General features: G+C 30.3%; 1 long non-coding RNA gene across 2 annotated transcripts; it reads right to left on the bottom strand.

Annotated features, from left to right (window-relative positions):
• Nucleotides 1–49,224: 49,224 nt before the first annotated feature.
• On the bottom strand, nucleotides 49,225–53,700 carry LOC141044571 (uncharacterized). Of its 2 annotated transcripts, XR_016498852.1 has the most exons (5): nucleotides 53,559–53,700; nucleotides 52,655–53,354; nucleotides 51,209–51,840; nucleotides 50,539–50,692; nucleotides 49,225–50,339 (listed from the first exon to the last, which is right to left on the bottom strand). It is a non-coding gene; the product is annotated as an uncharacterized LOC141044571 (long non-coding RNA). The 2 variants fall into 2 exon arrangements; XR_016498851.1 differs by lacking the exons at nucleotides 49,225–50,339; nucleotides 50,539–50,692 and having other exon boundaries at nucleotides 51,138–53,354.
• Between the last annotated feature and the right edge of the window lie 18,389 nt (nucleotides 53,701–72,089).

Genomic DNA, 72,089 nt, shown 5'->3' with positions numbered 1-72,089 from the left:
TCTTTCTTCTTCGTTTGATATAGAGGTACAAAGAGTCACTTTGTATCTACCATCATTAAAAGAGATTGTCCTTGCTATCTAATCAACTTGCTTATTTTCCATCTCTAGCTATGGCATACCAAGGATAACATCATACTTTAACTTTATCACCTTAAATCTCTCTTTTAAGACATAACTATCTGTCAATCTCAAGGTTTCTTCTTCACATGTCTTATTCAATATATTCTTTCAATCATTTGTAAGATATATACTTCCTCCTTTGATTGCCTTAGTTTTAATTCCAAATTGATTGATAATTTTAGTTGAGATATAATTTTTTGTAGAGCTACAATCTATAAGTACTTGACATGGTTGTCTTCATAGTAGTCTCGTTAGATGCACCACTCAATTCTTTTTATAGTTTTCTAAAGCCATGCCATTTGTTTCTAAAAGACAATAGCTATCTCTAATACTAACCTTCAACACCTTTAGTGAGGAGCCTTATTTTCTTCTTCTGACTCATTATTGACTTCACAAATTTTGAGACTGTGAATCTACCTTGTCTTATTGGTGCTTGAATTTTGACGTTTTGTATAACCTCCAATCTAATGGTCTGGCTCCCGATGATAGAAACACAATTCTTTTTGCACCAATATATGTCATCTTTGTAGTATCAATGATCTTTGTAAGGCATCAATCTCCATTGGTGTTAATTTTTGTGCCATAGTATTAGATAGCAGCATAGAACTTTGTATTATAGGTCGTGCTCTATAATTTCTAAAATCTATAGTATCAATTTTTTTGCAATCCAAATTTCTTCTTCAAATGTTTGTAGATTCTTTAATTCTATCTCTCGTTAGATCCCAGATTTCAAACCTTATAGAAATTGATCTATCATCTCTGCTTCCAAAATATTATCAATTTACAGACATAGAGACTTAAATTGGAAGATATAATCTTACATTGATCTAACTTATGTAAGATTTACCAAGTGATTGCATGCTATCTTCTTTGTATTGATGGATCAAAATTGATTCCTAAATTTGGTCACAAATTCTTTCTAATCACAAAATCTACCTTAAGCTCCATAACTTTGAACTTGATGTTGCCACCAAATGGCTACATATATAATTCTTTTAGTAGTATTTGCCTTAGATAGTTAGAGGTATTATTGCATGTTGAAGAGCCATTAATATACATCTTCTTGTCTTGAAGTCCTAGAGTATGTACTAGGCTTACTCAATTTCAATCTAATAAATGTCAACTCTCTTGTCCTCGAGGCTTCTATTTCCCTTGTAAAACATCTATCGGATCTAAGAGGTGTTGTATTTGAACTTCCATCTGGGATTGCTCTGCCATAACTTTTATGCTGTAATTTCTCAGTTGGACTCTACTATTATAATGCCTTTTCTCCTCCAGATTGACTTTTTAAGAGTAGCTTGAGGTAGCCTCAACTTAATACCCAATATCACTATAACAACTGATATTGAACTAGATGATGACTATTGACATGCTACTAAAAGTAAATAGTCTAACAATTGCTCTCATATCAATGAAATATGATCAAACTATCTCAAAAATCCAAGATCCTTTCAATCCATAGCAACATAAAGCTTTATCAAAAAATAGGTTAAAATAGACCAAAACAAAATTAAACACAATTAAATAGAATAAGATATGAAAGACAAACTTAGAAAATAGAAACATGATAAAATAGAACTAAACAAAAAGATACAAAACTAAATTTTACTAAGAAAAAGGGTCCAAAGCCATACTTGACTAGATGTCCCAAAAAGCCTTAGCTAGTCGTATTTATACCTTGTCCTACTACCTTAGACTTTCTAGAATATTTTTAGATAGTGGATCCTATCTACATAATTTTTTTTAAAAAAGATTTTATGGTAGATCCTATGTAAATAACCATCTTAAGTTTTTTTTAAAGATTCTATGGTAGATTCTACTTAAATAATTATTTTAAATTCTTTTTAGAATATTCTATGATGGATCCTACTTAGTCCACTAACCTAATTTCAATTCTAAAAACTTCCATAGTTCTAACTATCTATACAATTATCTTATCTATACCTTATTACATTCTTAGTCTATTCATTATATTATATGGTTCAAAAAGAAACATATGGAATACATGATAGATCTTCATTGATTTTGATAAGTGTGATTGATATGCAATTAGATTGATTTGTTCAAAAATAGAAGAAGATCCAAGCCTATAATTGTCCAACTTGTCACAATGACAAGTAATCTTAACATTGTGATGAAGTAATCATACCTTATCACTCATGTTGAATTATAATTGTTCATTCTGACAGACATGTACATTGCTCTTTTATTACTCTTGAGCTTCCTTTAATTGTGCCTTCATTGTTGCATATAGCTCTGACAAATAATTTGCCAAATTTTTTGTCATAAAATTATCAACTATTGAAAAGTCAAAATTTTTAAATCATAAATTCTTCATAAAATGATCTACTATCACAAATATAGAATCATATAAACTTGAGATTAGACGATCCATGATAAAATCTATAGAAATAGAAGACCATGGTTGTTTTGGAATAAGTAATGGCTAAAAAAGTCCATAAGATTGATAATAGGCAGATTTTAATTTTAAGAAATCATCACATGAATGAAAAAAATCTTTGAGTGCCTTCTACATTTGCGGCTACCAAAAATCTCTAGATATCAACTTTAAAGTTTTTTTCTATCCAAAATATCAAGCTATTGAAAAATTATGGCTTACTTAACAAACACGTAAATGTGCTTCTTCTTTTCGAATATATAGGCATCTTTTAATATAAAGTAGGTTATTTTTGAATTCAAATTTATAAGCATCATGAAACTTGGAAGAAAGATTCTTGATACCATGAATAAGAAATTCAAAAGACATACTTAATTGATTTTATTTGACAAAGGTTGAATCAACAGTCGATGTTGATTTCATTACTCAAAGATGAAAATGCTTGAGCTTCAAGAAAATCATTCTTTGTTAATCAAAAGATGCATTTTTTTTTTATAAGATAAGAATGTTTAAAAAGGATGTTTGATAAATCTTATTGTTTTTCAAGTTGATATATAATCTTAAAATCAAATCTTGATAAGAACATACTCTAACGGGCTTGGCGACAATTCAAAATACATATTGACATGAAGTATTTGAGATTCTTGTAATTTGTATACATGGTGATTGGACTAGAAGCCCCTTCTAAATAATGATGCCATTCTTAAAAAGAATCCATAATTACAAGAAACTCTTTGTTGTGGATTTCATAGTTAAATTTAGTTGCTGAAAATTTCTTGGAAAAAAAAGCTACTAGGTGAAGTTTATCATTTGTTTCTTTTTGTGATAATATGGCATCTAAAGCAAAGTCTAATGCATTTTTTTCCATAAAGAATGCCTTGAAAAATTTAATGCAATAGAAGAATAGTGCAATAACAAAGGTTGTCTTTAAAGCTTCAAATATTGCTTCCTCTTCTTGATTCCACTAAAGTTTGTCTTTACAACTCAAATGTGTGAGTGGAGCTGCAATTTGAGAGAAGTCTTTAATGAAGATCCGATAATAGTTGGCAAATCCCAAAAAACATTAGACATCTTAGACTATTTTTTGGATCTTCCAATTTATAATAGTTTAAACTTTCTTAGGATCTATCATAAATGATCATTAGAAATGATGTAATGTAAGAAGTTAGCTTGAGTAGTGTAGAATACATACTTTTTTATCTTGGCATAAAATCTCACATCTCTTAATTTTTGTAACACACAATAAATATGAAGTTTATGTTCTTCTATGTTCTTAGAGTAGATTAAAATATCAACTAGATAACAGAAAATAAAATCATCCAAAAATGCTTAAAAAATATCATTCATAAGTAGTTGAAAAGCTACTTGTATATTTGTAAGTCCAAAAGGTATAACATTATATTCAAAATATTCATACTTGGTTCAAAATACAATCTTCTATTCATTTCCTTCTTTGATGCATACCAAATTATATGCTCCTTATAGAACTATTTTTATATAGCTCATAGCTTGATTCAATTAATTAAAAAGTCCACATACTAAAGGTAGTGGATACATATTCTTGATAGTAATCTTGTTGACTCCTTGATAATCAAGATACATCCATAATGATCTATTTTTTTTCTTTACAAATAGAATTGAGGTTTTGGTAGAAATTTGGAATAGCGTATGAAGTTCTTGACTAGATTTTTTTCAATATATTCCTTGAATTGAGCCAACTCATTTTGTGATAAATTATAGATTGATCCAAATGACAGTTGTGCTCTTTCTTGAAGTTCAATTGAACAGTCATAGGAATAATATTCTAAAAGAGTATCTGTATTTTTTTTCAAATACATCTTGAAATTCTTGATATTAACTTAAAATGCCACTTAAAATCTTTACATCATTAAAAATGGATGTGGCATAAATGACACAAAGTAATCATTTTTTTGTAGCATGCAAGAAAGTTCTTAAACCTAGAAATAAAGGTTTAGTTGTACTAGATTTGTGATTTTTTACTTGATTAACTATACTCTCAGTTATACTTTAAGAAAAATTGAATGTAGAAGAAATCCAATCTACTTGAGTGTTGTATTTTTTTAATCATGATAAGCCAAAAATAATTGGATTAAAAAAATATATAATAATATTAAATATCACAAAATTATTATAATCATTGATTATTACTTCTATAGGAAGGATTTTGTGATTAACATCTCTAGAATATAATAGATGACCATCTATGACTTCTACATGAGTAGGTTTAGTTTTTTTTATTATTATTATTATTTTTATTAAAGATATGCTAATTTTTTTTGCAAATTCTTCATCTAAGAAACATGCTAAGACTTCTAAATCTAATAAGGTAAAGGTTTTATAATATTTAGGTCCTAAAATAATATTTAATGTAAAACAAGGAGAAGGTTTTGAAGAGAGAATAAGACCTTTATTAGGTATTGTACAAGATTCTAGTTGTACAATTCCTATTATAGTTGAAAAAAATTGTTTTTTGATATATTGTCTTCTTAGACATTTGTACTCATCATTTTATAATTATGTTGCTTCTTTGGACAATATAAGCACAATCCTTCTTGATAGCAATAAGTTTTTTCTTATTCAATGAGAGGTTTGAAGCATATCACATGAATTTGTATATCCTTTGCTTCTGAATGTATGTGTTGAGGAGGTATTAATATTGCCATTGAATTATAGTAACATTGAGGCCCACTTGTTCGACTCTTAGATCAAAATTTGAAAAATTGATTGTCATACTTTATAGCAAAGTCAATCATTTGACTCAATATTTGAGGATCAGATAAGTTGAACATCAATTTCTTTATCTCATATTGTAATCTATAAAAAAATTGGCTAATAAATGTAACATCATTCTATTTGATATCAGTTACAAGTTGTCAAAATTGTAAAGCATATAATGTTATAAATCGATTGACTTACCTCAAAATATAGATCTTGTTGGTTATAATATAAGTTGTATCATATTTTCTATATATAGAGTAAAATTATATCAAAAAACTTTTAAATCATCTAATATTAGATTTCATCATTGAAAAAAAGATGAAAATATTGATAATGGTGAATCTAAAAAGAAGTGTATCAATGAATCTAACTTGTAATCTTAGAGTTGGATAACTTTGAAATTGAAGTTCAATCACAAGTTGTACTTGATTGATAAATCCTCTAAACTTGGATCTTCTGCCATCAAACTTCTTAGGCATGGTAATTCTTGGTTTTTTAGTATTGAAAGGATATTCTACCATAGAAAAAAGGACATGATTTGATGCAGATGTTGAAGTAGCTCCAATCATATCTATATCTTCACTTCTTGCTATTCTTGTTGTTCATTATTGTGATAAATTGAATTAATGCATCACAAGTATTAACTCTCTCAATTCTTCTTACATTTATATCATTGTATTCTTCATTTCAATATGCTCTGCTATGACAATATTTAGAAGAAAAAAATATATCTAATTTTACTCAAGTCGTATAGAAAAGAAGATTGGATATCAAAGAAGATATTAAAAATAATATCTATTTAAAAGAGAATAATTTTTAACTTCTAATATGCTTATATTTTATCAAGAGAAGTGAATAATTTATTCTTAATCAAAAAAAGACAAAGCTCTAATATTGTAAATGTACTCTTATTAATCTATTAAGGACAAGAACTTAATGAAAGTAAATAAACAAGTATAATAAAATAGAAATAAAGAAGTATATATAATAAAATAAAACTAGAATAGCTATTGCTAAAAGACAAAGAAACTAGAGACTCTTAAATTCAGGCTAGAAGCAAAAAAGAGTTGAAAAGAGTGAAGCCTTGCCTCTATATACACTATCTAACTAAAAGCTATGTGGCAATATTCTATAAGATCTCTAATATGTGTTGACTTTATAAGATATATGCTTTAGCTTATAAGGCAAGTTTGCTATATGAGCACTATATAGTTAGCTTGTTCTTTAAGCTACTAATATGTGTGGTATATGATTAACCTAAAAAGTCAATTATAGATACCTATAAAGTCAAAGCAGCATCTATAAAGCTTCTAGGTAGCTTCTTTAGAAGATATTATGGAATTATTTTCTTTTTATTTACTTTTATTTAATCATATAGGTAATTATTGGTTTACATGCATATGTCCATAACATATTAGAGGTTAAAAATTATCCTCTTCTAATTTAGCTTTTTGAATTTATTTAAACTTTTTATAGAAAGAAAGATTGTAGATGTTATATTCAGTAGAAGTGAGAATAAGTTTACAACTATTACCGATTGTTACGAACTCTTCAATATTCTAAAAGTCAAAAACTTACATATTTCTAATGTGAATTATGGAAGTACTATTCCTATACTTATAGAAGAAGTTCAAAGTCTATGTCAAGAAGTTGTGCAGTTGAAGTAAGCAAGTAGATCGACCTCATGACCAAATCTAGAAAGTTTTGTTTCTATAAGTATAATAGAGACAAGGATTAATATGCTCAAGAAGTTTCATGGAACAAGATTAAAATTTTGAGAATTTTTGCAACAAGTTAAGTTATATCTAGGGTTGCATTTCTTCCAATATCTTGATGGATTTACTAAAATTGGATTCATAAGTACTTTTCTATGTAAAATTATTCTCTTTTGATTTGTATCTTGATGAAAAAGGATTTACAATTCCTACATAATTTGAATTCATTCTTTGAAGTGTTATTGCTACATTTAAAGAAAGTTATTAAGAACAAGTAGTAGAGACCAAACTCTTATCTTTATAACTAGATTCACAGTTAGCCACCATATATGCTATTGAATTCTAAAACCTTACTTTGAATTATACAAGTCTAATATCATCTAAAACTTGTCTTAGCTAATTTGCCTCTATTGCATTATAGATTGGTGTCATATATTCTATCTCTATTATAGATCTTACAATTATTGGTTGTTTCTTACAATTCTATAAGATAGTTCTTACTTCGATAAAAAATACATATTCGTTTGTTGGCATTCTATTATTTATATTTTCAATTCAATCTGCATTATAATAAGCATGCAAAGTAATGTTATCATCTCAAAGACACAATTTAAAGTGCAAAGTGTCTTTTATATACCTCACGATTCTTTTTATGGTTGTCTAATAGATTGGTCTAGCTTTTGACATTCATTGACTCACAACACTCACTACATATACAAGATCTACCTTCATGTCAATCATTGCATACATAAATGAGTCTATTATTGCCTTATATAGAATATCTTATATTTTACTTTTAATTTTAGTAAAGTCCTCATCTATGAGCTTCATCAACTTCAAATTGGCCTCTAAAGGCGTTTCAATGGGCTTGTATTCTTTTATATTGAATTGTTTCAATACTCCTTTAATGTATTTGCTTTGGCTTATTATAATGGTCTTGTTAGTATGTTCTCTTACAAATTATATTTTTAAATAATAATAAAGCTCTTCTAAATCACTTTTTTTTTTTTTTTTTTTAATTTTACCTTCAATCAATTTATTATTTTTAAGATATTGATTAAAATAATAAAATTAACAATCAATAAAAATTTATTTAATTACATTATATATATAAAATAATCAGCTTCATGTTTTACAAATTTTTTATTCACAAAAAATGTATCAATATGTTGATACCATATTATTGGTGATTGCTTGAATCCAAATAAGAATTTCTTCGACTTACAAATAAGATATTATTTGCCTATTTTAACAAATCCTTAAAATTGTTCTATATAGATGTTCTTTTTCTAGTTGCATATTTATGAAAGTCGTCTTTTCATGTATTACATGCATCTCTAAGTCCATTATTGCCTCAATTGCCACTATGATTTTAATAGTAGTAAATTTATTCTTGAGAGTATATATCTCATTAAAATCAATATTAATAACTTGTGAATATTCTTTGGCAATCAATCTTACCTTATATCTTACAATATTATCCATTGCATCCTTCTTGGTTCTAAACACCTACTTACTACCAATTGAAGATTGATTTAGTAGAAGTTGAGTTAATTCTTATATTCTATTATTCATAAATAATTTGTATTCTTTTTTAATAGCTTTTTCTTATTTTATAATATTTGTGTATTTCATTGTATTATACAAAGTTGATAAATCAACAAGGAGTACAATATTAACATATTCTTTACTTATTTGAAGAAAGATGTCATTCTTTCAACATTGACTAAGTGATGTTCTTTTTATTAGAGATATATATATATATATATATATATATATATATATATATATATATATATATATATTCTTTTTATTTAAAGAAGTTTCTTCTTGATACATTCTATGGTCTCTTTCAAACTTCTTTTTAATATCATAGACATTAATATCATAGATGTTAATGTCATAGATATTACTATTATTACTATTATTTTTATTATTTTTTTTCTTTCTTACTAAAATTAAAGATGTATCTACAAACATACTATTATTTCCATTTGATATCTTTATAATATCCAACAAATACATACTTTGTACCTTTTGCATCAAGTTTGGACTTTATATAATTTGATACTTTTGCATAAGTAATGCATCCAAAAGCTATGTGTGGAATACAAGGTTTCTTTCTATTCAAAACTTCTTGTAGAATCATTGATAGGAGTGCACTTGTAGGGCACCTATTTCTTATATACATTGCATTTACAATGGCTTCTTATGAATTAAAATAAATCTCCATTAGTTGCAAGTCTATTTTAGTTTACAACAATTTAATTGTCTAATAATTCTTGATTATCATTTAGTTAGTATTCAATAAATCTTATAACTTTTTAATTATAAGTTAAATAAATCCCTCTAATAGATGGGTTATTGTAGTTCATTACTATTAATTAATTTATGAATTGATTACTTAAAATGCTATCTACTTCTTATTAAAAATTATAGTTTTCTAATTAGTTAAATTCCACACTCACATCACCACAATAACAATACAAATTACTTAATAATACAAAAAACCAAATACACACTTTAAAGAAATTTTTATAAGTTATTTTATTTTAACTTCTAGTAATATAAATCATCCAAGCTAAAACTTCATCTAAGAGAAATTCTCATCCACAAATGACTTCTCATTTGCAAATGAAAATCCATCCATTCTTAACAATTATTCATCTACCAAAATCCATCGAATTTGATTTGAAAATCATCCATCAAAACTCTAGCTTCATCCAATTCAACCCAATTCCATTCCCCACCTTTCACCATTTGAAATAATAGTTTTAAATATTTTTAATCTCAATCTTGAATTCTTGTTATTGAGTTTTTTTTACTATTGAGAAAAACTCACGAGTACTGGTTATGACTCCCTCGAGTGGCTCCTTTGTTGTGAAGTGACGCCCTATTTCTTGACTCTCAATCGGAAGAGCCTTCCGCCTCTGTTCCCATGACCAGGTGCTCCGGTGTTGGCCGCCGTTATAAACTAATCCAGTGGCAAGAACAAGCTCGCACCATTGGTCAACTCTACGCTAACTAAGTAGGGCAAGACAAATTGAAGAGCTCACGAGACTAGAGTGTTACTGAATCAGTCCGAAACCCAGATGCAACTACTCAAGTTTTGTTCAATGAAGCTAACAGCAATTCATTCAACTCTAAGTGGAACAACCTACTGCATCCTGTCTTGAATCGGCGTTGGGGGTGTGGATGCGTGACCGTTGTTGGCACCTGAATCACGAGCTTAGTGTTCAGTTGCGAGGAGCCAACTTAGTCGAAGATGGTGCAACCACCTCCTACGTTGCTACCGATTCATGAGTCACCACGGATGTCGCCCATGAACAATGTCGCTTAGCAAGGATTGAGAGACGTCGCGTGGCCAGAACCATGCACATTGAATTCTTACCAACATAACTCAAGAAAATCTATAGCCAGCATTAGGAAGGAATTTTTAATCCAACCAACACCCCCACGATCGGAAGGTGTCGACGACAGACCCGCAAGATCGATGACAATCCACTCCAACCCAATCACGCAATGTTGCCTTTTCCCTCACACAGCTCCACGACCAACAATTTTGTAAGTCCAAGCGATGATGAAGCCAATGAGCGAATTCCACCGAGCGTACCTCGCCGCCGCTGTCGATTGCAGCAGCTCCTTCGCAGGATGGCGAACAATTGGAAGGAAAAAAAAGAATTATATTCAAATTCCTCCCATGAAAACCACTAAAAAGAAAAATAAGAAAAAACCAAAAACCTGAACACTCCAACGTGCTGACCCCATAGCCAAAATCACCGCACAATTCCACTTCAAATCTCAAACTCCAGTATTGCCATCCACAGCATTATCGCTCCTCGATCACCCTTCAACAACGACTGGAAGACGTCATCGAGGAAGAAACTAAAGACAATAAAAACAAATCCTTGAATGTTGTCCGCCACCTTGGCTGCATCGTAGCACTTTAACGGGCAAGCGCCGTTGACAAGGAATTCAGCCACCACCAGCTAACTACTGAGAACCTTGCAACATCGCCGCGATAAAAAAAAAAAAAAAAAAAAAAAAAAAAACAGAAGGGACCGTGACTGGGTCCGAGCCAAACTATTATCGGCAGGGACTCCAAAGGTCCGCAATGGCCGGATCCATACCTAGGTCTGATATCCGGGTGCTGGACGTCGTATGTCCCCGTTTCAATACAGTCTGGCCTTGGTTTCTACTTTGTACCAGACTGTATTAGTGCTGTATATGCATAGTATTCAATATTGCATCAATACGATATCAATACCATATCCCGTCTATATTCAAATTATATACATTTTATATACATACCATCTTTTATATGTGGTAGTTCATCTTTAAATGGCTATATATAGAAAATATCTCTACCATGTATAGATTTTTAATATTAAAATCTTAAATATTCTACATTCCTATTAGATGCTCCTATAATATTAAAAAGATGTTAATGTGGTGCTCCTCAAGTTGCTTTCTATATGAGCATTTCTTCTAGATTTTCTACATTTGACTATGTTTTATCTATTAATACTATTTTGCTTATGTCTAGCCTTCTCTAACCTAATCCTTCATCTAATAATTGCACTTGGCATTCTAATTGTATTCTTTTTGTTCTAACACAACTTTTGAATCAATTTGATAACTCATACATGGCCACCATTTGGGACAATTTGTAAAAGAAAAGAACGTAGAATTGACTAACTACAATCTATTGAGTTAAAAAAATACTTGTCCATAGAAGTGATCAAGTTACTTGGCATGAGAAGGTAGAATTTTGCTGCTCAATAATTTAAACTAAGTTTAATTTTGTTCTATGGAACTACATAAGAAAAACAAAAAAGAATTAAATCTAACTTAGAAGCTATAGATTTAAGAATAGGAAAATAAGGCTAAGAATTGAAAAGATGATATCTTTAGATTCTTCTTGGACATAAGAGGACTTTTAGTAGGCTCATATATCCATTGAGTGTTCAATGTTGGACTTTCTTCTACTAATACTAGCTTATTGAGGTAGCTTAATTTTTCCAACTGGAGTCAAACTCAGGACATGCAATTACTAATCTTTCACTTAACCAATAATTCTACAATATTTGGGTGTTTTAACATAAACTAATATAGAATTCTTAACATAAAATTTAATTAATTAATTAGTATTATTTTTTAACAATTTAAAAAAGGATTTTTTTTTACTTGGAATTTTCGTAATTGTATAGTGAAAGAGACTAAATTGAGATGAAGAAAAGACTAATAATTAATTCTATTGCTTGTCTTGAACCTCATAATTTAACTTCTTAAATTCCATTTAGTTTTGATGATTTTGTCATTTAAGAAATTAGATAAGAGTCAACACAATGATGAAATGTTTTAATCCTATGTGTGATAAAAGTCATTCTATATTCTTTACACCTATTGCTAGAAGTTTTAGTAGAAAAATCTTCTCCATTGAGTATTTGCAACCATACAAAATTATTAGAAAAAGCTTCTTTTACCAAATAGGGTTCCAATTATATAGCATCAAACTTTCCTAGGAAATCTAATTTCCTAGTATCTTGTAAAAGTATCAACATACTAGGCCTAAGAATTCTGACCTTATGTCTTTTGTCAAAGGCTATGTTTTTTTTTTTTGTCAATTAAATCCCTACTTTGATGAGTTTAAGATCCTCCTTCTCTAAAAATATATCGATCATCGTATAATCTAGATTGTAGACATGTGATTCCTCCATAGATCATCCATATTAATTATTTGATATTTGTGGATAAATGGCCACTTCATTTTCAATTATAAGATCTTTAGAAGTTTGTTTAAATTAAAATATAGGAGTTAAGGTCATCTTCTTCAATTAAATCGTCCGACTCTTGAATTTAAGTGCCATCAAAGTTCATCCCAAAGACATTTTTAGAATTAATGTCATCTACTAAGGTTGCTAAATCTATTGCTACTTCATTGTTTTGCCAAGTAGCAAAATTATCTGTAAAGTTCAGATTCATAATTTCATCTACACTAGATGTTGGATGATTTTTCAACCATTGAATGAATTCTCCATCATCCTCTCAATTGTATAGTCTTCGGCCCATACAACTTAATAGAGTGGATTGGACTATACTTGAATAAGCTATAGAAGTCACCAAATTGACTCACAATTTATTTTAGAATAAAAGAATATAATTAAAATATCAAGTACAATTATTTGGTGAAAGATTAAGTGAGAAAAGACTAGATATAAGTAAAATATGATTAGGAGGTTACTTATAGATAGTATAGAAAATCTAATATAAATTTCCAAGTAGGAATCATCTTGAAAAGCATCAAATTGGCATCTTATAGCATCTTGGGGCATCTAAAAGGAATCTATATCTTCAAGATTTTAATACTACATGGTTGTATATGGTCTAAATACAATCCATATACAATCAATATATAGTCCAGATACAGCAATAGATATGGTACAAAATATGCTGTCATATATAGTTGAAATGTAGTAGTTATACAAGTCAGACTACAGTAGAAATATGGCACAAATATAGCATATGTCTCAGTAAGGATATGGTGCAAAATACTACATTGTATGGAGTACAGTCAATGTACAAGACAGGATTATTTGATGGTTTGGATATCAGTATGGATCCCGATACCAGCGTTCCTGAGTATTAACCACGAACGGACCTCATCATCCGGGTATCGGGCACGGCAGGACGTCGTGGCTGCTGCAATAGGGGTCCGCCCCAGACCGGCAACTCTCTACTTCTTTTGTGTATGTTTTTCTTTCCTATTTTTTGAGCTTGGCAAATTGCGGACCTGATTGCAGCAGTGTTGCTGTGAGGAAGGAGTTTGAGCCTTGACAAGGGTGCACTGATCGACTTTGGTGCACGACGGTTGTAGTTCAACCTCTTTGGCTCACCTGGTTGTCAACGACGAGGTGCAGCAGAGGCTGATCAGGTTTTTTTTTGGTTTTGTTTTACTTTTTCCTTCTCTTCGCATCCTTTGCTGGATCTTGTGGGTGGCGACGGCCCTTGCTCCCTAGGATGGAGCTCAAAGATGATGACTCTTGCTCCAATTCCAACAGGGGTCATTCCATGTTTCTTTTTTTGTTTCTTTTTTTTGTGTGGAGCGCCAAAGTGCAGATCGATGTGATTGTTTTTTCTACGCCAAAGTGAGTTTGGGGCTGAAGCGCCACTAGATTTAGTTGCGTCAAGGAGGAATTTTTGCCTCCATCGACTAATCAATTCCTTCGTGTTTTTGTTTTGTTCGGCAAAGTCATGGAGAGCTTCTTCAGCTCGATAGTGGTTTCTTCTGCCTCCCTGCTGGTTGTCGATTTCGTACTGCAACCATAGATTGGCTCGGAGGTCGAATCTGGGTCTTTTGTCGTTGAGTCAAGACAAAGAAGGGAAGTCTTGGCTCATCAATTATGAGCTCTGTACACGTTAGGTTCTTGCACTTTTCGTTATTCCATTTGCCTCATTTACAAAAAGAATTACTTATTGAACTGCGGTACGTGGTTCATTTTGCTAAGGAGCCCTTGGTCATTGCAATTGGTGCGAAAAAAACTTGAGATCAACTAATTCTTGGGCTTTTTACAACAAGTCCAGTTGGTATAATTTTATGTACTTGTAATGCGATTCACGGAGGATTATAGCGCACCGGCGTTCTACTGTTGTGCATATCACTGTGTGACTTGCTTCTGCCGTATTGATCAGCCTTAAAGTGTGTATGAGAAATCGGAGCCCTTGGGGGTCTACGTGAAGTGTAACTATCCTGGATTTGGTGTGTTGGAAGGTATTAGAATTAATGAACAATGCTTGCAGTCGTGTGGCGTAGCAAGAGTGCTGTCGAAATTCGATTGAGTGCCGACTAGTGCAACGAGGGAGGTAGATGCTCAAGGATGGTGGGTCAGATATGATCGCTTCTCTTGACAAGTGAATTGTGCATGACATATTGTAGGTTACATGTTCATAGTCTATGAAGATTGAAGTTTTATCGGCAATGAAACTAAGGTCATTGGTTCGAAGTTGTGTTGCAGAGTTGCAAGGACTTTTCCTCCGATGCTTTATACTAGCTGGCCAGTTGATAGTGTTCAGCATTAGCCGCTCAGTGAAGTTCTGAGAGTGAACAAAAGTGGAGACGCCCTTCATCATTCGGGCAGGCTTATCATTGACTTCTTCAGATTTATCATCAGAACCACAAACTTTTTGTTCTTCATAACCGTAGTTGCTGTGAAGAGAAGAAGACACAAGGATCTCAACCGGAAGACTGAATTGCACCAAAAGGCTAAATTTGATTACAATTAATTGATATTAGGCAAGACTATCAATTTGTTGTCATTAAGAATTTCAATTGAATAAAAAACAATTGTATGATTTAAATCACTTAGATCAAATCATTTCGTGTGGATAAACTAGGGTTTGAATGGATGAAACTTTATAGATGAATATTAATTAAAAGTAGATGAATTTTTATTTGTGGATGAAAAATCATTTGTAGATGAAAATTTGCTTTAGATGAAAAATTAACTTTAGATGATAATTAATATGAGAAAAAAAAATCAAAATTAAAATAAAAGAAGATAAAATCATATTAAAAAATCTCCTTAAAGTGTATTTCTGGATTGTTAAGTGGTTGCATTATAGTGTTGTGAATGTGAAAGTGTAAACTTTGCTAGTTAAAGAAATTAAGTTCTTAGATAAGAAGGAAGAATAAATTTTATTTAACCATTTTAGGAATTAATTAGTAGTTGTGAGCTAAAGTAAAACACCTACTAACGATTTTATTTAGCTCACAATTAGAAATTTCTAGAACTATTGGACACAAATCAAACACTAATAGCAAATTTTTTCACAACAATTTAATTGTCTAAATACTCTAACAATTTGCTTCCAATTAATAGCGGCTTATTTCAATTCATATTTTGGTGCATTTGTTAGAAGTGAAGTAGTTCTAATAATCTTAGAAGGTAACTAAGAATTTATTTTAGTTAATAATTATGTAAAAAAATACCAAGTGGAAAATTTAAGCTTAGAGTGATAGGAAGATTTGAAATTTTGGAGCATAAATCTCATCTATAAGGATCATCACTCCTCTTCTTTTTATTTTTTCTTATTGAAAGCCACTCTCGAATGGAAGGAAGATTTAATCACCTCATCTACTCTTTTTATTCCTTCTATATACAAGTGTAGTATAAGAAGGGAGCTTTATGAAGAGAATTAGATCATTCTTTATTAAAAATATAATAAGAAGAAATTCAAATAAAAGAATTAGATAGAAAAAAATAGATAGAAAAAATTTAGAAAAAGAAAAAAAAAAAAGATATGGAGGAATTGAAAAGAAGAGAAGACCAACTAATTGGAAGATATAACCCAAGGTAAGTACTCCTTCTATTGAGTTGTTTAATTTTTATTTAATTCAACTAATATAAATTGTGGTTTAAAGAAAAGAAGCACAAAAAAAAAAATAGCACTAAAAGCTTAAAATCAAGTAAATCCTTAGACTTTTATCATTTATTTCTTTTCTTTGAAATTTTATCAAATTTGCATAAAAGCAAGATGTCAAAGCGAGGAATTGGAAACTAGAATCTAAAAAGAAGACATGAAAAGAGATAAACTCTAAAGCCCTCTTATAGATTTTTATAAAGAATTAAATAGAGCCTTAGAAAAACTTTTATTTTTCAACCTTGAGATTATACTTGAATGTTTAGTTTGGAATTAGTTAAAAGAAAGTTATGCATTGGAATTTTATTAATAAGTATTAAGTTGGCTGAAGACATAATTATATGAGTTCTTCTTCAATATGGATTGATTGGTTGCAAAGAATATTTTTGTACCATAAAAAATTATTGTTAACTATTGTAATGAATGCTTTCTTAATTGTCTTAGTATAAAGAGGCAAGAAAAAAAGAGAACTTGAACTCCCTATCATCTTGGTATAAAATACTTTTTTATATTAAAATTACTTAGAATCACTTCTACACATGATTGTATTATATAATAACTTAATAATAACTAAAAATATCTTTTTTCAAAGATATTTCTAATTATTCTCTCACTATTGAATTCTTAGATTAAAAAATGAGTGAGAGTATCATTTATGAAAAGAATTTCTATGCACTAATATACTACTAGTTTAAATTGCCAAATGTATTCAACAATTTCTTTCTTTTTTTCTTATCTCAAAAAAGAAACAGATTTGAAGATATTACTTTGCCTCACATTTGGTCTAAATTTTTCTAAAAATTCTCTCATGAGCATATTCTGATTTTTTAAAGTTTGGAGAGAATGGTTTCTAAACTATTTGTAAGATCCACCCTTTAGAGTAGTTAAAAACTAAACAAAATAATATCTTAGATTGATTATTAAATACATTATGAAAAGTACTATGAACCTTTTTATATGTGTTGAAAAATCATCATTTCTAAATTCTTTAAAGATAGGAAAATTTTAGAACGTAGATGTTACTTGTAAATACTTTAAAATTATAATAGGTATATTCTTTAATTAAACCAAAAAATTAATCAATATAAGAGTTGGTGAGGTTTTTCTTTCATGCTCTATTAAAGAAGAAGAAAGTGTTGACCCTTCTCTCTCTTGATTTATTTCTACAAATGAATTAAAAGATTCAAAATCCAAATCTTTTTCTCCTACTCTTTTATTTAGATTTAATTCAAATGGGTTTAAATCAAAAAAATCCTTTGACCATTGTATAGGGATTGAAGATAAGAGCAAGGAATTCAAATTCAAATAATAATTTAAGATCCTTTAACATATTTTATAATTATAATAATAATCATCAAATCCAACATCTTCCTTTAGAATTTAATGTTAAAAGAAGATACATTCCTCTAAATATTAGCCAAACTCAATATGGCCAACAAAATAATGGCCAAAGTTCACAAGATATAACGTATTTAGAAGTATCAAACAAAAAACAAGACTTTTAATTTGTGAGAGATCAATTTTTTATCTTATATAAATTATATTTCTATGAATAAGTTTTTAATAAGGAAAAATAACTTTCCAATATGCTAGCTTTGGCAATTATGACAAGGTCTAAGTATATTAGTCTTCGTTTTCCTACCTCAATATATATTGAAAATAATTTAGAAGATTTGTTTTACTTTTTAGATTTAAATGAAGCGACAAAAGAGGCAATGGATGATGTTAGAAAGTCAAAAAAAATACCTCAAATTTTAGATCTTACATCTACTATATAACCCAAAATTGTGAAGGAAAAAATCCATGTTGAAGGATTTCCTTCTATGAAAGAATGAAAAGAGCTTTGAATTTTTGAGCTAGAATGTTGTTTTATTTCTTTTTTTAAAATAGCAAGAAAATAGAGACATATGATTTATGAGGGAACTTGAATAAAATTAATAATGACATAATTATTGATCAATTATTGGAGGTTTCTCAAATAATAAGAAGAATTTTAAAATAAGTCTACCTATTAAAAGACATCAAAGATCTAAGGTAAAAATCCAAGTCCATGTTACAATAATTAAAGAGGCACAAGAAGTAAAATAAATTGAATAGAAAGTATCTATAGTTGATAAGATCATGTCCTATAAAATTATAAATGTAAGTAATAGGTTTAATATAATGTCAATAAGAAATATAGAAAAATTAGGCTTTAGTATTATTTGTCCTTCTTTTTATAAGATTAACATAGCTAATCAAAGCTAAAATATACCTCTAGGCAAAATTTCCTGTGAGCATCGTGGTGTGCTTCAGATCAGGGAAGCTAGTGGCGCGACGTTGCATGGAGAATGTCGTCGTCGACCCTTGATTAGCGGCTGTGTCAAGGATGCTACTGCCTGTCTTCTTTGTTTTTTTCTTTTATTCTATTTTCCCTGTACGAGATTACTGGTTTGAAAGTGCATGGAGGCTACGTCGAGTGGTCGTGTTTCCTTGCCCCTGGAATTCCAGCGGCAATATTGGAGGCTCATGTTGGGAGAAATTATCGTTGAAGGAGGAGCACAAGTATCAAGCGCGGCGTTGATTCCGTTGAACAAGCCAAAATTGTGTCGAGGCGACGCAGAGCGCAGAGCTTCAGAGGTGAATGGTGCCGCCGCCTCGACAGATCAGTTGGTGTCTAAACAGTTCACATTTCCAGGTTGCGGAGAATGTTTTTTTTTTTTTTTTTTTTTTTTTTGTAGAACGAACACATTGTGAGCCTAGTAGTCCAGAATCGGCTGGTGGTGCTACCAATCAATCTTCTAGCGGAATTCACTATCGGTTGCTTTGCACGCAAGGATATGAGATTGTATAGTGTGGGTCTTGCGCGGGGGACAATGTAATTGTGCCACTACGAAGCTGGAGGGAACCATTGGGTTGCAGCTCGGTTCTTCTCCCATTTGCTTCCTACATAGTGGTGTTGATTTAATTAAGTTGATCGTTCCAGCAATGTTGCCGTAGAGTGAGCGTGGAGTGGTTCATTACAGTGATGCTGTGATGGTGGAAGTTGTAGTTCGAGAGTGTAGATTCTTGTGCAAAGGTCTATTGGAGTCCATCTATAGTTAGTATCATGAAGCCTTCTTCTGGATTAGCCTTCGTCGGTTGTCTAGTGCACTGTAATTGTTACCTTTCCTGTCCTGCGAGGTATTGCACAATTTGTACCTCTGCATATTCAACCAAGCAAGTGGAGATTTTTCTCATGAAGAAGATATTTAAATGATGGAGCCACTCCAGAAGCCCTTCTAACACTGATAGTTGCTGCGGCCATCACATTTGCCATTCTGCTACTCTTCCGCCTGCCATGACTGTCCTCAACATCTTCATCAAAGTCTTTTCTCACCAATTTGTCCGACTGTTAATTCTTGTTCTCCCTACACTGTCATCATTGCTATAGAAGATATCGTGTACAAGTCAACAGTGGTGAAGACAGCCAGCTACATTTGGTAACAGAAGACCTTTGTTTGTATTGAGAGTGTTTTAGAGAGAGACAAGGGTAGCTAGAAGTAATATGCACACGTTTGTAAAAACACACACAAGAGTGAGTTTATTGATAGGGTTATTTCACTTATACAAAGAAAAGGGAAGAAGATAAACAGTTTTTCTCCACTACATTTGAAACACTATAGCTATAGTATTTACTATAGAATATAATAAATAGTATGGAGAGCGCTAGCTACATTTAATGCTCTCAATACTCCTCCTTTCTTGTTACAATATTTATATGCATAGAATTATGATCTATACTTTTTTGTAATCTCGTAAGATCAACAATTGTTACTTCATTAAAACCTTATCTAAAAAAACCTTATTATATTTAAGGACAAAACCATAGATAAAGAATACAACATTATTTCAACAGTTCATTAACTCTCTTGCTCAAGAAAAGCAAGTCATCGCATGCCAATGTCATGAGTAAGTCAGCAATAGTTGTGCAAAAGGTGAACTTTGGTGACGAGATCAACAAGGTTTTTTGGAGATTCAATTTTCTTGATTTTAAGTACTTGATCAGTAACCAAGTCATGGATATAACTAAAATACTTTGGATCAACATGCTTTGTTCTATCTCCTTTAATGAAACCAACTTGCATTTGTATAATACAAGCATTATTAACTTTATATAAGATAGTTGGAGAATCATCATATGAAAGTTCACAAGTTGTCTAAATGAATTCATCAATTGATTGCAACCAAATACATTCTCAAGATGTTTCATATAAGGCAATAATTTTTGTATGGTTGGATGAAGTTATAGTTATTATTTGTTTCACTAATTTTCATGATATTGTAACTCTATGTCTTAAGAATACATAGCTTGTTTGAGATTGAGTTGTTTTAATATCATATTTATATCTTGCATCAAAATTTCCAACCAATTTTGGATATAGAAATTGTGTGTAGTATAATCTCAAATCTTCAGTACCTTTTAAATAACATAGTAAATATTTGATGCCATCTTAATGTCATAGTATTGGACATGCACTAAGTCTTGTAAGAATACTAATTGTAAATGTAATATCTGAACTTGTAGATGTGGCTAAATATAAAAGTACTCTAGTTATTGTGATGTATGGATATTGCTTTCTCAATATTTTTTCCTTCTCCTTGCACGAATGATATGGATCATGACCATCATGACCACCTCCAAATATTGGTGTTGACAATGGATAAGCATCAATCATATTGAATCTCTATAAGATTTATTTAAAATATGTTATTTAGTAGAAAAAAAATGCTACCATGTGTGAGATGCATAATTTGAAGACCAATGCAAAAAATTATTTTTTCTAGCATTTTTATCTCAAATTTATAAATAAATAAGTTAGTAGATGTAATACATGCAAATCTAATATCCATTAGATTAAGATCATCAACATATATAGCAATGATCACAAAATCAATTTTATTTCATTTAATAAACAAACAAGGGATTAATGAATCACTTACAAATTTATTTATAATTAAATAATCTCAAAACGTTGATACCACATGTGTTTAAATTATTTTAGATAATATAGGATCTTGTATAATCTAATACCACAATATCGTCTTGGAATAGGTGCATTTAGAGTTCCTATTTTCAAACCAAGTAGAACTTTTATATAAATATCTACATCAAGAAAATTATACAAATATGCAGTTATCACATCCATGAGATGCATCTCAAAGGTGGTATGAACTACCATTCTAATAATATATCAAAATATAATTGAATCCATAATAGGAGGATATGTAGATTCATCATCAATACCAAATCGTTGAATAAATTTTGGGCAACAAAATGAGGTTTGTAGTAGGTTATTTGATCCTTAGCATCTAGCTTGTGTATTAATACCATCTTATATTCCACAAGGCAAGAAATAAGAGTATCCACAATTGGATCAAAGACTTTACTCTTACACAAAGAAACATACTCTTCTTCGATGGCAGTTTCCTATTTTAACCAATTAGAGTGACGTCTTGCTTCTTGGATGGTTTGAAGTTCAAGATCCTCTTTCTTATAAGAAAGAACTTCTACAATCATGAATGCAAATAATTCATCTATTATAATAGATGATTTATCTCAAATGTCATTTATATCATAATATAAAATAGATAATATTGTACTCAACTTGATTTTATTCTTCTTAATTTTAAAATTTTCTATTGTATAAGGTGAAGATACAATATGCATGGACATATTATCATTAATTGATGGTCCCATAGGTTTAATAGGAACTTCCACAAAAACAGTACTAGAATCATCACATGTTATAAGTTTCTTCTTTTGTGGTTGCTTATTTGGTCGATGAGTCTTTTTAATTATTGGTCTTTTAACTTGAGGTATATTAGTTAGCAATATTGCAATCTAAGAAATTTCATTATGAGCCTCATTAATTGGAATTCTTATAATTGGAGGTACATCATTGAATCCATTAGATATTTTATCTGCGATCCATTTTAGATAAAAAATCTTGGCAACTTTAGTTTCAGCCAAAGATGTTCTAGAATCAAGATTCATTGTAAATATTTCTAGTACTTCAAATACAAGTATTGTATTTCTTTATTGATTAAAAATTCTTCTTCAAAGAGATAAAAATATGTTCTCTTTAAAATAATAATTTTAAAAATGTGCATGTAATAATATGCCAGTTGAAGAATCAATTATACAAATAATACTTGATGAGACAAAATCAATATATATGCATCTCATTGATGAGCTCTAATAGTATGCCATTGAGGTTTTGGTACTAGAATCCAAGCTTAGCAATTAAACATCCATAGATAAGATATATTTGGAATATAATCTAAAATGAGTTCTTATGGTATAATAATTTCAAGAAAAGAAGAATAGAGACATATTAATGTTGCAACATGCAAAACTACATGACCCCACATAAATGCAGGTAAATCCACTTGAAGAACGAGTGGTTGGATAATGAGTTGTATATGCTTTATAAATGATTTTGTAAGTCTATTTTAAATATGTTCATATCGAACAAAATATGTCAATTCAATCCTTATTATAATACAATAGTCTTCAAAAGACTTTGATGTAAATTCTTTTGCATTCTTCATACGTAATGTTTTGATAGGATAATCACAAAAATATACTTGAAAAAAAATAAGAATAGATATAAGATTGGTAAATACCATGTTTTAGATTAATAATAATGAAACATGTGATTGTTTGTCTAATGCATCAATAAAGACCAAAAAATAATGAAATAGTCCAAATATTAGATTAATAGGACAACAAATATGACCATCTAACCTTTCAAGCAAAGGTGGTAATTCTTGTGGGAGTTTTCAAATTGAAGGCCAAGCAATCATCTTTCTTTGCAAACATGTACAACAAAATTTCATAGAATCTACATTTACAAGTCTTAAATTATCCCTAGTTATACATAGAATTATCTTCCAAATTAATGTAGATCTTAGATATCTCAATCGTCCATGCTAGAAAGAAATGCAATTCTTTGTGATAGATGATGCAAAATTAAATATAATGTGAAGTCAGATTGCAATCCGATATAAACTATTTGTCCTAGCAAAGGCTTTTTTTACAACTTTTTGATTCTATTCAAGAACCAAAATCTCTCTCATATCTAGAATTGTGGTTGAAAAGTGATAACCATTGGCATGCACATCTCGGTAGCTAATCACACTCTGAGGTTCTAAGGGTGTAAAAAATTCATGTTTGTATTTTATAATAGAGTTCATAAGCAATTTTACCATTGCTATTCTCTCTTGGAAACAAAACACATTTGTTCCAGCCATAGTCATCAAATTTTTAGTTGGCCAGATTGAAGATTTTTCAATAAAAACCATCTATTTTACAAGATAGTATGAGTTGTTGCAAAATCAATGAGTGCATCATTTGACTCATGATTAGAGGTTTTGTCATTTATAAATGACTCTAAATCATCAATACTAATTGAATCCATGGATGCATCCATGGTATGAACTTCATAAGTTTTAACTCAAAGTTTCTTATTATCTTGGAATATTTCAATAAAGTATTTTGAAGTATAGCATGCATGTGCCAAATGTCCAATCATTCCATATTTATTACAAGAAGACATCTTTGATTTTTATTTTTTATTATAATTAGTTGTAGAATATTTATTCTTTTTATATAGGCAAAAATAGTCATGACCATGAATGACTTGGTACTTATGAGCATTTTTTCCATGATTATATAATTTTTTCTTAGTCTTTAGAATATTAAATACATGAGATTCTAAAATCGTGGTTCGAATAGCACAAGCTTCTGCATTACATAAGAATATCTCATTTTGTTTCTTTATAAGAAGTAGATAAGATATGAAATTAGGATGACTCTAAAATTTCATGTTCTTATATTTTTGTACAAGCATAACACATGTAAAAAGAAATATAGAGAGAATTTTTTCAATCATTTCTTCTTTAAAGATGCTTTATCAATATAATCACAGTTGTGACATAATATGATACATTTTACTATTGAAAGCATTTAAATTTGAAAAATCCAAGACACGTAAATGTCTCCAATCATGACATATTTGTGGAAGGAAAATGGTCTTTTGATAATCAAACCTAGATTTAAGATTTTTCAAGAGCTTGATTGAATATTCTATTTCCAAATATTGATGTTGCAATGCTTGTACAAGATAACAATGAAAGAAAAGAAGTGCTTTCCAATAGATAGCAAGAAAAATTAAGGTACTTATAGTATGAGATTCTTCAAATAGAATTATATGTAAGAATTATTCTATAAATAAAAAATTTTACTATTTTTATCTATAATAGATAATTATTTCTATTAATAGCTAATGGTAGAAATAGAAGGGCTTAAAAATATTAAGATGTAGTGGTGATAGTTAAAAATATTGTAGAGGCAGTTGAAGATATTGAAGCACTTATTATAAATTAATCTATAAACAAAAATACAAAATCAAGTAGAAAAGGTTGTGTAAAATGTACCTTAAAATATAAAGCCAAATAAAATAATAAAGTTGAAACTTAAAATAAAATGTTAGAAATTTGAAGAGTTTTTTTTTTTTTTTTTTTTTTTACAAAAATAAAGGTCTATAGTAAATTATAGTAGGATATGACAATCAATAGCAAAATACAACAAATGGCGATAGGGTACGGCTGTCAATAGCAGATAACAATAGGATATAGCAGTTAGTGACAAGATGTGGCAATCGGCGATAGGATGTGACAATTTGGCAGCAATACAATAGCAAGTCCACACAGCAGCAGCAGCAACAACAACTCAGCACTATAATAGTAGCAGCAACTCAGCACAGTAACAATAGCAACAACAACACATGACAACAACAACAACAGTAGATTAGGAAAAAAATTGAAGAAAAAATGAAGGATAATGTCCACATAAGTTTTTAAGAATCAAAACTAGTATATAAGAACAATCATATTGATAATGTATTGAGAATTTTTTAGAAAGAGAGATAAGAGTAGCTAGAAATAACATACATACACATTTGTAAAAACATATATACACACACACACACAAGAATGAATTTATTAATAGGATTATCTCACTTATACAAAGAGAAAGAGAGAGGATAAACAGTTTCTCTTTAGTACATTTGAAATACTATGGCTACAATATTTATTATAAACTATAGTAAATAGCATAAAGAACACTAGCTACATTTAATGCTTTCAACAGCCGAAACAAGGTGATATGTAAAAAGCCAGCTCAAATAGGCAATAGCTCAAAAGAAGCAGCATTGATAGAGGCAAGGACTTTTTTTGACATCCATCATTATTAAAATATTATACGATAAATTTAAGATTCTTAAGATAATTTAGGATTAAAGAGGCACTCAATTAGGATTTTATATGAGTTTTATTGGATGAAATTTAATCAATTATGAAAACAAATCAATTTGGATAAACTATATTAGATGAAATTTTATAGATGAAAAATTATTAAGAGTGGATGAATTTTCAATCATGGATGTTTGCTTTAATTCAATTGGAAATTTTTTCATGATTGTATAAACCATTACTAATCCTAAATTTTAAATATTTGAGATTATAATCCTATAAAACTTTCATATTCTTCAGTCTAATTATTTAATTAATTTCAAATTTATCAAACATATTTAAAACAAGCACAAGATAAATTCAAAAAATTTCACTTGTAAATTTGATATAATATTTATAAAATCCTCAAAATTGTAAATCTAATTTTATTTCTCAAAATCCAAAACCACTAAGTACATCTCTTACTTTGAAAAGCCCGCAAAAACTTGGTATGTATATAAATCACTTAAAACTAATATTCAAACAACTCTTTTCAAGTTTACTTTCTAATTATACTTTTTGATTAGAAAAAAAAATCCCAAAATTACCATAGGTATACAGTTTTGTATCTTAGAGTTTGATTTCAATCCAGGTTCATAATTAGTCTTCTTTGGATATTAGTTATTATTTTTTTAAGAAAATATTTACTAAAATTTTCTATTAATTCCTTCTTAAATATACCTATATCAATTTTTTTATGCACTTTGATTTTTCTCATTTATGGCCTTTCAAAGTAAATATAAGTCTTTTTTTATAAAAAATTAGTATAAAAACTTATTTATTTTTACAACCTCCTTATTTATTTACTTTTTTTTTTAAGATAATTTGTCACAATATTTTCATTTAAATTCCTCTATAATTTAATTTTTTACCTAATGGTCATGTTACGACTCAAAAATGTGAGTTTCTAAAATTATAATTTCTATTTCTATGCTAGGCTGTAAAATACATCTATATTACAAAATTGGAGGTTTTATACTATTATAATATAAATATTTAAATATTACAGCTGATATTATCTTAAGAATTAATAGAGACATGTAATATGTTTGGTAGCTTTCTTTTTAGACAACTTCTTTAAAGGAAGTATAAAAAAATACAAAATAACCAAAAGATTAAAAAAAAACAAAACAAAACAAAACAAAACAAAACAAAAAACAAACTTGTGATGAATTTAGTAGTGACATATAAAACTTGTAGCACATTGGTGGAGAAAAATAATAAGAAATAAAAGGATGGAAAATACATATTTTTTAAATTTAATATCATTCAATTATTAGTAATTGATAGAAATTTTTATTAATTTATATTTTTATTTAAGTGAGGTTTGTATGAAAAGCTCAAAAGTCACAATTTAAAATAATTAGAAGATGTTTGAAAAGGTAATGGACCTTAAAGAGTAAGGTGCCTATTATTGCATTTATTTTACTCTATTTTTTATTTTATTTTTTTGAATTTTCTTAATTAATACTCAATTTTGTGGCATACAAGATATGATGATTTTTTTTCAAATTATTGTGAATTAAACATTATATAGTGAAAATTTTAATAATGATTTTAAATAATTAAGAAATTAAATGAAAGAATTGTGATTTAGAAAATTGAATATTTAATTATAAAATAAATTCAATTTCAAGTTACATTAGATTTTTTTAAAAATATTTTAATAGATTTTTTGATTCTATTAAAAGATAAAATTAAATTTAGATCCAAAAAAATCAAAAATTAATATAAAATAATTAACAAATTAAATACAAACAACATTACAATGATTTTTAACTTGTTGTAATTTGTGTTGTATAATATTGATGTCTATTTTTGATGATAGATTTGTATTTTTTTATGATGAGAATCTTTAAAGATAAATAAATAAGTAAATTAATAAATAAATAATAAAATATCCATCTAACGCCAATGTAATTGCTATTAATTGATGTGGAGAAGTAGTAATAAAAGAATTGTGGAATAAGACTCTTAGTCTTTCTTTACCATTTCTATTACTACAACCACCACTATTATTAACAATTCCACTACCACTTATTTTCTTACAATACTATTACTAAATACCGTTATTTTTGTAATTAACCTAAAAATCATTATTTTTCCTTATAAACATGGACAAGTTCTCCTACTAAATAAAAGACATTATTACAATTAATTTTTTTCCTTATTTCATTTAGAAGTTAATATTATAGACTTGAAATTAAGAAGTGACCTCCACTGTTGTATTATGTGAAGTCTTGCTTGAGAATGCACCAGGTACCTAGCTATGAAAGATAGAGGAGAAATTGCACCAACAAGATACTAACAATTCTAATATAGTCCTAAATAAATTCTAATTAAATCTTAATAATGTTAATCAAGCTTTAATCAAATTTAAAAGAAATCTTAAAAAAATTATAAAAGAAACATAAAGAAATTCTAAAGAACTTCTAAAGAAATTATAAATAAATCATAAAAAAATAATAAACAGACCTTAGACAAATCTACAAGAAATTCCAAAGAAATATTAGAAAAACCTTAATAAATCTTAAATAAATCCTAATTAAATCCTACTTTAATCCTAATTAAAATCTTAATGGACCTTAATTAAATCTTAGGTCAAATCTTAACTAAATCCTAAATCTTAAATCAAATCCTAGAAAAATCTAAATCCTAAATGAAACCTAAAAAAACCCTAAATCCTAAATCAAACTCTAACCAAAATCTAACCAACTCAAATCAATCCTAAGATAGATTAGAATCCCAATATGTATTAATTAAATCATTGATCTTGCTTAAATTTTTACACACTTTTTAATCTCTTAATTAAAAATAAGTATAATAAATTTGAAGATAGTCGCTCTTACCAAATCAAAGAAAAACCCTAAAATCCGCTCAGGTGTTGGCCATCCGCTTAGGTGTTGGCCACTCCAATTTGATTATTGAACTTCCAATGTCAATATCTCTTTTTTGAACTACTGAATTTCTCCCAAATTTTACTTAAACTATTGGAAATCAAGTCTAATTTCCATCAATAAATAAATAAATAAATAAATAATACTTCAATCCAATTAATAGATTACTAAAGCTCTTAAAAATACTTACTAATCCTCAAACTCCAATTTTTGAGACTTCAACCTACAAAAACCTTCACACACTTTGATTTTAAAGTTCAATTGACCTCAAAATTTGTACACATATTTACAACTAGTACATCAACACTCTATCGAAAATTTATCTATATATATACCACAAAACTTAAGAAACCCTCAAATGTGTAAACATAGTTTTATTTCTCAAAATTTAAAGTAGCTGAGAACATCACTAACTTTGAAAATCTCCCTAAAACTAAGTATTAACTTAATTGATATAAAACCAATGTCCAAAAATCTCTTTGCTTTTCTACTCTCAAATCTCACTCTTTGATCTACCAAAAAACCTTGGAATTGCCATAAATGCATGTTTTTGTGCCTCAAGGTCTGATTTCGACCCAAGTTGACAACCAGTCTTCTTTGTGTATCAATATTTGGTAATTTGAGGTAATTTTTACTTGAACCTATTGATAACTCCCTTCTAAATATGTCTATATCAATTACTTATCTCATTTAATTTGATTTAAGGCATTTATGTCCCTACAAAGCAAATAGAATTATATTCTCTAAAAGGCAGCATTAAGACTGAGCCTTTTATTACCTTCCTATCATGTACTATTGTTTTTTTACTACATCTTTCTACTAGGCTCTTCTATAATAATATCTATGTTTTCATTTTTCACCATATAGTCATATTATTACATGACACCACAAAATCACCATAATTAATACTTCCAATGAAGTGCCAAGAATACAAAATTCAATTTGAGAAGAGATTTTGAACATTAAAGCAATAAGATTATTTTCAAGTTGAAGGGATTATTTCTTTAAGAAGTAGAAATTATAATATAGAATAAAAGAAATATATATATATATATATACATGAAAAAAAACTATAAAAGAAAACTATGAAAAAAAATATTAAAATATGTTGGTGATGTGAAACTAGTTTTATGGAGCTATAGATGTTTGCATTAGATTTTCTTCTTTACTCACAAGAGGTATAGATTGCATTAATTATATAAGTGAAATAATATTACACACTAATACAAGTAATTCTTGGAAACCATTGGATTTGTATGTATTTTGTATGAATATATGATTATAAAAAACTACTAATCGAGTTTTAATACACATGATTTAATTTGACAAGATAAATAAACCTTGATAATTATGGTTTTAATTTCTATAATACAAGCATAACATGTATTAAGAATACAGCTAATTTGAAAATAATATTGATAATTAAAACACTTTGTGGAGATGTTGTTTGTAGGGTACTTGAAAGATACATTCAAAATAGTTATTATTCAAACATGCTATGTTTCCTTTGCCTGTAGATATTTTTAAATTAAAAATAAAACTCTTTGTTAGAGATAATTAATAGATATAAATTTTTATAATAAATTAATAAATAGAATCATCAAGTAAATATTTGCTGTCATGTCACATATACGGATGCCATATGTTAGTAATTTTTTATAGAAAAATGAAAGTAATTTTTTTTTACTTTTCTATTAAAGAAGAAGAAGAAGAATACATTAGATTGTATTATTTAATTATATTCATGTAAACACCAAATATAATTAGTCAATATATCTTTCATTTTGGTCGATTCATAAAGGTGATTTAAATTTTTAAATTTTTGAAGTTTCATAAAATTTTAGTTTTTAATATATTTCGAATTCTAATTTTATTTTCAGCAAATAGTTAATAAAATTATCAAAAGGCTTATGTATGATGCTAATAATGAAATCATATACATGCATATATACATACAATCATAAATTTTAAATAATTCTGTATAAATAACACTAAAAAAAACTTTATAATTATATATGTATATATATAATTATAAAAATTGGCAAGATAAGAAGTAATGCAATAGATATTAATTCCTATTTATTTTAAAAATATTTCATGTTATTAAAGAATAGTTCATTTGATGTAAATAATCTAGACTTTTAAAGGACCTTTTATTTCTTTATTAAATCTTTTCAAAATTATTGATTAATCTTTTCAAAACTCTTTAAGTGTTTGTCAAACAAATCATATAAAAAATCATTAGTAAATATCCAAAATAAATAAATAAAGAAGTTTCACATGTAAAAGTAGGTAAATGTAGAAGATCATTTTTTTGGTAATCATGTCAGATCTACTCTTGAATCTTATTTCATTCAATTCTTTCTATATTTTAAAAATTTGTGCATATCCATTTTAATGTATTGTCTTATTTATTTGTGTGTGTGTATTTATGTATCTATATATGTTTACACACCTGTTTATTTATTCATATCCACATAGCAGCTAATTTACTTTTTAGAATATTTCCTTGCACTTATTATATTAAAAAAAAAAAAAATGCTAGTAAGTCCTACTTCATCAATGAAATTGTTAACAATTGTAAATGTTTGTAACATTTCCTTAAATCTACTATATATAATCTTTATGATAAATCATACCATAAGAAAAATATCTTTAAAATATTAAGATAAGTTTATACATTAACATTTTCAACTTCAATTACAATCTTGGACAAAAGACTAAAATGTTGATTGGTGTATAAATTCTTTTAATAATTAATTTTTTCATATAATTTCTCTCATGTGCAAATTAAAGTCCTATATATTTTTTTAAGTATGAAATTGAACTTTATCAAAGACTAAAGTAAAAGCATTTTACATATAAAATCACTAAAAATTTACAATTCAAATTCTTTTACATATAAAGAAAAAACTTGGTGTTTGTAGAATTATGCATGTTTGTACTTTTATAGACCACATTATGAGACAATTGCTAAGTGCTACATTGATTTTGTCAACAATGTAGTATATATATATATATATATATATATATGTATGTGTATATATTTATTTACATACACTTCAAAAAGCACATCAGATATGCAAAACTAAACAACTTTAAGTAAAATTAGTTTAAATCCCCTCTTTGGAAATACAAAGTTATGTCAACACCAAACATAAATTTGAAGTGTTGTGTGTAACCTGACACCATGTAACTTAAAAATCCAATACAAAATTTATAGGGAGTTAGAATCAAGAGGGGATAATTATGCTTTGAGTTAATTCAAACAAAGCTGCCATAATAACAAAAGAGACACTAAGTGGGATAGATGCAAAATCTTCTTCTATAACCCCTACATTTTCATTTCAGGTTTTACTATGTTTCATTAAAAAGGGGAACCCATTTGTAAGACTCAATTATTTTTTTGTGTGTTTCCTGGTCTTTTTTAAAACACCTTTGTATTCATGTAGTCACCTCCCTTTTGTTTTGTCTTTGCAGATTCTAATCAATATAACCAAAGTAATAAACGAAAGTATCCTTCATAGCCTTTTATGTTGTTGTAAAGAGAGGGGGAGTAGAGTAGAGTAGAGTAGCGACACAATTGTCATTTGATGTAAGAGTTTACACTGCTGACGTGGACAATGGACTTCACACCACCAGGATGAATGGATGGATGGCTGGGTGGATGGATGGATGGCTGGGTGGATGGATGGATGAAACATACGTAAACATCCATGTCTGTCACCCAATCTGAGCCCCAAGAATGAAAGTTTTTTACTTTTTACTTTGTTTACTTTTCTTTTTGGATGGGTATTTGTCTGAAAAAAATGGTGGGGCTGGTTATTTTGGTCAGTTAGCCAGCCATGCACAATAGTGCTATTGTTGGAGGGCAGCTCAGAGTTTAGAAATGGGACTTTCAAACTAGCATTCCCTATGGGGTTGATTAGAACAAAGCCCCCCCCCCCCCTTCCCCAAATGGCATGGTATATGTATTATTGTTGTTGTTGTTATTTTTTTTTTTTGTTTTTTGTTTTTTAGTATTTTGCTTGTTTTTTGTTGTTGTTGTTGTCCAGATGTGGCATGAAGTGAACAGAGGTTGTACTCTCTTGTTGAGTGAGAGAGTAAGTCCACTAATATATATATATATATATATATGTCTCTTTTTATTTTTTGAAATAAATTTGGTTTCATGATGTGCATCTATACAAGAAGCATCTATCAGGCTGAACTCATTTAAATGTTTTTACTTTCACAGTTGATGGTTGTAAATGTCACAAGTTGCCTGATAGAAAGCCAATTGTAATGCTGATGGATGTGACTCTCTCGTTTGCACTATTCACCCACAATAGTTACTACAAACTTTGGATTCAATACATAGAAAATTCAGCAAACAAAACGTCATCTTTTGACAAATCTCTACTAAATGAACAATTTCAAAATTTCCATTGTGTTTTTTACAGTGTGTGCATGGATGGGTGTCTGTATAATTTAAATAATAATAATTATAATAATAACAACTTTGTCAGTTTCTGGGGAGAACCATCAAATCTCTGGTAGGATTACTGCTTACATCCCCTTTTTATTCTACTTTCTTTCTTTCCTTTCCTTTTCTTTCTTCCTTCCCCACTTGGCTGCATGTGGGGGGCATTGCTTTCCCCCGTCATCCCATTCCATGCACATGTCCTCACAAACATGGTCCATTGTAAACTCAATCTATTAGCATTCACCCTGGCCAATCTCATCTCTTTCCTTGCATGTTGTTGTGTGTACCATGGTGTAAATCCTAATCTAGCCACATGGTATAATTCCTAAGCTTGAATATGATTATTTTGGCTTCTAAGTGAAGAAGCTATGATTGATTGAAATTATTGCATGTGAGTTGTGGATGAGTTCATTTCTCTTTCATTCTTATTTGGAGGTGTACCTTGAGTAATTAGAGGATCATTGGAGCCTAAATTCTTGTGTGGTATTATTTTTTATTTTATATTATTTTTTTGATTATAAGAAATAAAAATATAATTAAATGGTACAAATATAGAATGCCTTTATAGCATAGGGTTTCCATACAAAAATTTGAAAAATAAACCATATTTGAATGAGTTATTATGCAGTTTGTTGTTATGTTAAAATGAGTGGAAAGTTAGAGTCAAAATTTTTAAATTATTATTTCATAAGAAGAGATTTATGTTATTTAAAATGGGTGTAAAATTTGGCTTGATTCCACAAGAATTATAAATACTACATTTAATATTTTAACTCGTAGATTGTTTTTTTAATAAAAAATTATCTAGATTAGTTTAAAAATAAAGTCTATTGAAATTTTAGCTTTATATATGAATTATCATATACTCAGATTTTCAATTTGTATCTATTTTTAAATATGTTTTTTTAAATTAAATATTAAACAAGAATGTTTTTTAAAAATTAATTAAAATAAAAAAAAAAAATATATATATATATATATATATATAATTTTGGAATAATGCCTCTATTAGACCATACCATATCAATAAGAAAATTGTGTAGATCACTTGCTAATAGTAGATCTTACAACAACTACATTCACTATTATCATATATTTTTTTTTATTATGATTTTCATATTTAATTTATTTTAAAAGAGGACATATTTTAAAAATTATATTTTTAAAAGACATAGTAAACTAATTATATGCCATTTAAAAATAAAAAAATCTATAAAAAAATCTTAAAAACACTCAAAATTAAGACAAATTTTTATATGAAGTATTATCAAGCACTTCAATAATACTTTAAAGTAAAATATCAAATATGGTTTTTACAAAAAAGAATATACATAAATATAAAATTTAAAGAAATTAATATTTCAAAAATTATATCTATTTCCAATTATCTTCTAAATAAACTTTATTAGTTTTTTTTAAAGTCCTTACTTTGTATGCAAATCTATATAGTCTTATTTATTTATTTAATCTTATAGGTTTATAGTAAATCACATTTTATAAGAAAAAATAATCTACCACTCATTCTAATTACAATCAATATCAAAATTAAATATAGAATTGATATATTTTTTGAATTATTGATTAGATCCAGATGTTTAAATTTTTTAATACATTAAAAAGTATATAAAATCAACCAGAAAAAGTTTAATAATTGTATAATACAAATCATAATTTTTTTTTAAAGTAAAAAGATAATTATGATATTTTATATTTGTAATTTGAATGCTATCATTTTATATTGTAATATCTCAATAGAAGATTTTAATAAAATCTCAATATCAAAAAACTTGAGTTTTCTTTATTATAGTGTTTGACCAACTACAACAATTGTTAAATCCTTTGTCATTACATAGACATTGTAGAGATGAAGCAAGACCTATCAAGCATAAAGTACAACCTTGTAATGAACAACTTTGGCATAGAAGTAAACTTATGCTTAAGCCTTAATTATACTACTATAAGATATTAATATTTGAAATAATTATTTAAAAGATAATATTATACTTTTTTTTGAAGAGTTTTATTTATACTAATTCATTAAAATAAATCTAAAAATACCAAATAGTCAAGGCTACATTTTTTGGTTAAATAGGCATGTACATGCATTAATCAAAGATTAAAAGTCATTATACATTATGAAAATATTTTTAATCAATTTTTAATTTAAAAAATAATTAAAGAGAAGGAGTACTTAAGTTCTTTGTAAAATATATTGTTATAAGAAGAAGTAATACAAATAGTCAATAAACATTAACTACAATTACTATTTTTAATCTTTTGAAACCTTAAAGTTATATATATATATATATATATATATATTTGTATCACTTTTAAAACCTCTAGAAATTTCTAAGATTTTCTATAAAATTCTAGAATCTTTCATGGCTGAATAATTTTTTTTGAAATATATTCTACATTCTTTTAAAATATTATTTAGCCATGAAGTCTTTTCTTAGTTATCTAAATGTTTTTACCGAAGATACATTATACTTCTAGGATTTTGTTTTAATTTTTGAATATTGATAAATAGATTTTATAGTATTTATTTGCTGCAACATGAATAAGAGAATAAGATAAAAAGAGATCTTAGTCTTACAAGCAATAATTTTCGAAAAAATCCAAATATTACATTGTTCCTTTTCTTGTTTCTAATATACTTATTGAATTTTAAACTTCTTAATCTCTTAATCTCTTATAATTCTATATTTTTTTCAAAAAACATATTGATTATTATTTCTATGATGGGTAAAATTTTATTTTTTAAAATAATTAACATAGTTAAATATTTAAAAATCAGTGAATATAATAATATTTAATAAAAATATTAAATTTTTAGAATCTATTTTTTTAATAAAAATTATTATATATATAGTTAATTACTAAAAACTATTAAAACTATTATTGCCACTATAAAAAAATATCAGCTCAAAAGAATCCTTCTAAGTGCTTCTAAAAAATTCCAAATTTCTTTTAAAATGTTTTGGTTGAAATAATCCTCCAATTATATTTGTGTTTTTTTTTTAAAAAAATTCTTTTCATCACAAGTAAGTAAATGATATGCTAATAAACTATCTGAAATCTCCTACAAAATTTTTTTTTTTTTCTTAGTTCTATTCTTTCTAACCATTCTTATTATAAAGATAATTTATCAATTTATATCTTACATCAATTTTATATTTTAGATTGTTCAAAACTTCAATATTTTTCTTATTTATATTTATTTTAATTTTCTAAAAATAATTATAAAATAGGTAATATTATTATATATACAATATTTAATTATTATTAAATAGTATTTAAAAAATATTCATCAAATTTTATATTAAAATTTTAAGAAAATAATAATAAAAAACATAATAATGTGTGTTGCATAATTTTTGTTATAATTTTATGGTTTTTATTAACTTTACTAATTTAAATTTTATTGAAAAAATCATACTATTTTTTAAAATGTTAATTTTGAATTTATCAAAATATATATTTTAATTTGAATTTTATGCTATAATAGTTTTATATATATATATATATATATATATATAGTGTAAAAACTAAATCTTCATGTTTTTAATGTTGAATACATAATCACTATTGTGTACTAAATAAACGTGTTAATATTAATCATTACAAAAGAAAAATTAACATAATTATTTTTTTAAATACAATATAAAATATTTTTCTCAATATCTTGTTGATCAATAAGTAATAACCTTGTTTTCTCACAGCCCAATAATCTCACACCACTAAGATGTATTACTCAAACACATTTTACACAACCAATATTTTATTTGAAAAGTAATCGGTTAATCAATAGTAATACCATCTAAAATTATATCTCTTTCTTTTTCTTTTTTTTTCTTCTTTTTAGGCTTTCTCTTGAATTGTGTCCATGGTTGGAGTAGAAAAAATACCAATGACTATGTCATGCAATAGCCATAGCCATAGCCATGAAGGTCTAATGATATTGTAGTAGTACTAAGCTCTCATTCATGGTACTACTACTATTGTTTCTACCCACTCCTTTTTCATATCTTCTAATTAAATATTAAATTTAAATTAGGGTTTTGGTGTATTGGGGAGATTGCTTGTTCAACATGCATTCATTCCATTCATTCCCCATTCTCACCTCCATTTTCACCTCAATTAATCAAACTAAGAAGAGTGATGATGTGCCTTTTAGCAGTCAGTGTGAACAGGGGTTTATACTACCTCCCTTTCTCTCCTTGTACAGACTTTGTCCTGCATCTTCCAATGAATGTAATCATCCGCCGTTTCATCCATGATGTCATCCAAAGTTTGGTCACCTTTGAATTCCAAAGAACAAATGAATAACAAGTGATCTTAGCCAAATATATATGGGCATGAAAATATACATAGTTTTTCAGAATTCAAATTAATGTTTCTATATTTTATTTTTTATTTTTTTATATTCTACTTTCCAGATACTTTTAAAATTTTAAATGTTCATTTCATAAATCTTTAAAAAAGTTCATCAAAAACAATATGATATTTTGAATGTTGTGTCAATATGTTTGTTTTTTGAATGAATCAACTATAATAATATTTTTTTAAAGTTCAATAATAAATAATAGAATTGAATTATGCAAATGTTTTTAACTTTTAACTTTATAAATATATGAGGATATTAATTAATAATAAAAAATAGAAATAGATATAATTTTATCATTTTTATAGATGATTAAGTCTAATAAAAATATAAGAGCTTTAAAAATAAAACTTTGGATATTATTAAGTTTAGAATAGTAATAATGATAATAATTATTATTTTGATAATAAATTGGATAAAACTTTTTTTACAATATGTGTGTATACACATATAATTATATTTACATTTAACTAAATTGTAAATTTTATGAATTAAACAAAGAAATGTAATAATAATTTTTATGTTAATTAACAATAGTTAGAGGTTTTTAAATGTACAAGTTATATTTTACAAATTTATAATATAATTTTCAATATGTATGTATATATATATATATATATATATTTTAAAGATTTTAATTTGAGTATACTAACTTTACACTTTAAAACGTGCTATTCAATGACATATAATATGTTCTTGGAATTGAATGTCAAGTTTATTTATTAATAAATTATATATATTTTTTATTTGAAAAGTATTTTTTGCATGTAATAAAATGATCATAGTGTAAATTTTTTTTAAATTAATCTATATTTTTTGTTTAGTATTCCTGAAATAAAAATTTGGTAATCCACCTGCAAATTTTATTTTATTTATTTTCTATTTCAGTTTCATATTTTTATTTCAAATTATTTCTTTAAAATTAAAACCATGATTTTTAGAAAACTGGTTTAGTAAATTCGTAGATCTAGACTTAGACTAATGAGCATCAACTATGACACAATTACCATATGCATGTATATATAAACATAAAGCAATATATGTTATGATTTTTTAAATATAAAAAGACAAATTTTAAAACATTTGTCTCTAATACTACAATCAGAACTTGTAAGCTTTCTTTGTCTAATGATTTCATATTCACAAACAAATCCTAAAGACAAGATCATGAAAAGAAAGAAAGAGGAGGTGCAGTAGCAAGTCTTCATTTGATGAACAATGCTGCATGTACAGAAGAAGGTATATATATATATATATATATATATATCTATATGTATATATACATTTATATATATACATCTATATATCTATATATATACATCTATATATCTATATATACATCTATATATAGATGTATATATAGATAGATATATAGAGAGATATATATGTATATATATATATATATACATACACACATTTGATTCCAAATTCTTTTTTATTTATTTTATTTATTATTTTACAGTTGTGTTTGGTTAGGTTTGGTATTGTATAGGGTTGTGGGTGTGGGTGTGCCCAGTCACAGAGGTGGTACTCCCAGCCATGGATTACAATAGAACCTAGTCCTTGAAAAGCTGGCAGGCAATGGAGGGCAATGGGGGGTAGATTGTGCAGCTCCAACATTTCTAGCCTCCTTTAACTTCCCAAGCACCTATCTATGTATGTATCCATTCATCTATCTCACGGAAATAGTAGTGTGGCTGCACACTGTTTGCAGTACCCTTTGAGCCACCTTCATAAACACGCACAACAAACAAAAATAAACAGAACACACTTGCTTGCTTACTTACTCACACACTCACACTCACATACATGCATGTTAAAATAAAAAATAAAGGGAGGAAGAAGGAGAAGCAGAAAGAATACAAAAGAGAGGTAGAAATGGTCCAATGCATGCACACAGAGTGCCACATAAGCCAAGCCAAGCCAAGCCAAGCCAAGCCCACCAGGGACCATGGAGGAGGACCCAGTTCAGCAATGCAGTGCAGTGCCTGCTCTTGTAGGGAGGGCACCATGGAGCATCATCTCCTCATTATTTAATTTTTTTCCTTTTTTCTTCTATTTTTAATTATTATATTGATTGATTGCTTTTGCTGTTGGTGTTGTTGTTGTGGTAACAGTAGCAGCGAGAGAGAGAGAGAGTGAGAGGGAGGGAGGGAGGGGAAGATCACATGCAGGCTTAGATTGTGAAGGCCCGCCTGCATGCCTGGTGAGGGTGGCAACGCAACCAGAGCTTGAAGGGCCTTCCTTTCATGGCAGGCCCCAGAGCATCGCAAGGAGAGCATCATCACTGGTGCCGGGCAGTTGAAGGGGGCAACAGGACGGCACAACTGTAAAAATAAAAATAGAAATAAAAAACAACAACAACAATACACACTCACGCACACTAAGTCATAGCAGAAAGAAGAAGAAGAATAATACTAAGAAGAAGGAGAAAGGGGGGAATCAAGTGGAGTGTTCCTCGCCGCGGCACGATCCCCTGAGCAGCACCCCCCCCCCCCCCTGCTTGCTTCCCTCCCTCCCTCCCTCAAGGAAAGGAAAAGAAGAAAGGAAAGGGTGGAAGGCAGGATGGTAGTGTGCTAGCAGCAGCAGCAGATGGATGATGCGACGGAGGAGGAGGACATGATATGAGTGGGTAATAATAATTTCAGGCAGGCAAGCAAGCAAGCGAGGGAATGCGAGGGAATGCGAGGGACTGGGGAATGCGAGGGAATGCGAGGGACTGGGGAATGCGATGGGTGGCATGCGTCGCAATCAGACCCGGATCTGGAGAAAGTGCCAGGCAGCGTAAAGCAGGTAGCTTCCTTCCTTCGCATGCGGATGTCGGAACCAGGCCAGCCAGCCAGCCAGTCAGCCGGAGAAAGCAGCTAAGCCAAGCCAAACCAAACCAGGGTGCGGCACTACTAGTAGTAGAAGGTCATAGCAGTAGTACAGATCCTGATCCTGATGCGACGCCACACGCCAAGGACCACAGCCCCACTCTCCCCGATTGATGGTGGGTGCGGCCTCCTCTTGTCTTGGAGTAATAGTACTAGTAGTAGTTGTTATTGTTGTTGCAGTAGTGGTAGAGTAATAGTACTAGTAGTAATTGTTATTGTTGTTGCAGTAGTGGTAGAGCGTAGATGTGATCGTATCAAGAGGTGAAGAGAGCGGGGCAAAGGAGATTGAACGTGGAGCAAGCTAGTGACGGAGCGAGGGGGGGGGGGAGGGAGCCAGCCAGCCAGGAGAGTTGAGTTGGATAATGGTACTGTGAGCATGGTTCTTCTACATGCACAAGTTTGGTTTTTTAAACAAAGAATATTTCTTGTTCTTTGACAAAATCTTCATCTATAAAATAGTCTAAGACTTTGTTATTTTTTGATCTAAAAGAAACTTCTAATGTAAAACAAGGTGAAGGATTTGAGGAAAGAATATGACCTTTACTAGGTATTACACAAGATTCTAACCACATGGTCTCTATTATAACTATAGAAACTTGTTTTCCAACATATCATCCTCTTTGGCAACCATATTCTTCATTTTGTCTTTACGTTGCTTCTTTGGACAATGTTAAGCAGTATGCTTGGATTCTCCACAATATAGGCACAAATCTTTTAATAACAATGAATCTTTTTTTGCTCAATAAGAAATTTAAAACGTATTGTATCAATTTACATATGCTCTAGCTCAAATAAATAAGCTTTTGAAAACTTAGAAGATGTCACCATGACTTGACTTGCTCTTCTTCAACCAAAACTTTGTTCTTGGTGTTTTTTAAATAGTTGATTGTTGCATGCAATGACTTAAGCACTAGATTGCTCCAATGAGTTTGCTCTTGACATAGTTAATAGTAAATCTTTGATATTATCTTTTAATCCATATCAAAATTGATAGATAAGAGCTTTGTCTTTTCAATCCATATTGCAAGTAAGGTTTTGGAATTTAGCAGCATATATGGTAGTTGAATATGTTCTTTATTGTAAAGATATAAGTTTGGTCTCTACTATTCTTTCTCAATCACTTTCTTCAAATATAGCCATAAAAATTTTTAAGAATGAATTTAAATCATAGAATAGTTGTGAATCTTTTTTTCATCAAAGGTAGAAACTAAGAAAGAATACTCATAGAAAGAAGAATACATATGAATTTGACTTGAGTAAATCCATCAAGATATTGAGAAGGATGCAACTTTAGATAGAATTTTATTCATTATAAAAACCTTCAAAACTTTGATCTTGTTCGATCAAATTTCTTTGGTATAGTTATCCTTGCTTCTTTCATACTTGTAATAATAAGATTGCTCGAATTCAGTTATGAACTTGATCTATTTATTTTTTTTAATTATAAAATTTTTTAATATAGATTTTTAAACTTCATTATTGACTTCTTCCATAGATATAGAAATACTACTTCTATGATTGATATTAGAGATATTTGAAATTTTTATTCTAAGAGTGTTAAGAAACTTGTAAAGATTTGTAATAGTTGCAAATTTATTCTCACTTTCACTAAGAATAGCTTCCATAATTTTTTCTTCCATAGACAATTCAAATAAATCTAAAAATCAAATTAAAAGAAAATATTCTACAACCTCTAATATCAAATGAAAATTTTGACAAAGAGAGGTAATCCACTCTCTTTAAAGAAAAAATCAATGTTAAAAAAATAATTTTTAGTTCAAAGGTGGATAGTCCATAATTTTTAACATACAACAATAAAAGTGGGATAATCCTCTCATTTCTAAATACAATACAAAAACAATGAATTAGCACTCTTGTCAAACTATTAATAATATGAATTAAAAAAATAAAAGGCCAATATATTCTTATGTTACTATCATAGATATATATATATATATATATATATATATATCTATTGTAAATATTATTTAGGTAATATGAATAGATAGAAGTAGACAAAAATAGATTAATTTTATAATATCTTTTACAGAAGTTTTTAAAAAGTTTCTTAGATATTATTTTTGACTTTAAATATATTTATAATTAATTCCTAAAAGCTTTCTAGATGCTATTTTGACTTTACATGTGTTTGTAATTAATTGGTAGGCTAGAAACTTGGTCAACAAGCTAACTACATATCACATGTATTAGTAGCTTAGAGAACAAGCTAATTATATAGCATCCATATAAAAAAATTACCTTGAAAATTAAGATACGTATCATGCAAAGTCAACATGTTCTTAGAGGTCTTATAGAACATCGCTACATAGATTTTAGGTAGATAGTATATATAGAGGTAAGAATAAAATCTTCTTGATTCTTGTTAATTCCTTTCTTGCTTCTAATCTAATTTTAAGAATCTTTAATTTTAAGAATCTCTAGTTTCTTTGTCTTTTGGCAATAACTATTTCATTTTTTTTTATATACATATTTTTTATTTCTATTTTATCATATTTTTTTGAAAGAGCCTTATTTACTTATTTATTTTAATCAAATTCTTGTCCTTGATAAATTGATAAGAGTATACTTACAATATCAATGTTTTGATTTTTTTTAATTAAAAATAAACTACTTCTTTCCCTTGATCAAACTGAAGTATACTAAAAATTATAGATTACTATCTTCTAAACTGATATTATCTTTAGCATTTTTTCTTTTTTTTTAAATCTTTTCTTTTATTTTTTTTGAGTGATATTATTATTATTATTATTATTATTATTTAAAGTATTATCATGATAGATCTTCTTGAAATAAAGAGTGCAATGGCACAAATACAAAAGCAATTGAAAGAATTAAAGCTTTTAATGCATCAATTCAATTTATTGCTACGAAAATCAACAAGAATGGCAAGGATGAAAGATATAGAGATGATTGGAGTTGCTTCAATATTTGTACCAAATCATGTCTCTTCTCTTATAGTAGAACATTATTTTAGTATTAAAAAACCAAGGTTTTTATTGCTCGAGAAGTTTGATGGCACAAGATCCAAGTTTTGAGGATTTATTAATTAAGTACAACTTATGATTGAACTTCAGCTCTAAAGCTATCCAACTTCAGAATCACAAGTTAGATTCATTGATACTTCTTTCAAGTTCAACATTATCATGGTTTTTATCTTTTTTTAAACAATGAGATTCAATATTAGATAATCTAGAAGCTTTTTTGGCAAAGTTTTGATTTATGTATAGAAAACATGATATAATTTGTATTACAACTAATAAGATCTATATTTTATAACAAGAAAATCAATTAATAATATTATATGCTTTACAATTTTAATAACTTATAATTGATATGAAGTGAGATAATGCTACACTTGTTAGCTAATTTTTCTATTAATTACTTTATGAGGTAAAAGAATTGATGCTCAACTTACTTGATCCTCAAACATTGAGTCAAATAATTGACTTTGCTGTGAGGTGTGATAATTGATTTTTTAAATTTTGATCTAAGAGTTGTTTAAGTACACCTTAATGCTATTATAATTCAATGATAATTCAATTATAATTCTTTTCAACACATACATTCAGAAGTAGATGATATACAAATTGATGTGGTATATTTCAAATTTTTTAATGAGCAAGAAAAGACCCGTCGTTGCCAAGAAGCATTGTGCTTGTATTATGGTAAATCTAAGCATATTTCTCAACATTATCCAAAGAAGCGACACAATTATAAAATGATGAGTTCAGTTGTCAAAGAAGATAGTATGTTAAAAAATAAGTTTGTCCAGCTATAATAGGAATCGTGTAGTTGGAACCTTATACAATATCTTGTAAAGGTCTTAGTTTTTTCTCAAAATCCTCTCTTTGTTTTATGATAAATGTTATTTTAGAACCTAAACATTACAAAGCCTCTACCTTATTAGATTCAAAAGCCTCAACATGTTTCTTAGAGGAAGAATTTGCTAAAGGACATAACATATTTTTAATAAAGAAAACTAAACCTATTCATGTAGAAGTCATATATGGTCATCTACTATCTTCAAAAAATGTCATTCCTAAAATCTTTCCTATAGAAGTAACAACTAATGGTCATAGTAGCTTTATAATATTTAATATCATTAGATCTCCTTCTAATCTAATCATTTTAGATTTATCATGGTTAAAAAAATATAATCCAAAAATAGATTGGATTTCTTGTAGACTTAAATTTTTTAAAAATATAATTAAAAGTATAGTTGATCAAGTAAAGAATTATAAATGTAGTACAATTAAACCTATATTTATAGATGCAAGAATTTTCTTATATGCTGTAAAAGAAGGATTACCTTGTATTATTTATGTTGTACCTATTTTCAATAATGGAAAGGCTTCAAATGGCATTCCAAGCCAATTTTAAGATTCTAAAGATGTATTTAAGAAAAAAAATGTAGATACTCTATTAAAATATTGTTCCTATAATTGCTCAATTGACCTTCAAGAAGGAGTTCAACCACCATTTGGATCATTTTACAATTTATCACAAAATGAGTTGATTGGATTCAAGGAGTATATTGAAGAAAATTTGGCGAAGATTTTTACATGCCATTCCAAATCTCTAACAAGAGCTTCAATTTTATTTGTATAGAAAAAAGATGGATCATTGTAGATATGTATTGATTATTAAGGACTTAATAAAATCACCATCAAAAATAGATATCAATTATCTTTGATATCTAAACCTCTTGAGCAGTTGAATCAAGTTAAGATTTATATAAAAATAGATCTACAAAGAGCATATAATTTGGTACATATTAAAAAAGGAGATAAATAGAAGACTATATTTTGAACAAGGTAAAGACAAACTTCAATAGAATCAAGAAGAAAAAATAAGATTTGAAGCTTTGAAGATAATCTTTATTTATGTACCAATCTTGTATTATGTCAATTTTTTTAAGCCATTTTTTTTATGGAAATGAGCCTATCAAACTTTGCTTTAAGTATTATATTATCACAAATAGAAATAGATGATAAATTACATCTAATAGCTTTTTATTCAAAAAAAATTTTAGTAGCCAAGATTAACTACAAGATTTATGATAAAAAAACTTCTTGCAATTGTGGATTCAATTTAAGAATAGTGCCATTATTTAGAAGGCACTTCTAATCCAATCATTGTTTATATTGACTACAAGAATCTTGAATATTTTATGTGAGCACATATTTTGAATTGTCACCAAGCTTGTTACAACATGTCTTTATCAAGATTTAATTTTAAAATTACTTATTGACTCAAAAAATAAAAAGATTTATTTGACACCTTTTTTAGACATTCTTAACTTGTACTAAAAGAAGGAGACGTATCTTTTGATCAATAAAGAATGATTTTTTTGAAGTTGGAGTATTTTTATCTTTGAGCAATAAAATCAACATTGATTGTTGATTCAACCGTTGTTAAACAAATTCAATCAAGTATGTCCTCTGATCCTCTTGTTCATGATATCAAGAATCCTTCTTTTAAGTCTTAAGATACTTCCAAGTTTAAGTTTAAAAAAAACCTATTATATTTCAAAAGATGCCTATATATTCTAAAAAAAAGCATATTTATGTATTTTTTAAGCACATCATGACTTTCTAGTGACTAGATATTTTGGATATAATAAGATTTTAGAACTTATATTTAGAGATTTTTGGTAGCTACAAATATGGAAGGCAATAAAAGATTTTGTCTAATCATGTGATATTTATTCAAGGTCAAAAACTCCTTGTCATCAACCCTATGGACTTTTCCAACCATTATTTATTCCAGATCAACTATGGTCTTTTGTTTTTGTAGATTTTATTACAGAACTTCTAGTCTCAGATTCTTATGATCCTATATTTGTAATAGTAGATTGTTTCACTAAGATGGCACATTTTATATCATATACAAAAGCTATCATAGATAAAAAAAAAAAAAATAACCAAGGTTTTTATTAACAACATCTATTGCTATCATAGATTATGTAAAGATATTATATTGGATAAGAAAACTTAATTTGTATCAAGATTTTAGAGAATACTTTTTAAGATTCTAAAAGTAGACATAAAACTATTTTCGACTTTCCATCCTCAAATTGATCAACAAAAAAAGTAAGTAAATCAAGTTTTGGAATAGTAGGCTCAAGAATAACAAAAACTTGATTTACATACTTTATTTGTCGATGTATGTAAATCAAGTTTTAGAGGCTCAAGAATAACAAAAGAGCTATACAAATGTTTATTACAAGGAACAAACTTATTTCCATGTTAGTGATAAAGTATGGTTATTTTGTCATAATATTAAAATTATTTGCCTTTATAACAAATTTGATTATTATAGATTTGAACTATTTCTTATTTTTAAATAAGTTAATTAAGTCTTTATTCATTATATCTATCAAAGTCTGTAAAAATCCTTCTTATATTTTACATATCTCTTTTAGAATCATATAAAATAGAAAATGTCCTAGGAAGAAGACAAATACTATTACCTCTTATTAAAGTGGATAGTAATCAAGAATTTAAGGTAGAAGAAGTCTTAAACTCAAAGAAATACCGATATAGATCGAAATATCTTATTCATTGGCATAGATATGATATTAGCAAATACATATAAAAGCCAAAAAAAAAATTTAAAAATGCAGTAGAGAAGGTCAAAGCTCTTCATCAACAACATCCATTAAAATCAAGATGAAGGATAACAAACCTTTACTATAAAAGAAAGACAATTTAAAAAAGATTACATTCTATTTTCTATTCTTATTTATAATTTTTGTTTAATTGTAGTATTAAAAAGATGGAGAATCAATAGCCAATGGATTTAATTCAAAAACCATCATTTATTGACTTACCGAATGAGACCTTATGTTTATCATAGCCTTCAAGACAATGTAATAGGAATGAAGACCTTTAAGAATAACATATTCTTCTTTGAATAGATGGCGAGATAGAATACGTTTGATATCACAACTTGGAAAGAGACTCTCAATTTTTGATGATTTTATTGGAGGTAAGAACAACTCTTTATGATATTATAAATATTTTGTTTGAAGGAAGTTACAAAGGTTTCAATAATGATCAAATAATAGGGTGGACTTCTTGTCCTAGAATGGAACATTACCGATGGTTGAGAGGACCTATCAACTACCTTTAAAAAGAACAAAAATGTGAGTATATAGAAAATACAATTTGCTGCATCTTAGACTTCCTCAACATCTAATCACCGCTCCTTATGGAACTTATCTCTAAAAGGGGAGGTAATGTCATGGATATATATCTTTTGTAAATGTTATCTAAGTAATATGAATAGATAGAAATAGAAAAAAATAAATAAATTTCATAACACATTCTAGAAGAGTTTTTTAAAAGCTTCCTAGATATTGTTTTAAACTTTACATGTGTTTGTAGTTGATTTATAGATTAGAAACTTGGTCAACAAGCTAACAATGTAGTGCCCATATAAAAAACTTGCCTTACAAGTTAAGATACATATCATGCAAAGTCAATATATTTTTGGAGATTCTATTGAATGTCGCCACATAGATCTTAGGTAGATAATATGTATAGAGACAAGAATGAAGCATTCTTTATTCTTGTCAACTCCTTTCTTACTTCTAATCTAGTTTCAAGAGTCTCTAGTTTCCTTGTCTTTTGGCAATAGCCATTTCATTTTTTTTTAATATATATATATATATATATATATATATATATATATATACTTTTTTATTTCTATTTTATCATATTTATTTAAGAAAGCATTATTTTTTTTATTTGCTTTGATCGAGTTCTTGGCTTTGATAATTATTCAAAAAGATTAAAAAATCACTCAAAGATGGTATAGTATTAAACTAGAATGTCTATTGCCAAAGACAATAAGACTAAAAAGTTCTGAAACAAGTCTAAGGACTAGAAAGACATTGACAAGAGTAAAGAAGGCTTCACTCTTGCCTCCATATATACTATCTAACTAGAAGTTACATGATGATATTCTATAAAACCTCTAACCCATATCCAATACATGTCTAACTTACAAGACAAATTTCCTATAGGTGAGCCATGTAGTTAACTTATTCGACAAGCTACTAGAATATACAACATGTGGCTAACTTCTTGGCTAAGTTTCTAACCTATCAATCAACTACAAATATATTTAAAGTCAAATATACATCTATGAAGCTTCTAAAAAGTTCTATCATAAGGTAATATCCAATCTATCTATATTTATCTTCTATCTAATACTTATTATCTTGATAAATATGTATGTCTATGATAATTAATTAAAAGACTATTCAAATTCACTATGATTTTGTTGTCTAAATATTCTAAAAATTTCTTATTAGGATTTGATTTGTTTCTAATAATCTTAATAACTCCTTAATTGTCAACTATGTAAAATCCATAGTAGATGTTTTATTCTAGCTCTCAATTACTAATTAATTTATGAAGTGGTTAAATAAGATTACTTCCTACTTCTTACTAAAAGAATTTTAAGTCTTTAACTAGCTAAATTCACACTCATACATTTACAATAGTAATATAAGCCACTAAACAATTAAAAGCCATCCACACAATTGAAGGATTTTTTTTATATGAGGTTATTTAATTTTTTTTAATGTAATTTATTTTTTTGTTTTTATTTTATTTTATTTTATTCATTATTAATTATCATTTAATGAAAATTTCTCATCTACAAATGAATTTTCATCTAAAAATGAATTTTCATCTATAAATGAGAAATCATTCTCTTTAACCAACTTTCATCTATACTTTTTCATCCAATTGACTTAAAATTCATCCATTCAAACTTAACTTCATTCAACTTGACCTAATTTATCCATTCAAGAGCAACCCATCTACTCCATGCACATATAAAAAAGAGTTTCAAGAAAATTCGAATAATAAGAATGAGTGGTTTTTTTTTTTTTTTATTTAACTCAACACATTCTGGAATCCAGAAGATAACAACAATACTTGATGATTTCTACCTTCCACAACCTGTCAAGAAGAGAATTCGGGGTGGATGGATTAGAGTGGGATGCCGATGCTCCTTCGCTTGGGCCTTCAATTTCGTATTCCCCCTCTAGCTCTTGATGCTCTAGATGCTTTGATTGCGACAAGATCTCAGGATCTCTACGCTTTGCCAAGGACCTTCTAGGCCAAGTACCCTCTAGGCTCTCCTTCACATAATTCACTGGTGTTGATGTCCTCCTCGCCGATGACTGCTTATGATATTCCACGCATTTAGTGGAACCTTGATGGGAGCAAGCAGAATCCTTTTTGCCACAAGTTGTAGATTGATCTCAAAAGGCACCTCTACAATCAGTTTCTCTTAGCCAGAGGGGATTCAACTTGTTGGTCCAACTCTAAATTCGACAAAAATCTCTAATGTCCAAACACTGAATAAGTCCTACAGCATGCCGCTTCAACAGTAATCGGGCATCGAGAACAAGTTGCGACAAGCGCTGTTGTCACTCTACAGACTCGTGAGGCTTATAACCACTTAATGAATTCAAATTCTACATTTATTAATTTTCTCGAATTTAATGTCCCTCCTTACGATCTCACTACATCAAATCGACAAAGCAACATAAGTCCGCTGTACAAGATTAGTTCAAAATCCGCTAAGCATCCATTCAAGCATCTATGACAGCAACTCAGATTGCGCTGCACACAAGAAGGTGTTGGAAACAATAACAGTGACTAACCAAACATAACGAACAAATTAAGTAAAACGTCGCAACTAGTCAAATAGGCGAGACCTAAATGATCGCACCTCCCTCAATAGAATAATAACAGTGTACACTCAATTTTTAATATGGGTAAAATATTATTTCTATCAAAAACTCTCAAGTTCACTTGCTTATAATATGGTATCAGAGCGAAGCTCTAAAAAAGTTTTATGATATATATTTAAGAAAACACTGCAGACAAAAAAAAGAGGCTTTATAGAAGACGTTTTACATAGAAAGTTGGAGCACCAACAAATCCTCCTCTTGTCTTCAAATATGACTGCAAGCAACATTACCACGGATAAGTGGCCTAAGTTTGATGGCTCGTGATATTCCATCTGGAAGAAAAAGATTCAAATGAAGTTTGAAATGGAGAACTTATGGGATATAGTTTTAGGAAAAGAAACACAACTAACACATGTTCAAGAAGTAAATGCAACATCAACTTCACCATCAATTAATCAAAGTGAAATCCTTACCTGGAAAAGGAAGGAACATGTTGCTTTAGCAGCAATTTGGGATTGCGTAGAAAATCCAATTTTTTTTCATGTCGGAGCATGCAAGATAGCTAATGAAGCATGGTTGGCCCTTGAAAATACATACTCCGCAAGTGACATCATCACTCAATGCCATCTACTAGAAAAATTCATCACACAAAAGATGAAAATTTGAAGAATCGGTAATTCAACATTTACACAACTTCAGAAGTCTGCTTCAAAAATGCACTTCTGTCGGAGTTATCATTTCTCCTCAAATGGAAATCCTCACTCTCATGACGTCCATGCCATCCCAGTATAGCACCGTGATACAAACGGTTTGCACAATGGAGATTGTAACACTCCCCACGTTGATTTCAATCCTCTTGCAAGAAGAAACAGCCATGAAAAGCTCTTCTTGTGACTCACATGCCCTCTTTGTAGGACTCAAAGGAAAGACAAAATGACAACCTCACAAATCCAATCCAAAAGACCATAAGCTTTCAAAACAGCGCAACAAACCTACAACTCTTTGTCCATATTGCAAGAAAATGGGGCATTGGAGTTCCTAATGTTTCAAACACAACACGAGTTGCAGCAAATTCAGCAACAATAAATCATGATAATAAGAAAAATAACCAAACATGGAAGCAAGAACAAGTAGAGGAATTACCTCCCGCTTTCTATGCCCATGTTTACATTACACAAGCTTTTTGCTCGGCTAAATCACCTCAGTCTAGAACCACCAAAGACACAATGGCTCATTGATATGGGTGCCACCCACCACTTGGCACATAATAAATGACAATTCATCAATTTTAAACCATTTCTACATGATGACAACAAAGTATACCTTGGCTATGGCACAACATTACCCATCTATGGCCAAAGAGAAGTAGAAATCTCAATGGCAAATGGGGAAACACTTAGTCTCTCCAATACCTTATATGTACCAGACTTGCACAAAAATCTATTCTCCGTATGTGACTATGATCTCGAAGGTGGTGGCATCTTAATAAAAAATCAGATGTATAATCTATTAGCAAGAGACAATACAATACTCGCCTCTTGTCCTCTTCGAGATAATCTTTATCTACTAGGATCAACAAAATTCCCAGCCCAAAATGTGGTGGCACATACTATTGCTTGGTCGGGAGAATCACCATCTGTTTACGTGCCTCCAAGTGCCGATTATAGAGTTTTCATCTCACGGCCTCCACTGACGACCCTTTCCGATCCTGATCACGTATGCTGGTCACCACAACTCTCTCCAGCGTCATCTTTCCCTGCTACGAGCGACTCTGCCTGATGGACAATCGACATGGAATTATCTTCCGCCCTCAACCCCCATGCCTTTCAACTACCACTACCAAAGCCTCGAAATCCTACTCGTTACCACAGAGAACAACAGATTCTTCTCTACCTCGACACAGCAAACTCGTTAGGACACTATAGCCTCCAGGAGATCCTTCCATGGCCGAACCGGTTGCCTTTTGCTGCTGCTATCTTTTCCGCCCATATTATGACACTACGACCCACTACAACCCTGTTGCCCGAAGCCACTCAAGCTTTCGCCTCAATTCCAAGCTTGCAACAATTCTTGTGGCATCGAAGGCTTGATCATCCCAGTAGTGATCGCCTCAAGCACTTAATCACTAACTTAGCTGTCATGGGAATCCACCTCAAAACGATCTCCATCCAGGTGTGCCCGACATGCCTCCATGGCCAACATACGGCCAAAAAATTTCCAAAACAAGCGACTACAAGAGCCACTCAACCTCTTGACTTAATCCACTCTGACTTGAGCGACCGCATTGCTACTCCAACATTCTCTAGCTACGAATACTATGTTACATTCATTGACGACTTTTCCAAATATACCGGTACTAAGACTATTACAAAAAAAGAGCGAATGTCTACATGAATTCAAAATTTTTCACACATGGGCTGAGAATCAAACTGGCTATAAAATCACAACTCTCCGCTCCAATCAAAGAGGAGAGTACTTATCTTCAGAATTCACTCACCACCTCTAAGCACATGGAATTCAAAGTCAACTCACCACTGAATATACACAGTGCCACCACCTCGAAACACATGGAATTCAAAGTCAACTCACCACTGAATATACACCGCACCAAAATGGTGTAGCTAAATACAAGACTCGAACTCTCCTCGACACCACAAGGTGCATGCTCCATGAAGCTCAACTCTCTAGATCGTATTGATCGTATTGGGGAGAAGCAGTCACCTGTGCTGCGTATATACAAAATCGACTTCCCACGAAGGCTATTCCTTCTCACACCACTCCATTCGAGATGTGGCACAAGAAGAAGCCCGATCTCACTCACATCCGTGTATTTGGAAGTCGATGTTATGCCAAAATCCCTGATCCTCTCCGTGTCAAGCTTGATGGAAAAACGGAGGCTTGCATATTCCTTGGCTATAGCCCGGTCAGCAAGGGATACAAGGTTCAACTCCTCCGCACGGGCGCCACAGTCGTCTCCAGGGACGTCATCTTTCAGGAGGAGCCTGCTCCTTCCCGCCAACCTGTTCAGGCCAGCCCCTCACCCGATGCCAGACTCCAGGAAGACCCACATTTCTTCCTTCCCAGCGGGTCGCAGCTCCCTGCCACTCCACCTGCGCGTGTATCCACGCGTGAGCCCCAGCACCCTCTTTCTGATGGTCCGACGGCACCATGGAGCCAACGACCTACACGAAAGCCATGACGTCTTCCGACAGTCACCATTGGAAATCTGCCATAGCTGAAGAACTAAACTCCCACGCGATGAACGGCACGTGGATATTTTCGACTCTCCCTGCACATCGAAAACCCATCACCTGTAAGTGGATGTGAAGACAGCCTTTTTAAATGGCGTTCTCTCCGAGGAAATGTACATGCGGGTGCCGGAGGGGGTGATTTCCCCCCGCCCCGGCATGGTCTGCCGCTTACTCAAGACCCTCTACGGGTTGAAACAGTCTCCCCGAGAATGGTTTACGGTCATAAACAAATTTTTACTTACCCTCGGCTTCACAAATTCTGCTGCGGATGGGAATGTCTATGTGTTACAGAACCGCTCTGACTTCGCGGTCCTCACCCTCTACGTCGATGACACTCTCATCGCGGCGAACTCCCTCCCCTTGCTCCATTCGATCAAGCGACAACTCAACTCTCGCTTCTTACTCTCCGATCTCGGCGAAGTACATCACCTGCTCAGTTTACAGGTCACTCGAAATCTTGATCACGGATGGTTCCGAATCACACAAGCTCTGTACATCACACAGAAGCTTGCGGAATTCGGTTTCCTCGCCTCCAAACCTGTGTCGACCCCGCTGGCCCCTGGAACTCATCTTTCAGAGGCCGACTGTCCGTCCTCCTCTGCCGAAACTGCCCTTATTGCTGCCTTCCCCTATGCGAATGCTGTGGGGTCGCTGAACTGGGCCAGCTTGTGCACTCGCCCGGATCTCTCGTTCACGGTCAGCGTTCTTGCTCAATACATGCACAACCCGGGCGATGCCCATATACGTGCATGTAAACATGTGTTTCAGTACCTCCGCGGCACTATCGACCACTACCTGGAGTACCGCCGCACTTCTACTGTGCCGCGCCCTTTCTATGGCTTCAGCGATGCCGACTGGGCAGGCGAAGTGGATCAACGCCGCTCGACATCCGGCTACGTTTTTCTTCTGTCAACAAGCGCCATCAGTTGGAGCTCCACGCGCCAAAAGACGACAGCCCTATCCAGCACCGAGGCTGAGTATGTCGCCATGGCCACAGCCGCGTCCGAACTTGTATGGTTGCGGCAACTCCTCCACGACCTTCACTGCACCGACACCCTAAAAACGCCGACCCGTGTATACTGCGACAACCAATCAGCGTTAGCATTAGTCACAACCACTCGTTTTCACTCCCGCTCAAAGCACATTTCTATCTGCTACCATTTCATACGCCAACTTATGGCTCAACACAAAGCCGAATTTACCTACTGCCCAACAGACAATATGCATGCGGACATTTTCACGAAGTCCCTCACTGGACCGAAGCTTGCCCAGCATTTACCCATGCTTGGCCTGCTTGGAGGAGAAACCCCCCGTTCGTGATGCTTTGGTTAAGCGGCCGTGTTGGAAACAATAACAGTGACTAACCAAACATAACGAACAAACTAAGTGAAACGTCGCAACTAGTCAAATAGGCGAGACCTAAATGGTCGCACCTCCCTCAATAGAATAATAACAGTGTACACTCAATTTTTAATATAGGTAATATACTCTTTCTATCAAAAACTCTCAAGTTCACTTGCTTCTAATAGAAGGTTCAACAAGAAACCGCAATCATCTTAACATCCCGCAATGCTGCTGTTGGGTCTTATTACCGCATTGCATAGTGGTCCCTCTTCATGCACAGTCTGCCCAACCCTTCGAACTAAGAGGATGTAGCAAGACCTTGAACCTGATGTGAACTCTGCGCAAATTGGACAGCTCGGTGGAAACGCCGCGGCACGCTCTTGATACACAATGACACAAAAGTACGGAAGACAAGCCTGCGACGCTCAATTCGTTTGACTCGGTTGCAATGACCTAATGAAACAGGTCCTATCTGAGATTAATCACGGCTGTTTCAGTTTGCGATAAATTTGGGTTGAGGAGTGGATTGCATGACTGTAGAAAAGAGCTAGCAGATCTGAAGTTGACGGAACAACCTTCAAAAACTGTTGGAATTTATTTTGGAGGCTGCCGGTTTCGATGATGTGGAGCGGCTGCTGAGGTGTTGATTGAAATCGAACGAGGTCTTCGCCATAACGTGGTGGTGATGCTAGACTCAAAAATATGTCGAATTCATCTTAAACCTAAGATATTTCGTGGCGTTGGATGCCTAGATGCACAATGCACATGGTATTTTGTGGTTTCAGACACAACCGAACTTTCGCTGAGTAGGAAACGGATTTCTTTGGAGTTCCTTCCCGACTGGTGCTTCTCCAAATATCGCACCCCAAACAATTTGTCCTGAATCTTCTGCTTGTGAACAGCCACACTCAACCATGATGAGCCCATGTTATCGCCTAGGACTACTGATACAATCATGCACAGACATCGACATGATCTTGACTGAGCTGCAGATTAGTTTCCAGTTTAGCCAAAAGTTTTGGGTCGAAAGGCGTAACATCGTCGAAAATGCAATGTCTCGGCCCTTGATATCGAATTATGACCTACTAATGACAGAAAGTGAACGCGGTAGCTGTTATCGCATTTTTTAGGCTCTTTTTACCAATGTTCCGCTGTGCACGTTTTCAAAAGTGGTTCTTTGGATTGAGTACCTCGCCGAGAAAACTGGAAGTGCTAGCTTCCATGCATGGGTTTCCGGACATCCGATGCCAGTCTCCCACACGGCATTCCAACTCCCAGTAACTGGCTGTCAAGGTAGTTGAAATCAGTTGAGGTCTCTTCACTACCGATCCGATGCACTGTGTAAAAGGCAACTCCAACATCCAGAGATCCGCCACATCAGAACTTTTCCCACAGTTCTCGGAGATCTGAGCCGGGTGAAACGATGTGCAAAAGCAAAATGACCTCGGTAAACAGGAGAATGGCGTCGATTCGTGTCAACCAATGTCATTTCCCGGCACTAACCATTCAACCGACCCTCTTAGCAGCCCCGCTTCCAGCAGCCGCCGACCCAGAACCCAAAGAAGATTTCTGCATCGCAGACCGCCTGAGTCGGGTACACGTGAATGGCTACGTCTGCAAGGACCGATCGAAAGTCAGCAACGAAGACTTCGTGTATTGAGGCCTACGCAAACCGTCCAAAAGCCCCTCGTCTTTCTCCAGCGCGGTAACGACCCTCGCATCCGCATCCGAGTTTCCAGGATTGAACACTCAGGGTCTCACTACGGGGCGAGTCGATTTCGAACCCAGTGGGATAAACTTGCCGCACTGGCATCCCCGCGCCAGCGAAATTCTGATGCTGTTGCAGGGTGAGCTCTATGTCGCCTTCGTGGACGCTCAGCACAACAGGCTGCGGTATAACACGTTGCAACCTGGCGACATCTGTTTGTTTCCCTGAGGCCTGGTTCACTTTGAGATGAACACCGGCAAGACCACTGCGATGGCCACGATCACTCTGAACAGCCAGAATCCGGGGCGACAAGAAGCCGGCTAGTCAATATTTGGCTCCGGCCTCGAAGACGACGTGTTGCAGAGGTCGTTCAATCTCACCAAGTCTGAAGTGAAGAGGCTGAAGCGCTTCTTCGAGACGCACGATGTCGTGAGGGAATCGGAATCATTAAAGGCTTGTGTGGAAATGGATCATTTTTCGGTCTTCGCGGAATGAGGTCATTAGCGATTCATGGACGTATTCAGATGCTCTACAGCGACATTTCAAAACGTATCTATGTGGTTCAAACTGACATTCGATTGACTTCCAATAGGAAGGCCTTCGTATCTCTGAGTTGTAAATAAAATAATGAGGTTTGGACTTAAAGGTGTTGAATGGTACACTCTTTCTTTTGAATCTATAATCTTGGAAGAAAACAAATCGTACCCAGAGTTCGGAGAACCCAGATTCAATCCAACACACCGCCACAATACTAACACTCTTCGAGGACCAGAATGGCGATCTGGACGTTGAGTTAACAGCAACTCCATCAGTTGATCCTCAAATGAAAGAACAATTGCTGAGAGATGCGTCGAAGGGCCCATCTAACAGTGGCCCGAGTGAGGCACCAAACCGCAGCTGCATTCATTTTCGTGTATTCGCAAACATGGTTTCCATATCTTTCGTAGAAAGATGAGTTTTACATGCCTTTCGTGGATCTGAGTCTAGATTACTTATGCATTTCTCCTCTTCATTTTCATTCTCCGAATGCGGCACAATCACATGCCGAGTACCCGTAGGTCAATTCACTGCTGGTGAATCCAGGGCTGAATACACAACACTGAGAAAACAGTCACACTATCCGCAAAGTCAGTGCAGAATTTTCTAAATTTAAGCACTATTGAATTGAAGTTTTTAATTTCATCTCTGCTGTTGCATTTTAGAAATTCTAGTGCTCAGCTTGACAAAACCACAATTATATTGATGTTGATTCCTATTCTAATAAAAACAAGATTATTATGTATTGGTTTTTTTTTATATATGTTTGATTTTGTATTTTGTTCTTCAAGAATTGGTACCAAAGCATAGTTGAGGTAATTCAATGACAACAAAGATCTAAAATGCAAAATTTGAGGTCGAAAAGTCTGAAAAGAAGAATTTTTTTGGATTGTAGAAGGTAAAGGCAAAAGTTAAATTCATACAATAAAAATTGCATAAATTATTGGAGAATAAGTTTGAGGGCAAGATTAATAAAGAAAGAGAAGAAGTCATCCTAAAAGTTGTAAATAGAATTCATTTAAATCTTGCAAATGAAGTGTTATTGTTAGGGACCGTATACAAAATAAGGATTAAAGACCAAGAAATGGAGTTAGCTCAACATTAGAATAATAATTGGATACAAAGCAAGAAGGTCCTAGCTAGACTACAAGAAGTAAGTTGTCAAGATTGAGGATCCTTTCAACCTCAACTCTTATATATATTAGATCTTAGGAAGCTTCTTGAGAAGTTTCTATGAGACTTGAAAATAAATCAAGCCTAAGATCCTTCTTTGACAACTTCCAAAATCATCTAAAGCCTCCTAAAACCTTTTAGGATCTCTTATGATCTTCTAGAACTTTTTTAGAATCTATTGGAATCTTTTAGAATCTTCTAGGATCTTCAAGAATCTTCTTAGAACCTTCTAAAATCTCTTAGAATCTTCTCGAACCTTCCTCAATTATATGTCCATGACATCACTTCCTCTTCTAACTTTGAGGTCTACGAGAAGCAATGTTGCTACAAGTCTATATATACGCAAAAAGTTGAAGATCTATTGTATGGCGTCTATTATATATTTCAATTGTTTTTTGCAAGGTAAATATTTTTAGCAATCAATAGTGTTCTAAACCTTTTATTTGTATCCAAACATAAACTTTGATATCTTTGTTATGGAATTGTCCTACAAACACTCCTTCTGGGTATCCTTCATAGGTAGATTCTATCTCAAATACAATTACTAGCAACCTCTTACTGAGTATCCTTTGATGTCTTTGTGATTCATATGGCTCTTCATCTCGAGATCATCTCTACGAACTACTTGGTTGAGATGGTATGACTAGCAAGGTGTCTATTTCTTGACTATCCATATCTCATAAAGTAGATAAGACCAAAAGAATATAAATAGGTAATAGTCCTAAACTTGAACTACTAACTTATATTATTCTAAACATTTCAAAAAATTACATCTTCAGAGACTATCTCCTCTCATTCTTTATGAGGCCAAAAATTAAAAATCTTTATAGTGAAGCCATCTTACTAAGCTACTATTCGTTATTTCATCGCTTTTGATTTGGATAGATATCGTTGATGGAACTTTTGAATCTTTATTTGTGAATTTATAAGATTGCCGGCTGATTTCTACGTATGATCGTTGATATCATATCCACACCAATAGATAAGATATTCAAGCCTTTTATGTCTTATCCTTGAATCTAATACCTCTTCTATCTCAAATTCAACCAGATCATTGATTTCAACCAAAGAAGGTAGTAGTTGTCTTTGACCTAGTATATTTGATTCTTTATACCTTTCTTCTTCAATTCATCTACCACTAGCTTATAGCATTATTAAGCCCTTTCTAGGTGAGTCTTCATGATTGCTTGAAGTTCGGCCATCTTCATAGCAAACTCCTCTACTGCTAGATTTGCCAACTTTAAAGATTCTATCATATCCAACTTTGGATGATGACCGTAGTTTGAGTAGAATGATATTTGTTGCATAGATGCATAGATTGTATTATTGTATGCAAATTCTACCAATGATAAGTAAGAAGTCGAGTTGTCTTATTGATAGTTGATGGTGCACTTTAAATATTGTTCAAGAATTTAATTGACTTGCTTCGTTTGGCCATCAGTTTGAGGGTAGAAGGTAGAAAAAAGATTGATGTCAATCTTAAGAATCTTGAAGAGTGCCTTCCAAAACCTTGATACAGATTGTGGCCCATAATCCAATACAATATCATTTGACAATCCATGGTAACGATAAACATTGTCAAATAAGCTTGATGGTAGAAGATTTGTAATAAAATCCATGGAAATAAATGACCATGTTTGTCTTGAAATAGGAAGAGATTGAAGAAGTCTATATGGCTGATGTCGATAGTTCTTTGTCATTGAATAAGTATCACATGATAGTATAAATTTCTTAATGTCTTTCCATATTTTAGGCTACCAAAAGTTTTTAGATAGAAGTTCTAAGGTCTTGTTGAATCCAAAATGTCCAGCTGTAGAAAAGTCATAGCATGTTTGAAGAATGCATAGGTAAGTTGGCCCTTTAAGAATGATCAAACATTCTTCAAAGAACAAGAGGTTGTCTTCAAACTTGAATTTAAAAGATTCTTCAAGAAGGTTATTGGCAAGACGCTTGATATTAAGAACAAGAGGGTTTGAACTTGAGGCTTTACAAATATGATCAAGAAATGATAAATTCACATGCATTGATACATTAGTTGCTCAAAGATAAAATTGTTCAAGCTTTAATAAGGTTTCTCGTTGTTGATCATATGCTACCTCATCTTCTTTTGGTTCAAGGTAGGAACATTTTGATTATGCATTTGATAACCTTTGTTGGCTCCTGGATAGATACATGATACAAAGTCAAATTATGATAAAGATATAGTCCAACGCTCTTGGCGATGGTTCAAAACTTAAACTTATATGAAATATTCAAGATTCTTGTGATTTATATATGCAATTATATGATGAGAGGTGCCTTCAAGAAAGTAGCGCAATTCTTGGAAAGAATCCATAGTAGCAAGGAGCTCTTTATTGTGGATTTTATAGTTGATTTTTGCCACTAAGAATTTTTTAGAATGGAATACAATTGGATGAAGTTTTCTATTTTTTCTTTATTGTGACAAGACTACTTTCAATGCAGTCTGAAGCATTGGTCTCCATAAAGTAGGGCTTATTGAAATTTGAATGTATGAAAATTAGAGTTGTTGTCAAAGTATCTTTTAATCTTTGAAAAACTTTCTTTGCTTTGGGGCCCTAATCCACCTTATCCTTGCATGTCAACCACGTAAGTGGAGTAGCGACCTTGGAGTAATTTTTAATAAAAATCCTATAAAAATTTATAAATCTAAAAAAATATTAAATATCATATACAATTTTTTGCATTGTCAAATCGATGATTGCTTGTACCTTCTTTGGATCCATAAAAAAACCTTTGTTGGAAATAATATATCCAAAAAATTTGACTTGAGATGCATGAAACATACAATTCTCTAATTTTACATATAGCTCAGCACTTCGTAGCTTTTTCAACACAAGGCAGATATGTTTTTTATGGTCTTTCAGATTCTTAGAAAAGATTAGAATATCCTCCAAATAGATCAAAAGAAAGTCGTCAAGATGCTCACAAAATATGTCATTCATTAAGTATTGGAATATGACTGATACATTGGTAAGTCCAAAAGGCATAATACTGAATTCAAAATGTCTACACATGGTGCAAAATATTGTCTTTCATTCATCTCCCTCCTTAATGTGTACCAAGTTATATGTGCATCACACATCAATCTTCATAAAGATCTTTGCTTGGCTAAGTTGATTAAAAAATCTAAATATCAATAGTAATCGATATCAATTCTTTATAATTATTTTAATAAGACTGCAATAATTAATTCACATGTGTAAAGATCCATCTTTCTTCTTTACAAATAATATCAGAATACCAACTAGCAAATTTGGAATGTTGAATAAAATTCTTAGCTAGATTTTTATCAATGTACTCTTTTAAAGTCACAAGCTCATTTTGAGATAAATTGTAGATGGGTCCAAATACTAGTTGAACATCTTCTTAAAGTTCAATTGCACAATCGTAAGGTCAATGCTTTGGTAGGATATTTACAATTTTCTTTTTAAATACATCTACAAAATCTTCATATGTCTCTTGAATTATTGTTGTAGTAACCACAGGTTTTGATTGTGGATTTGCATAGATAGCAAACATAGTGCCCTCTTTGGCTGTCTTCACAAATGTTCTAGCTCTAATAAATAAATGTTGTTTAAATTTTAGCTTATCGGGTATTAAAAGCTTTTTTATAGATCTAGAGGTTCTATGATCTACTAGAAGAAATTTTAATTTTTGAGATACCCAATCTATCTATGGATTATATTTTTTAAGCCATGAGAGTCTTAAAGTGATTGGACTTCATGGTATCTAATGACATTGAATACTACTTGGCTGCTATAATTATCAAAAGTTAATTCTAATGGAATCGTTCCATGAATGACATCTCTAGAAAATAAAGGTCAACCATCTATTACTGTAATGTGTACAGCTTTAGATTTTTTGGTCATACATATTTTGTGTAATTTAGAAAATTCTTGATCAATAAAATATGTAAAGGCTCTCAAATCAAATAATGCATGATATTCTATTTTTGTCACTCCTAATTATTATCACAGACATATATATTTACCTTGATAATTATCTAAATAAGAAAAATAAGTAGAAGTAAGTCAAAGTAGATAAATATGATAATATCTTATGGATAGCTTCTTAGAAGCTTTATAGACATTACTTTGCCTTTATACATGTTTATAGGTGATTGGTAGGTTGAAAACTTGGCGAACAAGGAGGCCAACTATCTTCCTTGTTAACCACTTATAATACAAGTTATAATAGAGGCAAAATTAAGGCCTTTCTCATTCTTCTCAACTCCTTTCTTGCTTTTAGTCTAATTTCAAGAGTCTTATGTTTTCTAATCTTTAACAATAGTCATTCTAGTTCTTCCTTGAATATACATACTTTCTTCTATTTTGTCACTTTTCTTTTTATATAGATTCCATGAGTTTATGTATCTTCTTCTAATTTGTATCCTTGAAAAATTGACAAGAGTACACATATAATATCAAAGCTTTATTCTTTCTTGATAAAAAGTGGATTATCCCTTCTTCTTGAAAAGACATGGCGTATTAGAAGTTGTAGATTACCTTCTTTTAAACTGATATTATTTTTAGATTTTTTTTTTTTTGATTCTTGAATATTGTATTCTATGAAAATAAACACCTTTCTTTTTATTGTGTTAGCATAGTAGACCTTACTAAAATGAAGATTGCAATGTTTCAAATGCAAGAGCAAATGACAGAGTTAATGCTTGTAATACATCAACTTAATCTACCACCACAAGGAATAACAAGATTATCAGGCAATGAAGATATAGAGATGATTGGAGTTGCTTCAACATCTATACCAAGCTATATTACTATTCCTATAATAAAACTTCATTCAAATTTCAAGGAACCAAAAATTGGATTGCTTGAGAAGTTTGATGGCACAAGATCTAAATTTTGAAGTTTCACTAATTAGATACAACTAATGATTGAACTACAACCTAAAAGTCATCCAATTCAAAGATCTTAAGTCAGGTTTATTGGAACACTACTTTTAGATTCTATTTTATTACGATTTTTAACATTTTTTGAATGACGTGATCCAATATTAGATAATTTGAAAGTATTTCTATTAGAATTTTGATCTATGTATAGAAGAGATGATGTAATTCATATTGCAATCAACAAGATTTATATTTTGAGAAAAGACAATTGATCAGTGATATTATATACTTTACTATTTTAACAATTAGCAACAGATATCAAGTTCAATGATACAGCATTCATCAGTCAATTTTTCTACGGATTACAATATAAAATAAAGAAATTGATGCTCAATTTATCTCATCCTCAAACATTGAATCAAGTAATTGACTTTGTTGTGAAATAAGATAATTGAATTTTTGAGTTTTGATCTGAGAATTGTAAGAGAACATCTCATTGGTATTATTACAATTCAATGACAATACCAATGATTTTTCAATCTAAATATTTAGAAGTAAAAGACATGTAAATTGATCTCATATATTTTAAACCTCTTACTGAACAAGGAAAGACTCAACATCATCAAGAAAAACTATATTTATATTATAGAGAAGCTAAATACATTATTTAATATTATCCAAAGAAATGATGTAACTATAAAATAAAGAGTACTGTTGCCAATGATGAAAACATGTCAAAAAATAAATTTGTCTAACTATAATAGAGACCATTGTCATATGGCATGATTTGATATCTGGAAATACACTGAGTATCTAGCTATAGAGAGTGTAGCTTAAACCTTTACATGCATCTTGTCTTAGCTTCCAAAGCTCCTTTATTTTGCATAAATACTCAAAATATAATAAAATCCCTTCAAAACATATTTTTTCCGCAAATGGTTTTCTTTCTCTAAACTTTAGAAATTCATAATTCTTGATCTAACCATTCAATTTGTCTCAAATTTATAAGATAGGTAAAATTTACCCATAAATTTTATTAAAAAAAAAAAACAATTTACAAATTCACTCCCAATCTTTTGGCATCTAAGAAATCCTAGCAGATGCTCTAAACCCTAATTTACAAGCACCTGAGGACTATTTTCTTAATATCTCAAGAATCTAATACTCAAATATCATAGAACTTATGCAAAAAGTTTATTAACATGAAATTACACATTCTCTGAAATTTTGAACCAAAACCTTATCAAATTGCTCAAGATCTGGCTCAAGACACAACCACTAGTAAATCGGATCACTTACTACCCTTAGATTGCATGTGCTGACTTTAAAATCCAATAACTCCTTTATTCCAACTTGGAATCTAGTAAACAATATATAAAAAGTGTAGCCGCAAAAGTGTTCTCTGCAGTCGCAGTCACCGATCTTCAATTGCTATCCGTACGTGTGCATTATGCCAAAAAGAGTGACAATAGCTCCCAAATCAACACCTTTACTTTGAGTGCTTATATCTCCTTCATATAAACTCCAAACCATACAAAATTTGTACCAAAACCATAGCCAAAAACCTAAATTTGCTGACTCTAGCCTTCAAAGCTTAAATGGCTCCAAGAATCTAACCCTAATCCCTAATATGGCCTCGGGCAGCCTCCTCAAAGCCCATTGGTCATGATTTTTGATCAATAGGAATGGAGATTTTCATCATCCATCTCCATTCATCTATATTGGTGCTCTAATTACTCCCTTTGCTACCAAAACTCTTCTTCAATCCTTTTTCTTATAAGATTTACATAATTTATACTCTAAACACCAAATAAAAGAATCAAAATAAGTTTTCAAATGTCACCAATGTCTAACAAAAGTGACTCTAAATATTTAGAAGTTACTATTAACCAATACCAATCTTAAAAGCCACTATCAAAAAGAAATTAAAGTTATACAAATTCTATAGTAATCTTTTTAAACAACCTCTTCACAAAGTAATAATCAAATTATATTCTACAACCAACTAAAATCTACTAATATGGCTTTCATCATGTTACTTAATAAATTATATATTAAGTACATAATTACATTATTTTCATATAATAGCCGAACCACAACATGACGCCATGTGGCTAAAATCTTGTACAATTCTTAATGAAGGTCGTATTCACTCCTCAAAATCCTCTCCTTGTTTTAGAATAGATATGTATTTAGGATCTAATAATAACAAAGCCTCTAGCTTAATAGATTGAAGAGCCTCAACTTGTTTTTTAGATGAAGAATTTGTTAAAAGTCATAATATACAGTTAGTACAAAAAATTAAACTCGTACATATAGAAGTCATAGACGATTGTCCATTATCTTTTAGAGATGTTACTTATGAAATACTTCCTATAGATATAGTAATAATTGGTCATAATAGTTGCGTATTTTTTAATATAATTAGATCTCCCTCTAATCAAATGATTTTAGATTTATCTGTGCTAGAAAAATATAATCTTGTGATAGATTAGATTTTTTGTAAACTTGACTTTTCTTTAAACATCATTAAGAGTTTTTTTTAATCTAATAGAAAGCCATGAGTCTAGTGTAGTTAAACCTATATTTGTAGGTACAAAAGCTTTTTTGCATGCTGTATAAGAAGAATCATCTTTTGTTATTTATGCCACATCCATTTTAAATGATGGAAAGATTTCAAGTGAAATTCCAAGTCAATATCAAGATTTTTAAGCTTTTTTTGAAAAAAAAATTACAGATTTTCTTCCAGAGCATTGTCCACATGATTACTCAATCAATCTTAAAGAAAGAACTCATTTGCTATTTGGTCCAATCTATAGTTTATCACAAAATGAGTTGGCTGAACTTAAGAAGTACATTTATAAGAACTTGGCCAAAAACTTCATACGCCATTCAAAACCTCTTGCAAGAGCTCCTATCTTATTTGTGAAGAAAAAAGATAGATCATTGCGAATGTGTGTGGATTATCAAGGACTCAACAAGATTACCATCAAGAATAGATATCCTTTGCCTTTGATATCTGGACTTCTTGATCAATTAAATCAAGCTAAAATCTATACAAAAATAGATCTATAAGGAGCATATAATTTGGTCTGCATTAAAGAAAGAGATAAATGGAAGATTGCATTTTGAATAAGGCATAGATACTTTGAATATAATGTCATACTTTTTGGACTCACAATTACACCAACTACTTTTCAACATCTTATGAATGATGTTTTTTTGTGAGTTTGTAGATGATTTTGTTGTCTGTTACATAAATGACATTTTAAACTACTCTAAGAGTACAAAAAAAATATGAAGTTCATATTTATCGTGTGTTACAAAAAATTAGAGAAGGGGAATTGTATGCCAAGATGAAAAAGTATGTATTTCATACTACTCAAGTTGACTTCTTGGGATACATTATTTCAAACAATGGTCTAATGTTAAATCCTAAAAAAATTCACACAATCATGAACTAAAAGATTCCAAAAATAATAAGAGATGTATAATAATTTTTGGGATTTGCCAATTACTATCGGATCTTCATCAAGAACTTTTTTCAAGTTGTAGTCCTACTTATATGCTTAACTTATAAAGATAAGCTGAAGTGGAGTAAAGAAACAAAAGCATCATTTGAAGCTTTGAAGAAAACTTTTACTTCTGCACCAATCTTGTATTGCATTAATTTCTCAAAATAATTTTTTATAGAGACAAATTCATTTGATTTTGCTTTAAATAAAGTCTTGTCATAAATACGAGCAAATAACAAACTTCATCCAGTAGCTTTTCATTCAAAAAAAATTTCAATAATCGAGATTAATTACGCGATCTATGACAAGAAACTTCTTGCAATCATGGATTCTTTTTAAGAATGGCATCATTATTTAGAAGGCCCTTCAAGTCTAAACATCATATATATAGATCACAAGAACCTCGAGTATTTCATATTAAAATGTATTTTGAATCATTGCCAATCTCGTTGGAGCATGTCTTTGTGAAGATTTGAATTCAATATTACTTATCGACCAAAAAATAACAAGATTTATTTGATGCCCTTTTTAGACTTTTTTATCTTACACCAAAAGAAGGAATAGTAGCTTTTGACTAATAAAAAATAATTTTATTGAAGCCAAAATAATTTCATTTTTGAGCAATAAAATCAATATTGATTGTAGATTTGATTTTTCTCAAGTAGATTCAAGCAAGTATGTCTTCAAACCTTCTTGTTCATGATATTAAAAATAATTCTTCTAAGTCTCAAGTTACTTCCAATTTTGAGTTTAAGAAGAACCTAATTTATTTTAAAAGATGCTTATATATTCCAGAAAGAGAAGTACAATTACGTACTCTTGAAACTCATCACAATTTTTCTACAATATGATATTTTGGATATAATAAGACTTTGGAAGTTATATCCAAAGATTTTTGGTGGCCTCAAATGTAAAAAGCTATTAAAGAATTTGTGCAAATATGTGATGTTTGTTCAAGATCAAAAACTCCTTGTCATTGACCTTATGGACTCCTCCAACCATTACCTATATCAGAATAACCATAGTCTTTTATATTTATGGATTTTATCATAGATCTTCCAATTTCAAGTTCATATGATTCTATATTCATGATTGTAGATTATTTTACCAAGATGGTAAATTTTGAACTATGTACAAAATCTATCACAGGTGAAGGAAAAACTTAACTCTTCTTTGACAATATCTATCACTATCATGGATTATCAAGGGATATTATATTAGACAGAGGAACACAATTTTTGTGAAGATTTTAGAAAACTCTTTTCAAGATATTGAAGGTGGATATAAAACTATCTTTGGCTTTCCACCCTCAAATTGATTGACAAACAGAACGTATAAATCAAGCTTTAGAGCAGTATTTGAGGTATACCATCAACTATCAATAAGATGATTGAACAACTCTTTTGCTATTAGCAGAGTTTCCTTACAATAATTTGATACATTCTTCTACTTAACAAACACATTTTTTTGTCAATTATGGTTATCATCGATAATTTGACACTTTTGACTTTTCAAAAGTTGATAATCTTATGGCAAAAGATGTGACAAATCGATTGTCAAATCTACATATAATATTAAGAGCACAATTAAAAGAAGCTCAAGAATGACAAAAAACTAATGCAAATGACTATTGCGAGGAATAATCTCAATTCTATGTAGGAGATAAGGTATGGTTACTTTGTCATAATATTAAAACTATTTGTTCTTGTGATAAGTTGGATTATCATAGGCTTAGGCCATTTTCCATTTGTGAATAGATCAATCCAGTTGCTTATGAATTATATCTATCAAAGTCTATAAAAATCCATCCCATGTTCCATGTATCTTTACTTGAGCCATACAAGAAAATGGATATACAAAGAAGGAGACAAATGCCACCACCTCCTATAGAAGTGGACAATAATAAAGAATTTGATGTGGAAAAAGTCTTAGATTCAAGGCGGTGCCAAAATAGGTTAAAGTATCTGGTACATTGGCATGGATATAATATTAATGAATGTACATAGAAGCCATTCAAGAATCTAACAAATGCATCAGCCAAAGTTAAAGCTTTTCATCAACAACATCCATCAAAATCAAGATGACAAGTCAAAAAATTCTTTGCTATAAAGCAAAATAAGCCCAATGGAGATTTCATTTTATCTTGTATCATTGTTTCATTGGATTTTTTAATGCTTAGGACATAGAGAACCAACAATCAGTAGATTCAACTCAAAAACAATCATTTGCTAAGCTACCAGATGAGACATTGCAACTATCACAATCTTTAAGACAGCAAAATTGAGATGAAGATCCTTAAAAATGACATATTCTTCCTCAAATAGATGGCAAGATACAATGCATTTGATACCATGACCTTGGAAGGAACTCTCGGTGTTTAGTGATACTTTTGGAGGTAGAAACCACTCCTAATGATATTACTAATGTTTTTTTTGAACGAAGTTATGAAGGCCTCAATAATGATCAAATATCAGGGTGGTATTCTTACCTTAGTATGGAATATTATTGATGGTTGAACATTATTAAGGACCTATCAACTACCTTTGAAAGAAACAAAGATCAGAATACATTGCAAATATAATTCGGTGCGTCTTGGACTTCATTAACATTTAATGACCACTACTCATGGAACTCGTCCCTAAAAGAGGGGGTAATGTCATGGACATATATATTTATCATGATAATTATCTAGATAAGAAGAATATGTAGAAGTAAATCAAAGTAGATAAATATGATAATATCTTGTGGATAGCTTCTTAGAAGCTTCATAGATGTTATTTTGCCTTTATACATATTTATAGGTGATTGGTAGGTTGAAATCTTGGCCAACAAGAAGGCCACCTATCCTCTTTTTTGACTACTTGTAGTACAAGTTGGACATATGGTGTATACCTAAGAAACTTGCCTTACAAATTAGACATATGTTGTACAAGTTGGACGCTTATTAGAGGTCTTATAGCATGTCGCCACATAGTTCTTAGTTAAGTAGTATATATAGAGGCATGAGTGAGACCTTCTTCACTCTTGTCAACTCCTCTCTTGCTTTTAGTCTAAATTCAAGAGTCTTATATTTTCTAATCTTTGGCAATAGCCATTCTAGTTCTTCCTTGAATATATATACTTTCTTCTATTTTGTTACTTTTCTTTTGAAGCAGATTCCATGAGTTTATGTATCTTTTTTTAATTTGTATCCTTGACACATATATATATATATATATATATATATATATAGTAAAACTATGGAAAAGATTGGCAGAGAATACAGGTCCTTTTTTGGTTTCAAATAGTAAAAAATCCAGTTGCATGTTCCTTACTATGATTGGACACCTTTGTTTTTTGGCAAAGATTTTGATGATGTAGTTGCATTCCTCATTTGATATATATTTTGGTGTTTCTTTGAATAATTATCAACCTTATAGCCAAATTTTTCACAACATATATATAGGCCAAGTTCCCTTCGATACTTTTTTTCTTGTTCTAAAAGAAGTTTGAAGTAAATTGTATCAATCTGCATATCTTTTGCTTCCAAATGTTTATTAAAATTGGATGGTGAAGAAGCTACAAAATAATTGGTGTATAAATATGGCATATTTGAAGAACGTTTAACTTATCATCATTGAAATAAATGGTTATTGCACTTCATAGCTTGCCTATCAAGAATGATTCAAAATTGTGCGATATAAGAGAATACTTTTCAAATAATTGAGCAAATCAAGATAAAGCTTGACCTCAAAGTAAGATTCCAACCAAATCAACATGAGCTATTTTAGTGGAATATCGTTGAGGTTGAAGCAAGGTGATTAATCATACTTGATTTACAAAGCCACGAAATTTTGAGCAGATACTATCAAGCTTTTTCGAAAGGCTGATCTTTGGTAGTTTTGCTATTACTGTTGTTAGATCATTTCCTTGAGTAGATGCACCTCCCATGTTTGTTGAAGCAAATATAATCATTTCAAAATTTAGAATCTTTATTTCCATTTGATGTAGTGGTTGAGGCACTTTGGCTCCTTAACCATTATGTATGGTCATATATGATTCTTCATTCTGCTTTGGCAAAGTCTTTGTCTTGATTATCAATACTTCAAAAATATTAATAATAGAATTTAACTTGATCTCTTTGGAATCTGTCATATTGATTTTTCTACCTTCTATCATAGAAAATTAGAAAAACATACGCATTCACAAGAAAAAAATAAAAAATAAAAAATAAAAACTTGATCTATGGTATAAAAAATAAAAAAAAATAAAAAAAAATAAAAAAAATAAAAAAAAAAAAAACCAAAAAAAAACCAAAAAAAAAAACAAAAAAACCAAAAAAAAAAAACAAAACAAAAAAAAAAACCAAAAAAAAAAAAAACAAAAAAAAACAAAACAAAAAACAAAACAAAACAAAAAAACAAAAAACAAACAAAAAATAAAAAACAAAAACAAAAGAATATTAAGAAAAGAACAATATTAGTCTAGAAGAAGGTAATCCGTAACCTCTAGAATGCTATAGTACTTTCAAGAAGAGGAATAATCTACTTTTTGTTAAAAAAGACCAAACTTCTAATAATATTTTATAGTAGTCTTCACAAACTCTTAGGGTCCATATATAAGACAAGGATTCAAGACCAAGAAATGGAGTTGGCTCGACATTAGTACAATAATTAGATACAAGGCATGAAGGTTCTAGCCAAACCATAAGAAAAGAATTGTTGACATTGAGGATCCCCTCAACCTCAACTCCTATATATATTAGGCCCTAAGAAGCTTCTTTGGAAGTTTTCATTGGACTTGAAAACAAAGCAAGCCTAAGAACCTTCTTTGGCAACTTCCTAAATCATCTAAAGTCTCCTAAAACATTCCAAGATCTCCTATGACCTTCTAGAACTTTTTTAGAATCTATTGGAACCTTTTAGAATCTTATAGGATCTACAAAAACCTTCTTAGAACCTCCTAAAATCTTCTCAAACTTTCTTCAATTGTATGTCCATGACAATTATATAATATTTTGAATAAAATTTTAATATCAAATTTATTGATAAAGTTTGTATATTTATATATTTTAAAATTAATCAATTAACTACATCTAAAGAAAAACTTATATGCTTTATATACAAAAAGTATGACAAATATGGTAGATTACTTAAGTACTTTTAATAAAATCTTTTATAAATTAAGAAGTATTGATGACAATTTTAAAGATGATAACAAATATTTGTTGATATTAACTTTGATGTTCCTATCTTTTGAGAATTTGATTGATATTCAATTGCATAAAATTGATATCATAAAATTAAAAGAATTTTTTTTTATTTTATTAATTAGTAAAAATAAAAAGAAACAAATTAATAAGATTTTACATATCAAAGATTTGTTTATAAAAAATAAAACCATAGATTAAAGACATAATATGAAAGAATTTAGACCAAATCTTTGAAGTTTGAATTAATAGATAAAAAAATAAAATATTATAAATATAGCAAATTGAGATATTTTTTATCTATAATTTTTTAAAGAATTAAGTAATTAAAAAATATTAAAAAATAATATTTAATATTATTGACCATTATATTTGAGATATATTGGATAAAATATGTATAGAAGAGCTTAGGATCTAATTTCAACAACAAACAAGGTT

Source organism: Physcomitrium patens, chromosome 20, assembly GCF_059467195.1.
Source record: "Physcomitrium patens ecotype Gransden chromosome 20, ASM5946719v1, whole genome shotgun sequence".
NCBI classification, from domain to species: Eukaryota; Viridiplantae; Streptophyta; class Bryopsida; order Funariales; family Funariaceae; genus Physcomitrium; species Physcomitrium patens.
This window is presented reverse-complemented; position numbering and strand designations above follow the sequence as displayed.